The 72,089-nt window shown below is 40.2% G+C and overlaps 2 protein-coding genes across 3 annotated transcripts in view; one reads left to right on the top strand and one right to left on the bottom strand.

Annotated features, from left to right (window-relative positions):
• The window catches only part of fam3c (FAM3 metabolism regulating signaling molecule C), a 26,028-nt gene extending 6,518 nt beyond the window's left edge, over positions 1-19,510 (bottom strand). Inside the window, exons 1-8 of the mRNA XM_083546509.1 lie at positions 19,367-19,510; positions 14,604-14,672; positions 14,391-14,489; positions 12,057-12,080; positions 10,086-10,209; positions 7,858-7,916; positions 7,718-7,768; positions 574-658 (exon numbers count right to left, since the gene is read on the bottom strand). Of these exons, the coding sequence (XP_083402635.1) occupies positions 574-658; positions 7,718-7,768; positions 7,858-7,916; positions 10,086-10,209; positions 12,057-12,080; positions 14,391-14,489; positions 14,604-14,619 (458 nt within the window). The 5' untranslated portion in view covers positions 14,620-14,672; positions 19,367-19,510. The remainder of the gene's footprint in view (positions 1-573; positions 659-7,717; positions 7,769-7,857; positions 7,917-10,085; positions 10,210-12,056; positions 12,081-14,390; positions 14,490-14,603; positions 14,673-19,366) is intronic.
• A 7,069-nt stretch (positions 19,511-26,579) lies between these two features.
• Positions 26,580-56,897, top strand: cep83 (centrosomal protein 83). 2 transcript variants are annotated; one of them, XM_083546300.1, is made up of 16 exons: positions 26,580-26,691; positions 29,142-29,334; positions 29,455-29,605; positions 36,966-37,058; positions 38,674-38,805; positions 38,909-39,160; positions 40,059-40,190; positions 40,296-40,410; positions 41,660-41,804; positions 42,003-42,152; positions 43,866-43,941; positions 44,106-44,263; positions 46,979-47,108; positions 53,330-53,433; positions 53,521-53,689; positions 55,796-56,897. In XM_083546300.1, the coding sequence occupies exons 2-16, from the start codon at positions 29,147-29,149 to the stop codon at positions 55,937-55,939; spliced, it is 2,139 nt and encodes a 712-aa protein (XP_083402426.1). In that variant the 5' UTR covers positions 26,580-26,691; positions 29,142-29,146; the 3' UTR covers positions 55,940-56,897. The 2 variants fall into 2 exon arrangements, 1 of the variants encoding a protein (XP_083402426.1); XR_014534293.1 differs by lacking the exon at positions 55,796-56,897 and having other exon boundaries at positions 46,979-47,107; positions 53,328-53,433; positions 53,521-53,661.
• The last annotated feature ends 15,192 nt before the right edge of the window (positions 56,898-72,089 follow it).

Below are 72,089 nucleotides of genomic sequence, written 5' to 3'. Positions count from 1 at the left end.
GTTGTTTCATTTCACTGTGTACTGCATCAGCTATATATGGTTAAAATGACAATAAAAGCTTCTTGACTTGACTTAATTGTAAGAGTGAGATTGTGAAATCCTGTGCTGTTCATCTGTTTGTTAGGCAATTAGTTCTATGAACTTTCCCCTTCTGCATCAACCCACAGTACTAACATGGATTTTTAAGAACATTTCTTCAAAGCTTCTTCTATTCAGGTGTTGATTATTGAATGTAAAACGTTAAGAAAATGTGTAAAATTAAGTTTCACCTTTAGGTCGCATGAAATATATTTTATAATGACACCTGAAGCAATTTGCATTAAAAAATTTATTTTCTTCTTCTTCTAAAATTTCATTTCTGTAACCTTTACATCTACATTTTACCAAACATTTTCCCATGAATTTTTGTTTATGCTTATAAACACATTTACTTTGAACATTTATAAGTACATATTTAAAAGACTTTATGAATGTACATCTAAAGTAGAATTTTCCACTAAAAACAACAGTATGTGTTATTATTAGTAGTAATATTTACTAACGATCACTGCAAATACAATTAAGAGAACCTACTTTGTAGAAGCGTCATCAAAAGTAGCCATCATGACCACTGTCCCTTCTTCAATATCCTGCAAGAACTCGAGAAGTGGTTTGACATCTGAAAAGAAAAAAAAAAGGATTGAAAATAAAATGAGTTCAATTTCTCTAAAATTAGTTTTCTTGCCAAATTACCCGATCGAACAATCACTATTACACAAAGACTTCAATTAGTGAAGTTATTTAGGAGAGGAACTTCTATATCAACTATAATTCATTCAATAAATTGGTGACCATTAAAAAAGTATTATATACTTGGACAGCACATATGATGGCATTAATGATATGAATAAGTAATGAGTGTCTGCAAGAAAACAATGTTACCACCAACCACTAGGGATGTGAATCTCCATAAATGAGGCACATGCAATTTACAAACTGGCCTTTGTAGTGCAAAATAAAAAATACAGAAGAAAAAGGATTTAATAAAACCAGAAATTTTTTTCTTGTTCTTGTTAAACCAGCCATTAGTGTCACACACATCAGGTCACTCTTAGTGCCGGTCCCAAGCCCGGGTAAATGGGGAGGGTTGCGTTAGTAAGGGCATCCAGCATAAAACATGTGCCAGATCAAATATGCGGATCAGGAATCAGAATTTCATACCGGATCGGTCGAGGCCCGGGTTACCAACAACCGCCACAGGTATCGTTAGCCAACAGGGTACTGGTGGAAATTGGGCTACTGTTGGCCGAAGGAGGGGAAGGAGAGGAGGAAGACGTCTACAGAGGCGACAGGAAATGGAGAAGTGTAGGAGAGTGGAGTTTTGGGTTGGTACTTTAAATGTTGGTACTATGACTGGTAAAGGGAGAGAGGTAGCTGATATGATGGAGAGGAGAAAGGTAGATGTGTTGTGTGTTCAGGAGACCAAGTGAAAAAGGTGTAAGACCAGGAACATTAGAGGTGTTTAAACTGTTCTATCATGGTGTGGATGGAAAGAGAAATGGTGTAGAGATGATTCTGAAGGAAAAGTACAGTAAGAGTGTAGTGGAGAGAGTGAAGAGAGTTTCTGATAGGGTGATGAATGTAAAGCTGGAAGTTGAAGGGGTGATGACAAATGTCATCAGTGCTTATGCTCCACAAGTGGGTTGTGAGATGGAGGAGAAGGAAAGATTCTGGAGTGAGTTAGATGGAGTGGTAGATGATGTACCTAGGAAAGAACGATTGGTGATTGGGGCAGATTTCAATGGGCATGTAGGTGAAGTACAAGGCTGCGTCTTACAGTGTTCGCAGAGCGGTGAAGAAAGCAAAGCGCCGCTCCTGGAAGAAACTGGAGTCACAGTTCCAACATGGTGGCTCTTGGAGCCTGTGGTCAGAGACTTCATCACTACGACACTACCAGACACACTGGACCATCTACAGTTAGGTAACGCCAGAACCATTCTACTGAGGATGCCATCGCAAATCTTCTACACACAACAATGAGCCACCTGGACTAGAGAAAAGGGAATTATGCAAAGATGCTGTTTGTGGACTACAGTTCAGCGTTCAACACAATAATATCCTCCACACTCACCTCTAAGTTGGAGGTCCTGGGACTCAGCCTGCCGCTGTGTCAATGAATCTCTAACTTCCTGACAGACAGACCACAAGCCGTACGGGTGGGAAAACACACCTCATCCACCCTCACAATCAGCACTGGAGCTCCCCAGGGTTGTGTTCTGAGCCCCCCGCCCCTGCAGCCCCCCTGCCCACTGTACACATATGACTGTGTGGCCACTTCCAACTTCACCACCATCATCAAGTTTGCTTATGACACTGTTGTGGTGGGCCTGATCTCCAACAACGACGAGGCAGCCTACCTACAGAAGGTTAAAAACCTGGAGAGATGGTGCCAGGAGAACAACCTTCTCCTGAACGTCAGCAAGTAAGTTGTTGATGGTGGACTTCAGCACGAAGCAGGAGCGGTCATACCAACCGCTAAACATTAGCGGGACCCCAGTGGAGAGAGTGGACAGTTTCCGGTACTCAGGTGTTTACATCTCACAGGACCTGTCTTAATCCTTTCACACCAACACCCTGGTGAAGAAGGCCCGGCAGCGTCTGTACCATATGAGACGCTAAAGGGACTTTAAACTTCCCCCTCAGGTGCTAAACACTTTTTACACCTGCACCATTGAGAGCGTTCTAAAAAGTAGCATCAATTCCTGGTTCGGGAATAGCACCATGCAGGACAGGTGAGCCCTCCAGAGGGTGGTGCGTTCAGCTGAATGTACCATCCACACCGAGCTCCCTTGTCCTGCATTGTGCTGTTCCCGAACCAGGAATTGATGCCAGGGAGATTGTAAAGGACCCCAACAATGGACTCTTTTCTTTGTTGTGTTAAGGGAAATGCTTCCGCTCCTTGACAGCGAACACAGAGAAAGAGGAGAATGAGGAGGAGCTTCTTCCCGCAGGCCATTCGGAGTTTAAATCAGGAAACACCCAGGATCTAGAACTGGTCCTCTCTCTCCATCTTCACACTGTTTCTGCACAATTTTCTTTTTGCACTATGACACTTTAATCTCTGGACTGTCACTTCATTTTCGAACTTGCACAGCACAGTGCACTTTATACCACACCACACCACACACGGTCACTTTATACCACACCACACCGCACCCGGTCACTTTAAGGACAATCATGTCAATCACCTTAAATTTTACTGTTTACTGTTTATACGCATCCACATATATCTTTATATATTTTATATAGTTTATACTTTTTCTTTTTAGTTTAATTTATCTACCTTTTTTCTTGGTTTATTTTTCTTCTCATTCTATTCCCTCATGCCGGACCGTCATAAAGAGCATTTTAATTTTGCAATGGTTACTTTGTATGTATGTGTATGTGACAAAAAATATTTGATTTGATTTGATTTGATGGGTAGGTATGGCTTTAAGGAGAGGAATGTGGAAGGACAGATGGTGGTAGATTTTGCTAAAAGGATGGAAATGGCAGTGGTGAACACATTAAGAAGGAGGATCATAGGGTGACGTATAATAGTGGAGGAAGGTGCACACAGGTGGACTATGTTCTATGTAGGAAATGCAACCTGAAGGAGTTCGGAGACTGTAAGGTGTTTGGCAGAGGACAGTGTAGCTAGACAGCATCAGATGGTGGTCAGTAGGATGGCTTTGGAGGTGAAGAAGAAGAGGAGGAGGAGAGTGAGGACTGAAAGAAGAATAAGATGGCGGAAGACTGTAGTGTGAGATTCTGGGAAGAGGTCAGAGAGGGGCTCGGTGGTGGTGAAGAGGTGCTGGATGATTGGGCAACTACTTCAGGAGTGATAAGGGAGACAGATAGAAAAGTACTTGGTGTGACATCTGGAAATAGAAAGAAAGACAAAGAGACATGGTGGTGGAATTAGGAAGTGCAGGAGAGCATAAGGAAAAAGAGGTTGGAGAAACAGAATTGGGATTGACAGAGTGATGAGAAAAGTAGGCAGGAGTACAAGGAGATGCAGCAGCAGGTGAAAAGGGATGTGGCAAAAACCAAGAAAAAAAGCATATAAAAGCTGTGGAAGAAGACACTAAGGAAAGAGAAAAGGATTTGTACCGAGTGGCCAGGCAGAGGGACCGAGCTGGAAAGGATGTGCTGCAAGTTAGAGCAATTTAGGATGGAGATGGGGATGGAAATGTGTTGACTAGTGAGGAGAGTGTGTTGAGAAGATGAAGGGAGTATTTGAGAGAGAGAGAAGGTTGGATGATGTGGAGATGGTGAAGCAGGAAGTGGATAGGATTAGTAAGGAGTAAGTGAGAGCAGCGATTAAGAGGATGAAGAGTGGAAAGTCATTAAGACCAGATGACATACATGGAGAAGCATGGAAATATTTAGGAGAGATGCAGTGGAATTTTTAACCAGGTAGTTTAAAAAGATTCTGGAAGGTGAGAGGATGACTGAGGAATGGAGAAGGAGTGTGCTGGTACCGATCTTTATAAATAAGCGATATGTGCAGACCTGCAGGGGAATTAAGTAGATCAGTCACACTATGAAGTTATAGGAAAGAGTAGTGGAAGCCAGGCTGAGAGAAGAGGTGACCATCTGTGAGCAACAGTATGGTTTTATGCTGAGGAAGAGCACCACAGATGCATTATTTGCTTTGAGGATGTTGATGGAGAATGTTGATGGGAGATACTTCTCCATCAACATTCTCGAAGCAAATACTGCATCTGTGGTAGAGAAGATCAGAAGGAGTTGCATTGTGTATTTAGAGAAAGCGTATGACAGGGTGCAGAAAGAGGAGTTGTGGTATTGTATGAGGAAGTCAGGTGTGCCAGAGAAGTATGTGAGGGTGGTGCAGGACATGTATGAGGACAGTGTGACAGCAGTGAAGTGTGCAGTAGTACCGACAGACTGGTTCAAGGTGGAGGTTGGACTGCATCAAGGATCGGCTCTGAGCCCTTTCCTGTTTGCAGTGGTGATGGACAGGTTGATGGACGAGGTTAGATAGGAGTCTCCGTGGACTATGATGTTTGTGGATGATATTGTGATTTGTATTGAGAGTAGGGAGCAGGTGGAAAAGAGCCTGGAGAGGTGGAGGTACGTGCTGGAGAGAAGGGGAATGAAAGTCAGTAGGAGTAAGACAGAGTACATGTGTGTGTATAAGAGGGAGGGCAGTGGAAGGGTGTGGTTGCAGGGAGAAGAGGTGGAGAAGGTGGAGGAGTTCAGGCACCTGGGGTCAACAGTGCAAAGTAATGGAGAGTGTGTTAGAGAAGTGAAGAAAAGAGTGCAGGCAGGGTGGAGTGGGTGGAGAAGAGTATCTGTGAGAGTGAAAGGGAAAGTTTATAGGACTGTGGTGAGACCTGAGATGTTGTATGGTTTAGAGACAGTGACATTGAGTAAAAGACAGGAGGTGAAGCTGGAGGTAGCAGAGCTGAAGATGTTGATGTTTTCTTTGGGAGTGACGATGATGGACAGGATTAGAAACAGACAAGGAGACAAGTTGAGGGAGGCGAGATTGAGATGGTTTGGACATGTGCAGAGGAGGGACATGGGGTATATCGGTAGGAGAATGCTGAGGATGGAGCCACCAGGAAGGAGGAAAAGAAATCAATCTACATAGAGAATATTGGTCACTTTCTAAATAATAATAGTAATATGAATTTACTAATAATTATATATGAATAAATAAGTTTTTACTGACGCAAATATATTTAAAATGATGCATCGTGAGTCAAATGGCAACTTTTATGCAATGCATCACATCATTACATTTTATGCTGATGAACTGATACGAATCACTGAATCCTACCATCTCTCACTATTCACTATTAACGCTTCACACAATATGGTTTTACCCACAATATTTATAATATATTTGGGTATAATATAATTAAATAATATGCTTTAGCTATAATAAAAGAGCATTAGACCATCATGCAGTCTGCAAGTACTACACTTTTGATGGTGTAGAAAATTACCGTATTTTTCGGACTATAAGCCGCTGCTTTTTTCCCACGTTTTGAACCCCGCGGCTTAAACAACGAAGCGGCTAATTTATGGATTTTTCCTGGGTTTTTCCCGGTTTCACAAACTTCAAGCCAAAAAACTGAGCGACATAACATTAGACCAATGAAATTTCTGCACAGAAACGAAAAAACGCACCTCACCTGTGTTCTGTGCTGCACGGCTTCGGGAGACAAAACTTCCACCGGTGGTGATTTTTAAACGAACGACGATGCCAAAAGATAAACTTTTGAGAGAAATAGTTGTGAAAGGAAGGAGGAAGACAGTGAACAATGACTTTCTTGGTAGGCTACTGTTTAGATACAAGCCGTTGTAACGCGTTGAGTCTGGGTGAAGGGAGAGCTCACTAACTCTAGTTACAATAAAAAATCATATAAGCACAGACAGGTTTCCAAAACTCGTGCTTTTTTATTTTTCTTGGCAACAGCGTTATGGGTTAGTCAAAAAAAAACGTAGAAATGAGCAACAGAAAATAATAAGGACATATTCCTCGCCCTTGCGCACATGCAGTAATAGCGGGAAAATGCGGCGGCAGGCTGTTCCCAAAATGCCGCTCTGCTCTTAAAGGAACCACAACATATTTTACCCGTTACACCATGTAACAGACACTGTCTTTTATTAAAGCCTGTGTAAAGTTCATTAGTTTCAGTGTAGACCTGCAGCTTATAGACAGGTGCGGCTTATTTATGTTTAAAATAAAAATCTTTGTAAAATTCAGTGGGTGCGGCTTATATTTGGGTGCGCTTTATAGTCCGGAAATTATGGTACTCACTGACACAATGGTTATTTTATTTAGACACTTTTCCTTACAATTAAGTGAGCAATATGCTACTTACTGCACTACAATACTGTAAGATATTTCAGAAGAGCTTGTAGTAATTGTCTGTTCCATCACTGCTTTTATACAGGCAGTATAAAAGGCAGAGAGTAATGAACAAAATTTGGGGCACATTTAAGACTTATAAACTTTCAAGGCTTAATTTACTTTCATTGCTGCAGACCAGCTATAAGTTTTTAACCTATTGGTTAAAGTTCACTATTGCATAGTGCATATATCCCTAAATTCATTTTTTTTTTTTTGTTTATGTTCGGTTTTTTGGATGTCTGGCACTTCAACGCTTTCCTCTGTGCCATTTACGGTTATTCACTGGAACTCCACTGCTTATATAAAAACTGAAAAAATGTGTGTTCTCTAACATTTGACCATTAGTCTACATATTACACACAATTACACAACTGTAACCATAGTAACATACAGTTCCAGGAACACAAAGGGTGAGACGGCAATTTAAAGGATCTTTGTGTATAGGTTTATTTATATGGTGAATACGGTGATTTTGATAAATGGGTCGAGGCACAAGATTAATTTCACAAACTGGAGCATAAAATGTTCAGAAAAGAAATGTCATGAATAAACAGCACCAGGGGTTAACACTAACTAACTTCATTATCAGTAGGGATGTGACACAGATGTAATTCACACACACACACAATTTTTTTTTTAATTCCTTATACACATACCTTATACCATATCTTATGAGCAAGTCTCCACAAACTTTTGTCCATGCAGCAAAAACATGTAATGCAACACCGAGCCCTGGGTTATCCTTGCGCGCGCGCGCGCGTGTGTGTGTGTGTGTGTGTGTGTGTGTGTGTATAGGAAACAAATGCTTACCTCCAGCCCACAAGTCGAAAGATTCTGTCTTGATTAGTTTACCAGTCTTTCCTGTAACATGCACAAGTTCATCAGTGATTAGAACTGTTTTGCTCTTAGTCTTAATAATAAACTAAACTTTTTTCATCAAAAAGACATACCATTCACTAGGGCAATGTTTAGACCCCTTCCCACGTTGTTCTTAACACCACTCATCAATCTGAGGGAAGAAATAGACACATGTAAATCTATAAAAAAAAAAAAAGGTTTAACAGTTTAATATATTTATTCAATTTATAACATTTTAACAAATTGTTTTTACTTTAATACTAAACATACAGAGGACAAACAAGGATCACTCGCGGTGGTAACAAGAGAAAGAAACCTTGAGGAAAAAACAGACTCACAAGGAAACCCACCCTAATCTGGGTGACACCAGACACTGGATAGACAAACATCACAATTTCACGTGCAATTAAAGACTAGAAATCAACTCTATTTTATTAAAAAATAAGGAGATAAAAGGTCTAAAGAGCCACACATTAAACTGCTTATCAGTCAGGTGTCCGAATACTTCTAAACCTGTGAATATGGGGGGATTATAAATAAAGCTGTAGTGTAAACAATTAAAGCACTTTTTTTTTTTAACCCTTGTATTTAGGATTTCAGAATTACAACTTGATTGTTCCATTCCAAATCCATCGTGGTGCCAATGTACTTGTCCAAATACTTTGCAGTCAACTTCAGACTCTTTCATGAAAATAAGCAAAAATTCCTCGGATATTTCTTAATATGGACATGCATAAAGAATCCAAGTATTTCAGATCTTTAAATGCCCATGTGACCCAGCTGAGGCTGATCAGACCCCACATGTTCAGATTGACCATGGTTCTCCTCTCTTGACCCACAGCTATCTTGAGAATAGATGGCTTTTTTCTTTTCTACTCCCAGCAACTCATTAAACCCTCATACATGCCAAGTTTCCTTCCAAAGTTCTCTTTCCAAGAGAATATCAGCACAATAAGCTTTTTATTTTCAGATCTATTTTTATCAAGAACATTCTTTTAGGAAAAACAGAATCATTTTTATTTCACACCAAAAAGCTGATTGAAATCCACGGAGAAAGCTAAGAAGTCTAAGCCTATAAAGACCCCCATAACCTACGGGATATTGGATGCAAGTTTCAGGTTGCTGAGTTGCACCGAATCTACCTGTTAATTGGCTCCAACATGGAAATTATTCAGGGGGTGCCAATAATTCTGTCATTTGAAAAAAAACGCTAGTCATTTTCCCACATAAATAACCGCAATGTTCAACACCAGATTTCAGACCAAAACAGTTCTTATTTAGCTTGTTTTAGGCAGCAGTGAACTTCTCCCACACAGATAACAGCAGTGTAACTGAATAAAACAGCAAGACAGAAGACAACGTTCTGGAGTTTATCCTGAACACTTTGAGGTTAATCCCCTCGATGAAAAATGCATGTTGATGTGTCAATGTACTGAAGAACGTGACCGATACCTCCCAAAAAATGTTATGTTATTTAAAAAACGAATGTCTCATAACACAGAATGTAAGGAGCTCACCTGCCACCAGTGGTGGACGAAGTACACAAACCATGTATTTGAGTTCGAGATACACTGTTAAATATTACAGTAAAAGTGTCTCTTTAGACTTTTACTTGAGTCATAGTACAAAGTGTTTGCCTTCCAATGTACTTAAGCATCCAAAGTACTATGATTTATTACCACTATAATGTTCCTAGTATCATTTTTGTCAAAGACTTTTTACTTAATCACCTCAGTTTATGTGAAAAGACTCTGTTACTCTCAGAACACTGACTCATCAATTTCATTCTATTAATAATCAAACACATTGATTTCCATTATAATTATTATGAGCCCAAATCCTAAAAAAAAAAAAAATAATTGTGTAAATAAGACCACGTGTGTTGTGGTAGTGCAAGTCTTCATCATATATTTCTCTCTAAATGTTCTGCTTGATGTTGAACTGATGCTGAACTCTATGTTGGTGATCAGTAGAATCAGCCGATCGAAACAAGTTTAAAACAGAGCGTGTGCTCGACCCTGATTGGTGACTTGACCTGTTTTTCATCCACTTATAAATAAAAAAGGAGACTGATTTCGCAAAATGAAGTTGAGTAAATAGGAATATATTTGACTTTGAAATGTAGTGAAGTAAAAGTAAAACATGTCCTTAAATAAAAAAAACTTCAGTAAAGTACAGATACAGTGCAGTAATGAATTATATTTACTTTATTACTGTCCATCACTGGTCTACACAAACCCATACACATGCACACACAGCGGACATGCAACTAAAATATGTACTGTGAACCGTGTGGTTTTAAGAAGGTGAAAGTACTTACATATCATCCTCTAGGCAGACTTTTGGCCCAACGATGCTGGCAGCTCCACTGGCCATTTTGAAGGAGAAATGGTCCTCAGGACAGAGTTTATATAGACCACACTTGTAACGAGCTGGCTTTGTAACTAAGGGAAAAAACAGTATTGGTTAGCGGTCTTCAGGAAAACCAGGAAAACACCTAGAACCTAGTAGCTGGTCTTCTCTCTCTCTTTTTCCTTCTTTTGAACAATTGAACTGTCACTAATACAGCACATGAACACTCTGGACTACTGTCAATATCTCTGTCATATCCATACTTATCTTACTATATATTTTGTACACTTATATTTTATACTTTTTAGTTATTCTTTTAATTCTTTATATATATATACACTTTAAACTCTGACTAATAAAAATAGATTTCATGTACAGATATGTATTCAGTCTTAATCTCTTTTACTGTAAACAGTTCTGTAAAGGTATTAGTTTTAAAAATTCAGTTTATACAAAAAACTTCTCTTGAAATGATTCGTTAATACACTATGTAGCAAAAAGTATTTGGACACAAACGCCGCTCCTCTCGGAAGGTTTTCCATTAGATTTACGAGATTAGTAATCATTCAGCTACAAGAGCATTAGTGAGATCAGACATTAATGTAGGTTGATGAGCTCTGTGTGGGACACTTGAGTTCTGCCATTCCAACATTAACATACCATATCCACATGGAGCTGAGTTTGTATAGAGGAACATTGTGATGCTGGAACAGTATTTGGGTCTCTTTGTTTCGAGTGAATGGAAAATTGTGACGCTACAAACAGATTCTATATAATAACGTGCTTCCAACTTTGTGGCAACATTTGGGGGATGACCCACAAATAAATTTGATGATCAGGTGTCCACCCCATAGGCCAGGCAGTTTACGTGTAACAGAAACTCTATTTAAACAGAAATCTAATAGCGACATATTAAGTGCTAGCAGTATATTTAAGGCACCTCACCCTGCACCGAGAGCAGTCCCACACCTCTATCCTGTTCACACACACCCTAAAGAAGATCACATTGAGAATGTATCTAGTCTTACAAACCACATTTCATCACAGGCTGAAAAATGCTCTGGATAGTTTAACATACATGATATGGACAATAATATTGGGACAACCATGTTTTCCAGCTATATGTGGTTCTTTCTCACACTGTTAACACACAATAAGGAAAATAAATTGTACCAGATGTCTTTGGATGCAGTAGAATTGAATTTCCCCCCACTTTAACTAGGAGACTCAAACCTGTTCCATCATAACAATGCTCTTGTGCACAAAGCCAGGTCCATGAAGATCTGCTTTAAATGGGTTGGAGAGCTCTGGCCTCAACCTTACTGAACACCATCTGCACCCCAGGCCTCCTCACCTCACCTACGTACATCAGTACTTGACTTTACTACTGTACAAGAGTGGAGGATATTATAAAAGCAAATGGGGACTAAATATAGAATAGAATGTTTAAAAAAGCATAAATGAAACTTATGGTTAATGTTCACAAACTTTTGTCTAATTTTGTATTACAGGATTCTTTTCTGAATTCTGGTAAACATCAAGTTCATTAATGATCTCTGCTGTTTTTAACCTACATCACACTGCTCTGTTCAAGTTTAGAGCAGTTATAAACCTCCAGATCAGGAACATATGTAATTGTATATATAAAAAATATGGTGTGCTGAAAAAAACAGGAACACTGCCCACAAAATTCAACTGAACACAAATTGAACTAAAGCTATTTATTTTATCAGCTTAGATAAAACCCTCATTTATTAAAACCCTCAGGCACGGACACGTCACAGTGCTCACCAACAGAGGCTTAATGCATAAAGCAGCTACTTAGAAAGATTAAAAATCTGCATTGTAAATATCTGTGAACTTCTTTGTCCAGATTTCAAACAATTATATAGTTTTAGTAACTTACACAAGTGGTGATCGATAAAACAAATATACTCACACTCTTCCATGGCTCCAGATTTCACTGCAGAGTAAAAGAGTACAGATTAAAGTCAATTTCTAACATTAACACACTAACATTCATCAAAGATGAAAGGAAATGTCAGTAATATTGTATTCATAAAACCAGATATGAACCACGAGTGAAAGTGAAACACAACACACCCAAATTGTTTAAAAGTTCTTTAAATTTAATACTAAAATACTATCATACTATTACTTTAACAGCATTAAGTTCTTCAGCGGTTTCACTCCCCACGTGCATCAATGAGCCTCGGCCACCCACGACCCTGTCGCCGGTTCACCACTGTTACTTCCTTGAAGCACTTTTAAAAGACATTAACCACTGCAGACCAGGAACATCCACAAGAGCTGCAGTTTTAGAGACGCTCTGACCCAGACGTCTAGACTTTTGGCCATTTTAACCTGGTCATTAAAACGGTGTAAGACCTCAGAACTAGTCATGGACTATCCCACTTATAACCTGTTAACTTACCAGCTTTGACAATGTAAAGCTGTTTGCATTTTGCACAAACTGACTAAAACTGACTAAAAAACTGACTGAACTTTAGTTATTTTATATATTTCTGCTGCTCAAAACCATATACTGTGATATTGTGGGGAAATAAAATTAGATTTAATAAAATGTATTGTATTAATTAAGGGTATGAGATTAAGAGACACAGAGAGAGAGAGAGAGAGAGAGAGAGAGAGAGAGAGAGAGAGAGAGAGAGAGAGAGAGAGAGAGAGAGAGAGAGAGAGAGAGAGAGAGAGAGAGAATGTGTGTGTGTGTGTGTGTGTGTGTGTGTGTGTGTGTGTGTGTTACAGTTTCCATGTTGCGTCTTCACTAATAACAGAACTGTTGACCTCTGCTGCTGTTTTGTTGTTTTATTACTTATTTAAATGTTTTCTTCTCCATTTCCTCCACTCCGTGTAGCTCAGTATGGTCAATTAAATAAAACGAGTAAATTACTAAATCCGTGCAAAATCTCCGTCACTCTGAATGTAAATGGCTCTGTATATTACTATGGTTATAGATGGTTATAAGCATTAAGAACACTGTTGAAACTGACCACAATTTCCTGTTGAACGCTCACACCTTCCCTTTCAGCCAATCAGAATCTGCCATTACACTATCATTTGTTTATGTATGATTTCTATTTCAGCATAAAAACTGTACAGAATTTTAAAGAGTGCCATCTTAAAGCTTTGCTTGATGTAAAATTCTTTTTATAATCTGGTTGCCATGCAAATGAGGATGGATTCCCTTTAGAATCTGAGTTCTCTCAGGGTTTCTTACTCATTAATTCAGAGACTTTTTCCTTGTCACTGTTGCCACTGGCTCACTTATTAGGGATAAACATATCGTAGGGCTGGGCGATAAATCGCTTTTATCGATTAACTCGAATGTGTAGTTTACATCGATATGTTTTAATAAAAATCGGTTTTCTCTTTAATGTCCGCCGACGCTCCCCTCTGGGCTTCCATAGTTTCGAACGAACTCAACTATTTTTGAGGATTGCTCAATCTTACAAATAATTCTTATTTAGAATCTCCCTGTCTATTATATTTTTATTTTAAATTTCAACTCATTTTACTGTGGAGTTTTTAAGAAAAGGCAAAATCTCTGCATTTTTAACCATGTTCCACATTTAAACACTCATAAAACATTTTTCTTTATAGGTTTGCTCAATCTTTCAAATACTTCTAATTTACAGTGTCCCTGTCTATTACTTAAAATTTATTGTTAAATTTGGAGAAAAGTAAAGGCAAAATCACTCAAAACCTCAGGTGCATTTTCAATCATGTTCCACATTTAAACACTCGTTAAACATTTTTCTTTGTAGGTTTGCTCATTTTATGTTATGTTACGTTCTATTTTCACAATTTACAATGGCTTGTTGTTTCTGATTGCACTTTAACCCATTTAATAAAGTTAAAACTTTTTTTTTTTTTTTTTAACATTTGCTTATACATAACATATAAAGTTATGTCTGTTAAGCTGCTTTGGGACAATGTAAATTGGTAAAACTGACTGAAAGATCACTCTGTATTTAAGCAGCTCTGTATTGTTGAGCTATCATGAGTGTACACACTGTAATTCTTCTGTTAACAATTCAACACTTTTATAGTGAGTAAATACACAAGTCTATGTCCGGGATCATCCACAAGCTGCCGTAATTAAGCAGGCAAATATCCTGCTCTGCTCAATGCACTATTTACTCTGTCACTCACACACAAGTGATAACACAGTGTGATAAAAAAAAAAAAAAAAACAAATTGTCCTACTCACAACTGAATAACGAAGGAAAAAACAAAGGCTGGAGATATTTACCTAACATACGTGAAAAATCCATGTTAATCTCTAAGAGATGAAAAGCCAGGAATGCGGCCAAGAGGAAGACGGAGAGCAGGGCTATCAGTTTCAATATTCCTGAAGGCAAAAAAGTGCAGCAACAATACGGAATTAAAACCCTAACAAACAGCAACAAAAAGATATTTAGAAACACAATTCAATGAAACAGACACACAGGAAAGGAACACAAACCTCCGGTTCTCATCATCTCATCAAAACTTGCGTTGGTGAAAGTACAAAGGTGAAGTGAGGGTCAAATTCCTGGAGGAAAACACACACAGTATAGGAGGTGTAGGTCGAAATCAGTGAATTTTATACACGCATTTTTCCAAGTTGGTGGGAAGACCAGCAGAAACAGAACAAAGGAACATCTCTCCAAGAACTTTCAAGAACTGAACAGAACAGAGGAACATCTCTCCAAGAACGTTCAAGAACTAATTTTTCACCTTGTTACACTTTATATCCCAGAATATTTATACGCATAATAAAATATAATAAAATTTCATATAAGTTTACATAAAGTCTAATGCTGCACAAATGATAGGTTACAATGATACAACAAGGTTCAAGGTTTTCCCAATATCTAAAACTGTTAAGTGTCAAACCCCAGGGGGAAAAACACAGTGAAGAAAGTCTTTTTATACACATAGATCATTTTCTGGGCAACAGACAATGAAATGAGATGACCTCTGGATGTGGGTGTGGAAAGTAAATTAATTAAAATTAATGTATTTGCACTGACTCACTTATACAGACTCTGAACAAACTGTACAATGGATGCTTCTTTATTTATATTTTATTTTCTTAGTTTACAAATTTGTAGAAGCATATCATGACAAATTCCTAGTACATGTAACACGAGGATTTATGGTTTATGGTAATAAAAGTGATTCTGATGAAGGTGGAAAGAAGAGAGATCTGGCCACCACAAAACAATCAGTAATAGTGTACAGGTGAAGTGTAGCTGTAGTGTAGCTGTAGTGTAGAGGTAGTGTAGAGGTAGTGTAGATTTAGTGTAAAAGTAGTGTAGAGGTAGTGTAGAGGTAGTGTAGAGGTAGTGTAGATTTAGTGTAGAAGTAGTGTAGAGGTAGTGTAGAGGAAGTGTAGAAGTAGTGTAGAGGTAGTGTAGAGGTAGTGTAGAAGTAGTGTAGAAGTAGTGTAGAAGTAGTGTAGAGGTAGTGTAGAGGTAGTGTAGAGGTAGTGTAGATTTAGTGTAGAAGTAGTGTAGAGGTAGTGTAGAAGTAGTGTAGAAGTAGTGTAGAGGAAGTGTAGATGTAGTGCAGAGGTAGTGTAGATTTATTGTAGAGGTAGTGTAGATTTAGTGTAGAGGTAGTGTAGAGATGGTGTAAAGGTGGTGTATAGGTAGTGTACAGGTGGTGTAGAGGTAGTGTACAGGTGGTGTAGAGGTAGTGTACAGGTGGTGTAGAGGTAGTGTAGATTAAGTGTAGATTAAGTGTAGAGGTAGTGTAGATTTAGTGTAGAGGTAGTGTAGAGGTGGTGTAGATTTAGTGTAGAGGTGGTGTAGAGATGGTGTAAAGGTGGTGTAGAGATGGTGTAGAGGTAGTGTAGAGATGGTGTACAGGTGGTGTAGAGGTGGTGTAGAGATGGTGTATAGGTGGTGTAGAGGTAGTGTAGAGATGGTGTAGCGGTGGTGTACAGGTGGTGTAGAGGTAGTGTACAGGTGGTGTAGAGGTAGTGTACAGGTGGTGTAGAGGTAGTGTACAGGTGGTGTAGAGGTAGTGTACAGGTGGTGTAGAGGTAGTGTAGAGATGGTGTAGAGGTGGTGTAGAGGTGGTGTAGAGGTAGTGTACAGGTAGTGTAGAAGTAGTGTAGATTTAGTGTAGAGGTAGTGTAGAAGTAGTGTAGATTTAGTGTAAAGGTAGTCTAGAGGTAGTGTAGATTTAGTGTAGATGTAGTGCAGAAGTAGTGTAGAGGTAGTGTAGATGTAGTGTACAGGTGGTGAAGAGGAAGGGTAGATGTAGTGTACAGGTGGTGTAGAGATGGTGTACAGGTGGTGTAGAGGTAGTGTACAGGTGGTGTACAGGTGCTGTAGAGGTAGTGTAGAGGTGGTGTAGAGGTGGTGTAGAGGTAGTGTAAAGATGGTGTATAGGTGGTGTAGAGGTGGTGTACAGGTGGTGTAGAGGTGGTGTAGAGATGGTGTAGAGGTAGTGTAGAGGTGGTGTAGAGGTGGTGTAGAGGTGGTGTAGAGGTAGTGTAGAGGTAGTGTAGAGGTAGTGTAGAGGTGGTGTAGAGGTGGTGTAGAGGTAGTGTACAGGTAGTGTAGAGATGGTGTATCGGTAGTGTACAGGTAGTGTAGAGATGGTGTAGAGGTGGTGTAGAGGTAGTGTACAGGTGGTGTAGAGGTGGTGTAGAGGTAGCGTACAGGTGGTGTAGAGGTAGTGTACAGGTGGTGTAGAGGTAGTGTACAGGTAGTGTAGAAGTAGTGTAGATTTAGTGTAGAGGTAGTGTAGATTTAGTGTAGAGGTATTGTAGAGGTGGTGTAGATTTAGTGTAGAGGTGGTGTAGAGATGGTGTAAAGGTGGTGTAGAGATGGTGTAGAGGTAGTGTAGAGATGGTGTACAGGTGGTGTAGAGATGGTGTATAGGTGGTGTAGAGGTAGTGTAGAGGTGGTGTAGAGGTGGTGTAGAGGTAGTGTACAGGTGGTGTAGAGGTGGTGTAGAGATGGTGTAGAGATGGTGTAGAGATGGTGTAGAGGTGGTGTAGAGGTAGTGTAGAAGTAGTGTAGAGGTAGTGTAGATTTAGTGTAGAGGTAGTCTAGAGGTAGTGTAGATTTAGTGTAGATGTAGTGCAGAAGTAGTGTAGAGGTAGTGTACAGGTGGTGTAGAGGTAGTGTACAGGTGGTGTAGAGGAAGTGTAGATGTAGTGTACAGGTGGTGTAGAGGAAGTGTAGAGATGGTGTACAGGTGGTGTAGAGGTAGTGTACAGGTGGTGTACAGGTGGTGTACAGGTGGTGTACAGGTGGTGTAGAGGTAGTGTACAGGTGGTGTAGAGGTGGTGTACAGGTGGTGTAGAGGTGGTGTATAGGTGGTGTACAGGTTGTGTAGAGGTGGTGTAGAGATGGTGTAGAGGTATTGTATAGGTGGTGTAGAGGTGGTGTACAGGTGGTGTATAGGTGGTGTAGATATGGTGTAGAGATGGTGTAGAGGTGGTGTATAGGTGGTGTAGAGGTGGTGTACAGGTAGTGTAGAGGTGGTGTAGAGGTAGTGTAGAGATGGTGTATCGGTAGTGTACAGGTAGTGTAGAGATGGTGTATCGGTGGTGTAGAGGTAGTGTACAGGTGGTGTAGAGATGGTGTAGAGGTAGTGTACAGGTGGTGTAGAGATGGTGTAGAGGTAGTGTACAGGTGGTGTAGAGATGGTGTAGAGGTAGTGTACAGGTGGTGTAGAGATGGTGTAAAGGTGGTGTAGAGGTGGTGTAGAGGTGGTGTAGAGGTAGTGTAGAGATGGTGTATAGGTTGTGTAGAGGTGGTGTAGAGATGGTGTATCGGTAGTGTAGAGGTAGTGTAGAGGTGGTGTTGAGGTAGTGTAGAGATGGTGTAGAGATGGTGTAGAGGTGGTGTAGAGGTAGTGTAGAGATGGTGTATAGGTAGTGTACAGGTGGTGTATAGGTGGTGTACAGGTGGTGTAGAGGTGGTGTAGAGGTGGTGTATCGGTAGTGTAGAGGTGGTGTAGAGATGGTGTATCGGTAGTGTAGAGGTAGTGTAGAGATGGTGTACAGGTGGTGTAGAGGTGGTGTAGAGGTGGTGTACAGGTAGTGTAGAGATGGTGTATCGGTAGTGTAGAGGTAGTGTAGAGGTAGTGTAGAGGTGGTGTAGAGGTGGTGTAGAGGTAGTGTAGAGATGGTGTAGAGATGGTGTACAGGTGGTGTAGAGGTAGTGTAGAGATGGTGTATAGGTAGTGTACAGGTGGTGTATAGGTGGTGTACAGGTGGTGTAGAGGTGGTGTATCGGTAGTGTAGAGGTAGTGTAGAGGTAGTGTAGAGATGGTGTAGAGATGGTGTACAGGTGGTGTAGAGGTAGTGTAGAGATGGTGTATAGGTAGTGTACAGGTGGTGTACAGGTAGTGTACAGGTGGTGTACAGGTAGTGTAGAGATGGTGTACAGGTGGTGTAGAGGTAGTGTACAGGTGGTGTAGAGGTAGTGTACAGGTGGTGTAGAGGTGGTGTAGAGATGGTGTATCGGTAGTGTAGAGGTAGTGTAGAGGTAGTGTAGAGATGGTGTACAGGTGGTGTAGAGGTAGTGTACAGGTGGTGTAAAGGTAGTGTACAGGTGGTGTAGAGGTAGTGTACAGGTGGTGTAGAGGTAGTGTACAGGTGGTGTAGAGGTGGTGTACAGGTGGTGTAGAGGTAGTGTAGAGGTAGTGTAGAGATGGTGTACAGGTGGTGTAGAGGTAGTGTAGAGGTGGTGTAGAGGTAGTGTAGAGGTAGTGTAGAGGTGGTGTACAGGTGGTGTAGAGGTAGTGTACAGGTGGTGTAGAGGTAGTGTACAGGTGGTGTAGAGGTAGTGTAGAGGTGGTGTAGAGGTGGTGTAGAGATGGTGTATAGGTGGTGTAGAGGTAGTGTACAGGTGGTGTAGAGGTAGTGTACAGGTGGTGTAGAGGTGGTGTAGAGGTAGTGTAGAGATGGTGTATAGGTGGTGTAGAGGTAGTGTACAGGTGGTGTAGAGGTAGTGTACAGGTGGTGTAGAGGTAGTGTACAGGTGGTGTAGAGGTAGTGTACAGGTGGTGTAGAGGTAGTGTATAGGTTTCCTAAGCTCTCGGTTGTATATAAATTGTATACGTGTATATAATAAAACTCTCCCAGACCGGTTTCTCCTCACTGCCTCAACACTGATGCTAAACCAGTTAGCATAACACAACATGACGCATGACTGCCACGAACAGTGTTAAAAAGGGTTATATAAATACAAATGTTTTAAAAAGGTGCTGAAAACATACCGACTTGTTGAATATTCCAGAAAACCTCTGCGCCTAAAACATCTGGAACTCAACGAACTCACAACCTACTCGAAAGAACCAAATAACTACTGCCATCAGCCTTCTCCGCAGAAGCAGGAAAGGGGCGGGACTCCATGGGCGGGGTGTGGGCGGGGCATAACTGGATGTCCGCGGGCAAGTGGGCGTGGCCTTCGTAGATCAAAAATTTCCTTTCGATAAGTGGGTGGAAAGACCGGCAGAACCAGAAGAGGAGGAATATCTCTCAAAGAATTAGTCATGGGAACAGCGGATCGTTTTAGCGACTTGATCCTTTGTATCTCGTTCATCTAAAATAAATTTTTTAGACATTTAGTGTATTTCGTTCCTTTGATCAGAAATATAATAAGAGCGTATCACGTGACAGAAGAACGAACGACTCGCACCAGAGGACTCATGAGATGAATTTCTCAATTGTGTTTCTTATGTAATACACGGCATGGCGTCGACGTGAGTCACTTAATAAAATACCAACGACTCGGACTAAAACAGTCGAGATATGAACTACCATTTGTGTTTCCTGTAAATAATCTACGAAGAAACTACTCGTTCTTCTGAGTCATATTAAAGACGAAAGGAACGATCATGAACAACCAAGTGCTTTCTGGATCGGACCACTAGTAATTAGATACATTTTTACGTAATATTTATATAATATAATAATAATACAATATAATATAGTTTAATATAAAATCAGTTTACAAGATGATACACTATTTAGGCATAACATTATGACATTATTAACATTATATTATGCATAATATTGTGTTGGTTCCCTGGTTGGTTTGCTGATAAACAGTCGTGACCCATTAAGCATCACTAGCATAAACTTCTTCAGCAGTTTGAGCTTCAGGAGCTCATCTGTTGGAACGGACAACATGGACCAGCCTTCGCTCCTCACGTGCATCAATGAGCCTCGGCCGCCCATGACCCTGTCGCTGGTTCACCACTGTTCCTTCCTTGGAGCACTTTCGATACATACTGACCACTGCAGACCAGGAACATCCACAAGAGCTGCAGTTTTGGAGATGCTCTGACCCAGTCGTCTAGTCATCGCAATTTGGCCCTTGTCAAACTCAAAATCCTTACGCTCACCCATTTTTCCTGACAAAATGTTCACTTGCTACTAAATAAATCCCAGCCACTAACAGCTGCCATGATGAATGAACAGGTGTTATGTTATTCACTTCACCGGTCATACTGTCAATTCAATTCATGTTTATTTGTATTGCGCTTTTAACAATGAATATTGTCTCGAAGCAGCTTTACACAGATAATGTGGTGATTAAAAGTGAATATGTTCTTTATAAGTGTAAGTTTGTCCCTGATGAACGATCCGGTGGTGACTGTGGCAAGGAAAAACTTCCAGAGATGGCAAAAGGAAGAAACCTCAAGAGGAACCAGACTCAAGAGGAAACCCATCCTCATCTTGGTTGCACCGAATGTCCATTTATAGCAGATATACGATGTTGAGGTGTGCAGTGTTGATGATCAGAAGCAAACTGTAGTCCTGAGTCAGTGTAGACTGTTGACATTAACTACAGTCCAAATCCATCCTCAAAGCTCCCGTTCTTACTCTTGATTCCCAGTCTGCATCAGTTGACCGATTTGCACTGACCACGCATTTATAATATTTCAAAATAAATAGGAGCAGCATTATTATAGCCTGACTGCAGGAATGTTCACTATTTAAACAATCAAATCAGATCAGATGTAATTATATAATCCCCGGAATTCTGTCATGTTTAGTGTCATTTAAACATGTATTTCAGGGAAGAAAAGCAAATCACAAAGCAAATCATTTCTTCACAAATCACTTACATAGGAAAATATATAAAATAGTCTTTATACACACACAGACACACACACACACACACATATGGGAGGGACTATCCAGTTTGACCTGTTTACTGGTAGTCTTTTTCTTTCTTGTCCCATGTGACGATACTTTAATAAAGACTTTTGTTGGGGATTTATATAAAGCCTGGCATGTACAGTATGGGGCAGAAAGCAGAAAAACATGAGAAATACCTGATAATTGCAGGAAATTGTGCACACACACTTACACTTTTTAGCAGTTGAGTGTACACAGTTAATATGTGAATATTTTTGGAGCATTTAGGCATGATGTGGCAGTCCCCAAACCAAAAAAGGGCTTTAACGGAGTGGGTGCTTGTTAAAAGAAACTATCCAGTTCTTACAAATATACAACTAAAAGCACAGACAGTACACTCTGAAATAATTTCAGGCTTTATTTTGGGTGTAAACATTGCTTTTGATATTTGATCCTTTTTTACAGCAATCTGGAACTATATTAAATAATAATAAACAACCTATTTATATGCTTACAATTAATATCTTCTTCTTTTTCTTTTAGCTTCTTTCATTATCGATCTCCACAGCGGATCATCCGTCTCCATACCCCCCTGTCCTCTACATCTGCCTCTTTCAAACCAACTACCTGCATGTCTTCCCTCACCACATCCATAAACCCCCTCCTCAGTCTTCCTCTTTTCCACCTTCCTGGTGGCTCCATCCTTAGCATTCTCCTCCTGATATACCCCATGTCCCTCCTCTGCACATGTCCAAACGATCTTAATCTCACCTCCCTCACCCTGTCTCCAAAACGTCCTACATGCACTGTCCCTCTAATAAACTCATTTCTAATCCTGTCCATCATCGTGACTCCCAATGAAAACCTCAACATCTTCAGCTCTGCTCCCTCCAGCTCCACCTCCTGTCTTTTACTCATTGTCACTGTCTCTAAACCATACAACATCTCAGGTCTCACCACAGTCCTATAAACTTTCCCTTTCACTCTCACAGATACTCTTCTATCACAAATCACTCCTGCTATCACTCTTCTCCACCCACTCCACCCTGCCTGCACTCTTTTCTTCACTTCTCTCCATTACTTTGCACTGTTGACCCCAGGTACCGGAACTCCTCCACCTTCTCCACCTCTTCTCCCTGCAACCACACCCCTCCACTGCCCTCCCTCTCATTCACACACATGTATTTTGTCTTACTCCTACTGACTTTCATTCCCCTTCTCTCCAGCGCGTACCTCCACCTCTCCAGGCTCTTCTCCACATTCTCCCTACTCCACCACAAATAACAATATCATCCGCAAACATCAAAGTTCACAGAGACTCCTGTCTGACCTCGTCAACCTGTCCATCACCACTGCAAACATGAAAAGGGCTCAGAGTCTGTGGTGCTCTTCCTCAGCACGAAACCATAATGGTCACCTCTTCTCTCAGCCTGGCTTCCACTACTCTTTCCCATAACTTCATGGTGTGACTGATCAACTTTATGCCCCTGTAGTTACTACAGGTCTGCACATCTCCCTTTTTCTTGAAGATCGGTACCTGCAGTAGTTGCCCAATCATCCAGCACCTCTTCACCACCACCGAGCCCCTGTCTGACCTCTTCCCTGAACCTCACACTACAGTCTTCCTTCTTTAGTTTCCACCATCTTATTCTTCTATCAGTCCTCACTCTCCTCCTCTTCTTCTTCATCTCCAAAACCATTCTACAGACCACCATCCGATGCTGTCTAGCTACCTGCCAACAATCAGGTTGCATCTCCTACATAGAACATAGTCCATCTGTGTGCACCTTCCTCTATACGATTTGCTAAAAGTTATGTGGCACCATCAGAGCAGCACAGCTAACATAGCTAACACTGGACCACACATTTCAGCATTCTGAAAATGCAATATTTGCATTTATGAAAAAACCTGAATTCTTCATCATACTTTCGAATTGATACTAAAAATGTATTGATGAAATTAAACAGCCGCACCAATCTTTCCATTCTGAGTTTGGTGTAAACAGGTTTTCTGTTTTTGGCTAGAGATTACAGTAAAAACATTTTCAAAAATTTTACACCCTACTATTTCCAAAAGGGGTGGAGCATATCTCCAAAGATGATCCGCTCTGGCGACCCCTAACGGGAGAAGCCGAAAGAAAGTTTATATTATGTTATGTGCTGTATTTAAAACTATTGTTCAGATTTAAAGGTCAAGCATGTCATAATAAATAGAGCCCCGAGTGTTCTCTAATAGTTTTGGTATTGTATTATTAGGCACAGCAACACGAATCATAACTAATCACTACCCTTCAGCTTTGAGCCAAAACACAACTAAAGTACATAAATACTCAGCAAATGGAATGCACCATGACATTTACCAAGAGCAACTTATTTTCTCGCTATAAGAATGTCACAAACACATCAGCAGATCACAGAATAGCTGTTAGAAAGTGTTCAGGAAGCGCTGGAGCAGAGTCTATTTACATACATTCAAATAAGACTGCATAAAAAAGCATTTTCTATCAGGAGTCAAGTTGCAGTTGATCTTAGCCTGCAGGAATACATAAGCTGTTTTTATGAGTTTTGTGACTCGACTGTCATGCTGTCATACAGAAAAATGTCAATCATCTCATCAGCCACACTTTTTTATTTATTACCACATACATATTTATACCTACTACAAAATACATTCAAAAGTACTAAAACTAAACATTTCTCACACACTGACAACACTGAGATGAATTTTCATATTGTTGATGTTTATTAACATTACTGATCATGTACATGCTGTGACGCTGATTATTAATCGCTTTAAATGTGTAGTTTTACACAGTAGTTTATTAGTCATTTGAGTTACAAATATTTTACACATTTTATATATTCAGTAGGAAATTGCACATCTTACACAGCTGCACTTTATTATGTTACTCAGTGACATATTTTTGTGCATATTTATTTTTATTTCTATTTACAGCCCCTGTGTAGGAGAGCAAACACTCATATCAAATACACTCTAAAGAGCACATCCACAACAACTCTGACCACAAACCAGCAACACAAACCGGTAATACAATCTCTACCAAGCAGCAGTGCCGTCCTCACAGATCTCCCAGCGCTTACTACATCTTTTTTGATTCAACTAAGGCAAAGGACATTTCACCTCAAATGCTGACTCCCCTTCTACTAACAATCCCCTAGCACTTTCCACAACACATGTGTATTCAGCAGTGGACACCCATAAGGTGGCTGTTTTAGACGGCATACCCAAGATGTGTGCTCACTTCTGGTCAACTGGCACAGGTCATCACTGACATTTTCAATCTGTCACTGGCCCAGGTCACGTTTCCCACATGCCTGAAAACTATCATACCAGTGCCTAAGCTTTCAGTTGCTGAGTGTCTGAATGATTTTCACCTGGTTTCACTCACCCTTATTGTTATGAAGTGCTTTTAGAAACTGCTTCCGAGTCACCTGAGGTGACTCGGAAGCAGTTTCTAAAAGCACTTCATAACAATAAGGGTGAGTGAAACCAGGTGAAATTCATTATATTGGTCAACAGAGTCAACAGAGGATGCCATTTCCACTGCTCTTTATCGAGCCCTCGCCAAAATAAATAGGAACAACATTAGAATGCGTTTAATTGGCTTCACTTCTGAAGTCAACACAGTCATACCCACTAAACTGATCTTAAAGATCCGTGACCTAAGTATCTGCACCGCCAAATGGAGATGGATTCTTGACTTTCACACCAATAGACCTTAGTCTGTAAGTTTGGGCAATCACATGTCCTCAACCCTCACTCTGAACACTGGCATTCCAGGGGTGTATGTTGAGCCCGATAATCTACTCCCTGTTCACTCATGACTGTGTTCCTCTGTATAAATCCAACATCTTCATCAAGTATGAGTTGAAGATCAGCATCAATGATGAATTAGGTTACAAGGAAGAGATCCAAAGCCTGACAGTGTAGTGTTCCACCAACAACCTTACCCTCAATGCTATGAAGACTAAAGAGTTGATTGTGAGCTAACAGCAGGAGACACTCCCCTGTCGACATCAATGGAACGGAAGAAGATCAGGGGGCTCCAGCTTTATGTTTCTGGTAGTCAACCTTTCTGAGGATGTGTCCTGTAACCAGAACACTTCACCTCTGCTTAGGTAGGTGCAACAGCATTTGTCCTTCGTGAGGAGACATCCAGACACTGCTACAGATTAGAGAAAAATAAATATAAATGAAATATATGGTAAAAGAAATAAAACATTCTATGTAAAAATTCAAAAAGGTGCTACAGAACTAAATTCATATTGCACATGATGTGATATTGCACATGGTTTGATGGTATAATAATGCACATGATATATAATCTCAGTTGCATTTCTTAAATCATTCTTAATTATTATATAATTATAAACATAATGAATGCACCAGTAAGTGCATTTCTCAAAACAATTTGTACAAACAGCACCACACATAATTCTCATTGCCATCAGAAGTCCTTTAGTCTTTGTTTACAAACAAGATCATAAAATTGTTTAGTCATGTTGTATTTATGATGACGCACGGTTTCAGTATTTCCTGATGTAGACTATGGTTTGGATAACAATGATTAAAAAGCTGAATTACTTCTGTATGCCATCTATACATTTTAACAGCACAAATGAACACATTACTGTATGTAAGATATTGATTGTAAAAGACCAGACAGGATTCACACGTTTACTGTACTGTACTAGTGTTTATTTATTTCCTGGTTCTTTATCCATTTTCAGAAGTTGTAATTCTGTGTTTTTCTCTGTCTGTTGCCAGTTAAATCTTCATGAGATTCACCTTTGACCTGTTTTAGAGAACTAGATGTTTATTGGTTGATCTGATGCCGTTTACTCGCCTTCATTAGTGACATTCAAGATTCATCTGCACAATTCATCAAATCAAGACACAAATAAAAAAATTAAAAAAGGTTTAATAGAAATGTAAAGAAGATAAACTTCACACATTACGACACCTGATTTAACCATTTTGCATTCAATGAACCGATGCTGAGATGTTTTGGGGGTTAAAACTATTCAGGTGAGAACCAGAGTAATATATTTTGATCAACATTTTTTGATTAAACAGTTGATAATGTAGGAAACAGCAGACACTTGAACACAATCAATTAAATGTACCAAAACAACGAGAAATTGCTTTTATGACGCGCACAAGTGACGTCATGATGTGAATTTGAATTGAGAATTTATTCTCGGAAATAAGAATAAATCACGCTCCAAAGGGCTTGAGAAACACTCTGATCTCAGCAGAAAGAAAACATCTGGAGGTTTTTCTTTACCTCCTCCCACTTTGTAAACTCGGACACGCGGAAATGACGTCATTTCTTCTCAACGCATTCTGCTGTGTGTTCGCACGGAGGGACTTTGGACTACACCGGAAGTTCCGGGTTTCGGAGGATGGGGCAGAGGGTTGGAGTGTAAACAGGTAATGAATGTTCACTTTTTGTTTATTGCCTTCTGGTGCAGTAGGAGGATGATGATGATGATGATGGTATCATGATGGTGGAGATACAGCGGTAGTTTTCGCTGTTCTTCCTCCACTTTCCAAATCAAAACATCCTGTTTAATGCTCTAGTTTTTAATCATCCTCAAATAATACACAGTGAAATTTAAATTTCTTTACACAGCACGTGTTCTGTCTCAACACAAACATAACACCAGGAGAGAGAAACTTTATGAAAATGTATTTCCCAAATTGATTTGATATGTCCAAGCAGAAATGGCAGCAAAATGATCATTGAAATGTGATTCGTCCTAAATGCATTTAGACTCATGTTTAGGACACTTAGGATTGTGTTTTCATCATAACATCCTCACATCATCATCATCATAACATCATAACATGATCATAACATCCTCAAATCTTTATCATAACATCCTCAAAACCTCATCATAACATTATAACATTATCATAACATCCTCACAACATCCTCATAACATCATCATAACATGATCACAACATCCTCATAACATCCTCACATCATCATAACATCATAACATTATCATAACATCCTCACAACATCCTCATAACATCATCATAACATGATCACAACATCCTCATAACATCCTCACATCATCATAACATCATAACATTATCATAACATCCTCACAACATCCTCATAACATCATCATAACATGATCACAACATCCTCATAACATCCTCACATCATCATAACATCATAACATTATCATAACATCCTCACAACATCCTCATAACATTATCATAACATGATCACAACATCCTCATAACAGCCTCACATCATCATAACATCATAACATTATCATAACATTATCATAACATCCTCACAACATCCTCATAACATGATCACAACATCCTCATAACATCCTCATAACATCCTCATAACATAATCACAACATCCTCATAACAGCCTCATATCATCATAACATTATCATAACATCCTCACAACATCCTCATAACATCATCATAACATGATCACAACATTCTCATAACATCCTCATAACATCCCCATAACATCCTCATAACATTATCATAACATCCTCATAACATCCTCATAACATCATCATAACATCCTCATAACATCCTCATAACATCCTCATAACATAATCACAACATCCTCATAACAGCCTCACATCATCATAACATCATAACATTATCATAACATCCTCACAACATCCTCATAACATCATCATAACATGATCACAACATTCTCATAACATCCTCATAACATCCCCATAACATCCTCATAACATCATCATAACATCCTCATAACATCCTCATAACATCCTCATAACATTATCATAACATCATCACAACATCCTCATAACATCCTCATACATTATCATAACATTATCATAACATCATCACAACATCCTCATAACATCATCATATCATAACATGATCACAACATCCTCATAACATCCTCATAACATCTTCACAACATCATGACCATCATTTTGCTGCTATTTTCTGCTTTACACATCAAATTCATTTGGGTAATACATTTTCATCTTTATTTTGCAACATGTTAAGTGTTAAAATTACTATGTAATTTAAATATTAAAACTAATGTTGAAAATGGCAAATAAAATTATATAATTATAAATTGTAAATTTTAATTATATACTGTAATTTCCGGACTATAAAGCGCACATATATATAAGCGGCACAGAATTTTACAAATATTTGTATTTTTAACATAAATAAGCCGCACCTGTCTATATTTCATTGGTCTAATGTTATGTCGCTCAGTTTTTTGGCTTAAAGTTTGTGAAACCGGGAAAAACCCAGGAAAAATTCATAAATAAGCCGCTTCGTGGTTTAAGCCGTGGGGTTCAAAACGTGGGGAAAAAAGTAGCGGCTTATAGTCCGAAAAATACGGTAATTAAACTTTCATTTTCCTTTTACACCAAATGATTCACATATGATGATGGAAAATGTAAATGTAAATATTTGATATTTTTTATATATAACATTTTAAAAAGAATTTTGCTGTATCTGTGCTTTCATGTGTATGTGTGTGTGTGTTTGTGTGTGTGTGTGTGTGTGTGTGTGTGTGTGTGTGTGCGTGTGTGTGTGTGTTACTGGCTCCTGCTGCTTCAGTTGCCCAGACAACCTGCCCCAGTCCTCAGTGTGCCCTTGTGTAATCACACTTTCCGTATCCACAACACAAAATGAAGAGAAATCACTTGAGACTGAAGTGTGAGCTTTGAGAGGCAGAGAGCAATCATGTGAGCATGTTCCTGCGCTGTAACTGCCCCTGTAACTGCCCTGATTCGCCTCTCATCCCTGCACAGGGACACGAGCTGGATGGAAGAGTGTGTGGGTCGGTTCAACATCTCCAGGTCACAGAGCTTTACAAGACACACTGATTTTTCTTTCTTTTTGTCTCAAAGAAAGGATGGACGGTGGAGTAAATTTCTCAGCCATGTTTTCAAACTTGGAGGCTGGTGGAAGTGGAAAAGCCCAGGAAGTAAGTGCAGGGTTCCGCAGCTTGGACACAGAGCTCCAGAAGATGCTGATTGATGAACGGATGCGCTGTGAGAACCACAAAACCAACTACCAGACACTTAAAGCAGAGCACACAAGGTCTGGTAGCATGTCTTTGTATAAGGAAATAACTTGTTAGATCGAAAACTAGGTTTGGTTTTGTTATTCAGCAGATATTTTGGAGTAATTGGAGAATTTAGTGTGTGTGTGTGTGTGTAGACTGCAGGGTGAGTATACACGGTCACAGGCTGAACTTAGAAGGATGCTGAGTGAGAAGCAGGTTGGTCAGGAGAAGCTCCAGCTGCTCCTGGCAGGGCTAAGAAGAGAAGTGCTGGATAAGACCCGGGAGCTCGAGGAGCTTCGATTACAGGTTCATATATAACATTAAATATTAGAGAAGTTTCATGTTTCTCACTTGTTCTACTCTTCTCCTCATTAACACAAACTAAGGCATTTGAGTAACTTGTAAATCTCTGGATAGTTTTTCTCAGTTGCTTTGGAGCGTTTCTCAGATCAGAAATGAAAATCTTAAAACTACTTCACATCATGTCGTCACTTTAGCACATCATCAAAGCAAGTTCTCGTTGCTTTAAACAAATAGTGAATGCTTTGGTACATTCATTTAATTTATTATGTACAAGTGTCTGCTGTTTCCTACATTATCAGTTGTGTTTCATGTTCATCAAAATATAGTTTTCCCAGGTTTTCACCTGAATCGTCTTAACCCCTAAAACATCTCTGCATCAGTCATTTAATGCAAAACACGTTTAACCAACCAGTTGTCAGAATGTGTAAAGCTTAAATCTATTAAATCTTGTTTTGTAAATGTGATGAATTGATGAATTGTGCAGATGAAACGTCACTAATGAAGGCGAGTGAACGCCATCAGATCAACCAATAATCAACTAGTTCTCTAAAACAGCACTTCCAAAGCAAATGAGAAAAAAAAACTGTAAACAATATAACAAAAGAAATGATCATCACTGATTAGCCAAAAAAAAAGTCTCCACCTTTATTTAACTAAGCAATAAGGTAAGAGCTTCTTTGGATAATTAATGAAGTAATTAATATGATTCAGAGTTCAGAAGAATTATTGCCCTCAAGCAAACAATGTGCTTTTGTTCTCTTTGTTGGAGTTATTAAAATGTGTATGTACCTGGTTGTGTGTGTGGTAGGTGATAACGCCTCAGCGGTTGGAGTTATTAAAATGTGTATGTACGTGGTTGTGTGTGTGTGGTAGGTGATAACGCCTCAGCGGTTGGAGTTATTAAAATGTGTATGTACGTGGTTGTGTGTGTGTGGTAGGTGATAACGCCTCAGCGGTTGGAGTTATTAAAATGTGTATGTACGTGGTTGTGTGTGTGTGGTAGGTGATAACACCTCAGCGGTTGGAGTTATTAAAATGTGTATGTACGTGGTTGTGTGTGTGGTAGGTGATAACGCCTCAGCGGTTGGAGTTATTAAAATGTGTATGTACCTGGTTGTGTGTGTGGTAGGTGATAACGCCTCAGCGGTTGGAGTTATTAAAATGTGTATGTACGTGGTTGTGTGTGTGTGGTAGGTGATAACACCTCAGCGGTTGGACTTATTAAAATGTGTATGTACCTGGTTGTGTGTGTGTGTGTGGTAGGTGATAACACCTCAGCGGTTGGAGTTATTAAAATGTGTATGTACGTGGTTGTGTGTGTGGTAGGTGATAACGCCTCAGCGGTTGGAGTTATTAAAATGTGTATGTACCTGGTTGTGTGTGTGTGGTAGGTGATAACGCCTCAGTGGTTGGAGTTATTAAAATGTGTATGTACCTGGTTGTGTGTGTGGTAGGTGATAACGCCTCAGCGGTTGGAGTTATTAAAATGTGTATGTACGTGGTTGTGTGTGTGTGAGGTAGGTGATAACGCCTCAGCGGTTGGAGTTATTAAAATGTGTATGTACCTGGTTGTGTGTGTGGTAGGTGATAACGCCTCAGCGGTTGGAGTTATTAAAATGTGTATGTACGTGGTTGTGTGTGTGTGGTAGGTGATAACACCTCAGCGGTTGGACTTATTAAAATGTGTATGTACCTGGTTGTGTGTGTGTGTGTGGTAGGTGATAACACCTCAGCGGTTGGAGTTATTAAAATGTGTATGTACGTGGTTGTGTGTGTGGTAGGTGATAACGCCTCAGCGGTTGGAGTTATTAAAATGTGTATGTACCTGGTTGTGTGTGTGGTAGGTGATAACGCCTCAGCGGTTGGAGTTATTAAAATGTGTATGTACGTGGTTGTGTGTGTGTGGTAGGTGATAACACCTCAGCGGTTGGAGTTATTAAAATGTGTATGTACCTGGTTGTGTGTGGTAGGTGATAACGCCTCAGCAGTTGGAGTTATTAAAATGTGTATGTACGTGGTTGTGTGTGTGTGGTAGGTGATAACGCCTCAGCAGTTGGAGTTATTAAAATGTGTATGTACGTGGTTGTGTGTGTGGTAGGTGATAACGCCTCAGCTGTTGGAGTTATTAAAATGTGTATGTACGTGGTTGTGTGTGTGTGGTAGGTGATAACGCCTCAGCGGTTGGAGTTATTAAAATGTGTATGTACGTGGTTGTGTGTGTGTGGTAGGTGGTAACGCTTCAGCAGTTGGAGTTATTAAAATGTGTATGTACGTGGTTGTGTGTGTGTGGTAGGTGATAACACCTCAGCGGTTGGAGTTATTAAAATGTGTATGTACGTGGTTGTGTGTGTGTGGTAGGTGATAACGCCTCAGCGGTTGGAGTTATTAAAATGTGTATGTACGTGGTTGTGTGTGTGTGGTAGGTGATAACGCCTCAGCGGTTGGAGTTATTAAAATGTGTATGTACGTGGTTGTGTGTGTGTGGTAGGTGATAACACCTCAGCGGTTGGACTTATTAAAATGTGTATGTACCTGGTTGTGTGTGTGTGGTAGGTGATAACACCTCAGCGGTTGGAGTTATTAAAATGTGTATGTACGTGGTTGTGTGTGTGTGGTAGGTGATAACACCTCAGCAGTTGGAGTTATTAAAATGTGTATGTACCTGGTTGTGTGTGTGGTAGGTGATAACGCCTCAGCTGTTGGAGTTATTAAAATGTGTATGTACCTGGTTGTGTGTGTGGTAGGTGATAACGCCTCAGCGGTTGGAGTTATTAAAATGTGTATGTACCTGGTTGTGTGTGTGGTAGGTGATTACACCTCAGCGGTTGGAGTTATTAAAATGTGTATGTACCTGGTTGTGTGTGTGGTAGGTGATAACCCCTCAGCGGTTGGAGTTATTAAAATGTGTATGTACCTGGTTGTGTGTGTGTGGTAGGTGATAACACCTCAGCGGTTGGAGTTATTAAAATGTGTATGTACCTGGTTGTGTGTGTGTGTGGTAGGTGATAACACCTCAGCGGTTGGAGTTATTAAAATGTGTATGTACCTGGTTGTGTGTGTGGTAGGTGATAACGCCTCAGCGGTTGGAGTTATTAAAATGTGTATGTACGTGGTTGTGTGTGTGGTAGGTGATAACGCCTCAGCGGTTGGAGTTATTAAAATGTGTATGTACGTGGTTGTGTGTGTGTGGTAGGTGATAACACCTCAGCGGTTGGAGTTATTAAAATGTGTATGTACGTGGTTGTGTGTGTGTGGTAGGTGATAACACCTCAGCGGTTGGAGTTATTAAAATGTGTATGTACCTGGTTGTGTGTGTGGTAGGTGATAACGCCTCAGCGGTTGGAGTTATTAAAATGTGTATGTACGTGGTTGTGTGTGTGTGGTAGGTGATAACGCCTCAGCGGTTGGAGTTATTAAAATGTGTATGTACGTGGTTGTGTGTGTGTGAGGTAGGTGATAACGCCTCAGCGGTTGGAGTTAATAAAATGTGTATGTACGTGGTTGTGTGTGTGTGGTAGGTGATAACGCCTCAGCGGTTGGAGTTATTAAAATGTGTATGTACGTGGTTGTGTGTGTGTGGTAGGTGATAACGCCTCAGCAGTTGGAGTTATTAAAATGTGTATGTACGTGGTTGTGTGTGTGTGGTAGGTGATAACACCTCAGCGGTTGGAGTTATTAAAATGTGTATGTACGTGGTTGTGTGTGTGTGGTAGGTGATAACGCCTCAGCAGTTGGAGTTATTAAAATGTGTATGTACGTGGTTGTGTGTGTGTGGTAGGTGATAACACCTCAGCGGTTGGAGTTATTAAAATGTGTATGTACGTGGTTGTGTGTGTGTGGTAGGTGATAACACCTCAGCGGTTGGAGTTATTAAAATGTGTATGTACGTGGTTGTGTGTGTGTGGTAGGTGATAACGCCTCAGCGGTTGGAGTTATTAAAATGTGTATGTACGTGGTTGTGTGTGTGTGGTAGGTGATAACGCCTCAGTGGTTGGAGTTATTAAAATGTGTATGTACGTGGTTGTGTGTGTGTGGTAGGTGATAACACCTCAGCGGTTGGAGTTATTAAAATGTGTATGTTTGTGGTTGTGTGTGTGTGGTAGGTGATAACACCTCAGCGGTTGGAGTTATTAAAATGTGTATGTAACTGGTTGTGTGTGTGTGGTAGGTGATAACACCTCAGCGGTTGGAGTTATTAAAATGTGTATGTACGTGGTTGTGTGTGTGTGGTAGGTGATAACGCCTCAGCGGTTGGAGTTATTAAAATGTGTATGTACGTGGTTGTGTGTGTGGTAGGTGATAACACCTCAGCGGTTGGAGTTATTAAAATGTGTATGTACGTGGTTGTGTGTGTGTGGTAGGTGGTAACGCTTCAGCAGTTGGAGTTATTAAAATGTGTATGTACGTGGTTGTGTGTGTGTGGTAGGTGATAACACCTCAGCGGTTGGAGTTATTAAAATGTGTATGTACGTGGTTGTGTGTGTGTGGTAGGTGATAACGCCTCAGCGGTTGGAGTTATTAAAATGTGTATGTACGTGGTTGTGTGTGTGTGGTAGGTGATAACGCCTCAGCGGTTGGAGTTATTAAAATGTGTATGTACGTGGTTGTGTGTGTGTGGTAGGTGATAACGCCTTAGCAGTTGGAGTTATTAAAATGTGTATGTACGTGGTTGTGTGTGTGTGGTAGGTGATAACACCTCAGCGGTTGGAGTTATTAAAATGTGTATGTACGTGGTTGTGTGTGTGTGTGGTAGGTGATAACGCCTCAGCGGTTGGAGTTATTAAAATGTGTATGTACGTGGTTGTGTGTGTGTGTGGTAGGTGATAACGCCTCAGCGGTTGGAGTTATTAAAATGTGTATGTACATGGTTGTGTGTGTGGTAGGTGATAACACCTCAGCGGTTGGAGTTATTAAAATGTGTATGTACGTGGTTGTGTGTGTGGTAGGTGATAACGCCTCAGTGGTTGGAGTTATTAAAATGTGTATGTACGTGGTTGTGTGTGTGTGGTAGGTGATAACGCCTCAGTGGTTGGAGTTATTAAAATGTGTATGTACGTGGTTGTGTGTGTGTGGTAGGTGATAACACCTCAGCGGTTGGAGTTATTAAAATGTGTATGTACGTGGTTGTGTGTGTGTGTGGTAGGTGATAACACCTCAGCGGTTGGAGTTATTAAAATGTGTATGTACGTGGTTGTGTGTGTGTGTGGTAGGTGATAACGCCTCAGCGGTTGGAGTTATTAAAATGTGTATGTACGTGGTTGTGTGTGTGTGGTAGGTGATAACGCCTCAGCGGTTGGAGTTATTAAAATGTGTATGTACGTGGTTGTGTGTGTGTGTGGTAGGTGATAACGCCTCAGCGGTTGGAGTTATTAAAATGTGTATGTACGTGGTTGTGTGTGTGTGGTAGGTGATAACACCTCAGCGGTTGGAGTTATTAAAATGTGTATGTACGTGGTTGTGTGTGTGTGGTAGGTGATAACGCCTCAGCGGTTGGAGTTATTAAAATGTGTATGTACGTGGTTGTGTGTGTGTGGTAGGTGATAACGCCTCAGTGGTTGGAGTTATTAAAATGTGTATGTACGTGGTTGTGTGTGTGTGGTAGGTGATAACACCTCAGCGGTTGGAGTTATTAAAATGTGTATGTTTGTGGTTGTGTGTGTGTGGTAGGTGATAACACCTCAGCGGTTGGAGTTATTAAAATGTGTATGTAACTGGTTGTGTGTGTGTGGTAGGTGATAACACCTCAGCGGTTGGAGTTATTAAAATGTGTATGTACGTGGTTGTGTGTGTGTGGTAGGTGATAACGCCTCAGCGGTTGGAGTTATTAAAATGTGTATGTACGTGGTTGTGTGTGTGGTAGGTGATAACACCTCAGCGGTTGGAGTTATTAAAATGTGTATGTACGTGGTTGTGTGTGTGTGGTAGGTGGTAACGCTTCAGCAGTTGGAGTTATTAAAATGTGTATGTACGTGGTTGTGTGTGTGTGGTAGGTGATAACACCTCAGCGGTTGGAGTTATTAAAATGTGTATGTACGTGGTTGTGTGTGTGTGGTAGGTGATAACGCCTCAGCGGTTGGAGTTATTAAAATGTGTATGTACGTGGTTGTGTGTGTGTGGTAGGTGATAACGCCTCAGCGGTTGGAGTTATTAAAATGTGTATGTACGTGGTTGTGTGTGTGTGGTAGGTGATAACGCCTTAGCAGTTGGAGTTATTAAAATGTGTATGTACGTGGTTGTGTGTGTGTGGTAGGTGATAACACCTCAGCGGTTGGAGTTATTAAAATGTGTATGTACGTGGTTGTGTGTGTGTGTGGTAGGTGATAACGCCTCAGCGGTTGGAGTTATTAAAATGTGTATGTACGTGGTTGTGTGTGTGTGTGGTAGGTGATAACGCCTCAGCGGTTGGAGTTATTAAAATGTGTATGTACATGGTTGTGTGTGTGGTAGGTGATAACACCTCAGCGGTTGGAGTTATTAAAATGTGTATGTACGTGGTTGTGTGTGTGGTAGGTGATAACGCCTCAGTGGTTGGAGTTATTAAAATGTGTATGTACGTGGTTGTGTGTGTGTGGTAGGTGATAACGCCTCAGTGGTTGGAGTTATTAAAATGTGTATGTACGTGGTTGTGTGTGTGTGGTAGGTGATAACACCTCAGCGGTTGGAGTTATTAAAATGTGTATGTACGTGGTTGTGTGTGTGTGTGGTAGGTGATAACACCTCAGCGGTTGGAGTTATTAAAATGTGTATGTACGTGGTTGTGTGTGTGTGTGGTAGGTGATAACGCCTCAGCGGTTGGAGTTATTAAAATGTGTATGTACGTGGTTGTGTGTGTGTGGTAGGTGATAACGCCTCAGCGGTTGGAGTTATTAAAATGTGTATGTACGTGGTTGTGTGTGTGTGTGGTAGGTGATAACGCCTCAGCGGTTGGAGTTATTAAAATGTGTATGTACGTGGTTGTGTGTGTGTGGTAGGTGATAACGCCTCAGCGGTTGGAGTTATTAAAATGTGTATGTACGTGGTTGTGTGTGTGTGGTAGGTGATAACGCCTCAGCGGTTGGAGTTATTAAAATGTGTATGTACGTGGTTGTGTGTGTGTGTGGTAGGTGATAACGCCTCAGCGGTTGGAGTTATTAAAATGTGTATGTACGTGGTTGTGTGTGTGTGTGGTAGGTGATAACACCTCAGCGGTTGGAGTTATTAAAATGTGTATGTACGTGGTTGTGTGTGTGGTAGGTGATAACGCCTCAGTGGTTGGAGTTATTAAAATGTGTATGTACGTGGTTGTGTGTGTGTGGTAGGTGATAACGCCTCAGTGGTTGGAGTTATTAAAATGTGTATGTACGTGGTTGTGTGTGTGTGGTAGGTGATAACACCTCAGCGGTTGGAGTTATTAAAAGCCCAGCTGCAGCAGGAGATGGAAGTTCCTATTAAGGAGCGCTTTCATAAGCTAGAGGAGGTGAGTGACCTTTAATCTTCTGCTAGTCGCACTCGAGCAACGTTCTTCTTCACAGGCAGCCATAGTTATAGCCATAGATTTCTCTCTCCTTAAAAGCCTGAAGAAAGCACACAGTCACAGAGGTAGGAAGGAATGAGAGAGGAGCAGAACTGGTCATCTGGAGCTCCCAAGTGAATATTAGAATAAAATGTATGTATAAACAAGAACCAGAGCAGGATGCACCCCAGTTTTGTTTATTTACTATAACCTACATTATAGGAATGTCTCAGGATGTGCATGCATACACACAAGGAAACATCCTGATCCTGACCATCCGTAATTTTCAGAATCCAATTACACTACTTATGATTTTTGAGAAACAAGAATTTACTAGGGGTGTAAGAAAATATAGATCCGTGTTAGTATCGCGATATTTTGTTGGGTAATACTGTATCGATTCTCAGAACGCAATATTTACTCCTGACGTTAGATAGATAGCAGTTTTCTTATCACTGAACTTAAAACAGTGACAGGAAATACTAGCACAAATGCACGCCACTAATGTTAGCGTTAATATCCACCTGTTTCCTGGGGGGCGCTGCTGTAAAAACGATTGGGAGTAGAAATTCTGCCAGAACCAGTAGCAGCTTTGACTGACTGATGGCAATATTTTAGTTAAATTTTTCGTGTTTGAAAATATAAAAATGGCGTTTAAAAAGCTCAGGAACGACACGTGCTGTTCGTGGTTGCACTTATAACCAGACAGAGCTTAATTTATGGCGTAAACAACAGCGCTATGTACACAAAGCTAAAGTTAGAGTGAACTGCACGTGCGAGAGGACACGCCTGTCTTTCCTCACCTGACTGCATTCTCTACATTTATGGAATTTTGCTCTTTATTTTTTTGCCTCCCTACATTTGTAGATTGTAGTTTTTGGATGTAAAACAGTAGTAAGAGTTCAGATCATGCTTCTACTACTAGCATAATGCTAATACTAATAATATAAAACACTCATCATCATCAATACCACTTTATATGCGGTGTTTTAATGACTATGTGCACATGTTTAAACATGTTTTACTAATGACCATGTGAGTTACAGTGATACAGATAATTGTGTTCATGTATTGCAAAACACTTGCTGGCACTGAGGTGTGATGTGGGTATGGGCTGGTACAGGACAGGTTTCATGGTATGGGTAGGTTTTAGAGGTTCGGGTTAGCAGATGTAATTCATTCAAATTCACTGTGTTTATATTATAATGGTATATTAATATCTTAATATACCTCCCTGATTACTGTATAACAACGTATTGCTAAATGTCGTATCATAACCCCTGCATCACGATGCGTATCGTATCACCAGATAATTGCCGATACACAGCCCTAGAATTGACCATGACTTTGTAAAGAAACCATGTGTGTCAGTGTGGCCAGAACGATAGAGCAGCTATTACTCTGGTGTGTTCCAGCAGATGATACATGCTGATTAGAAATGAGTGTGTGTGGTGAAATGGTGGTTATAATCCTGACTCCCCCACAGGTCATCTTCAGTGTGAAAGCTGGTGGTAAATCTGCAGTGTGGCTTTAAATCTGAAATGATTGGGTTCTTTATTCATTTCTCTGTGTGTTCCAGGAAGCTGAGAAATACAGATCTGAATACAATAAGTTGCGCTATGACTTCACCTTTCTTAAATCTGAGTTTGATCACCAGCGAGAGGAGCATGAGCGGGTTTTGGAGGAGCAGCGGATACGTTACAGTGCGGATGTAAGTCTTGTGATTTGCAAGTTTACTTCCAGAAATGGAATAAAATAATTAGATTTTTCGTGTGTGTGTGTGTGTGTGTGTGTGTGTGTGTGTGTTATGTTAGCTGGCTCTCTTGGAAAGGGAGAAGGAGAAGCTGAGTGCACAGCTGCAGAGTGGAGATTGTGTGACCGATGGGAAGCGTATGGAAGCTCTGCTGAGAGAAAAGGCGCAGCTACATCAGCGGCTCTGCAGCCTCGAGGCCGAGGTGGCGGAGCTCCGAGCGGAGAGAGACAGCACAGGAGCACAGGCAGAAAACACACAACGCATCCAGCTCCGCCAGCTGGCCGAGTCCCAGACTGCACTCAAGACCCTGGAGGTAAAAACACTTCTGGCCTATTTACTGTGATTATCCACAGGTCTGCTTACATCTGGTCCAATACGGTTCAATATTGTTTTATATTCATCTCAAGTATTATTGGCTTTATTCCTGAAGAATGAGCACAAACAACAAGTTACATGTGTTTCACACATGTATTTATCAGCCTGAATATAAACTGATTTTTCCAGAAAAGAGTGTCACAGCAGATGCCCTTCAAGAGTAACTTTGAAGAGCTTTGGAGTTTCTTCCTGCAATTTATTACACAGAGGTGTTATGACACAAGGATCATACTATTTTGGTTTTATGGGGGTGCTCCATGTCTGATTTCAAATAGAAATACTCTTTTTCTCACAATAAATTAATATACAGCCTTTTATAATAATGCTGAAAATAAAAATGTTAAAAGAAAGTAGCTTTTATAAAATATTTGTAATGTGTGTGAATAAATCCAACGTCCCGTGACACATAGAATTTTCTGTCCTAATTTTATTCGCACGGGAAATTTAGCCGATTTAATTTGATTTGCCGACACGTGAAATGTAAATCCTGCCTGCAGTGTGGCTTTTCTGCACTTATTTATTTGTTTTCCTTTAGGTTTATTGATTCACAATGTTTTTATACATTTTCTTATACATGGTTGAAACACTCGGAAAACGATACCTTTTAAAGCCATCGTTTTCCGAGTGTTTCAACCATAAAAAGTCTCTCGCTTGACAGGGAGATGAAAGCAAGTGAACACAAAGCTGTAAATTAAGATGAAAATAAACAAATCAGACTTTTGACGTTACTGATTACATTTATTTCCTCTTCCTCACTGTTAGGCAGCATCATGCTTTGTGCTTAATTCAGTATTTAATGTAGGAGGATGTTAACGGCTCGGTTTGTTGTGATGCAGTCGGAGAAGCAGTCCGTGTGCCTGCAGTTAGATCGAGTGGAGAAGGAGCTGCGCTCGAGCCACGAGCAGCACATCGTCCTCACTGGCAAACTGCACAAGGCCGAGAGGGAAATACACGCCCTGAACAGTCAGGTCTGCTCAAAGATCCACATTCTCTGCAGTTATTTTATTTTTTCACATATTTTATACTTAATATTGAAATAATCTGTTTTAAATTTCTACCCCATATAAAAACAGGTTGAAGAAATTAAACATGCCCATAGGTTGGAACTGGCTAATGTTAAGATGGAGTTTCTAAAGGCCAGAGGAGAACTGGAAAGAGAACGAGACAAACTGCAGACTCAAGTGGAGAGTAGGTTTTTAATTCTACAGTTGTTGCTTTTCTGATATCTCGAACTCTCTCACTAATATTTTCTAGACTACTAGAAAAGTTTCATTTTTAAAGGCGTCAAGCAGCGTGTTCAAGCATGCTCACCTCAGTCTCACTAGACATGGGGGATTTCATGGAAGTGTTCTTCATGGATTCATTTGGATAAATATTACAACCCCAATTCTAAAGTTGCAATACAATTATCTCATAAATCCATCTATTCATGATTCGGGTTGCAAAATTCCAGAAATTTTTAATGGGAATAAACTGGAATTTACATAATTGCAACACACACAATTTCTTGAATCTTACAGATAAAAGAATGTCAAAAAATGTCCATCTTGGCAAGTATTCCCATAAATTACACAAATATTGCATACATTTATGTTTAGAACTTCATTGTGCTGTGTGTAAGCTATTGTGCACCAAGATTATACTTAGAATTAAATCAAAGTCCAAGATATAATTTTTTTTTAAATCTCTTTAAAAGATTTAGTTTGCATGCATGTCATATTATGACCAGACAAAATGTTTCTATTTAGGCCAGAATATGATACATTATTTAGATGTCCCCAAATTTCTAATTATTTCCCATAAATTTGCTGGTGGGTTTCTTGTAATTTGTAATATAAAAAAAAACAACTTGTTATATAAAAAAAGGTTCCCCTGGGAGGTTTCTGGAGATTTTCCACCCCTCTGAAACCCTTTTCACAATAAAACAAACAAATAAAATAAATCAAATGTGTAAACTGAGAGAAAATTAAATTTTAAGGGGAAAAAATTTTATTTTCAATTTGATTGTCTCAAAAAAGTTGGGACTGGGCCATGTTTCCCACTGTGTTGCATCAAATCATCTGTCCGTATACATCTGGGAACTGAGATGACAAGTTGCTAAATATTTGAAAGATAAAAATTGTCCCATATTTGTCTGAAACAGGATTCTAGCTGCCCAACAGTTCTGGGTTTTCTTTGTCGTGTTTTTTTCGTTTCATGATGTTTTCAAATGGTGAAAGCACAGTTCAGCACCCGGACTCTTCTTCTGCAAAGTCATGCTGTTATATATGCAGTTAGCATGGTCTTGCTCAAATATGCAAGACCTTCCCTGAAAAAGACACTTTCTGGATAGAAGCACTTGTTGCTCTAAAACCTGTACATACTGTTTAGCACTGATGGAGTCTTGAATAGAGAAGAATCTTTTTAAATGGCCAACAATCCCTTCTCCTCGTTTAAGGTCTGCAGTCTGATTTTGAAGTTTTGACCGCAGCGGGTGAGAGGAGTAAAGAGTTGTTGTCGGAAAAAGAGGAGGAAATGGTGCTTAAGATACAGGAAGCTAGAGAAGAAGAGATGCGGAAAATTGCTGTGCTTCAGGAGGAGAAGTAAGTTTTCCTCTGCCTTTCTTAAGCCCTTGTTTCTATCCAGAATTTCCTTGTATTTCTTTTTATATATATAGTTTGTCTTCATCCTTTTATTTGATGGTTTGTTGTAATTTTATTGTGTGATTGTTGTGTGTTTGTGTGTGTGTGTGTGTGTGTGTGTGTGTGTGTGTGTGTGTGTGTGTATGTGTGTATGAACAGGTTGGAACTGGAGAATCGTGTCTCTGAGCTGGAGCAGCAGAAGGCTCTGCAGGAAGCAACCGGAAACTCTAAGAACGAGGAATTTGAGGATCGTCTCCGTAGAGCATTTTTTGGGGAAGAATCTGCACGTAAAGAGCTGCAAAATATCAAGTATTTACATTTCAGTGCACATTTCTATATTTTCATGAAGCATTTTTTTCCCACTCAAATTTATTTTTTTATGCTACATCCTGTTGGGCTTCATGAAAGCTCACTTCCAATCACAACAAGCTCTTATCTACTTCCTTTGTTTTTCAAGTGTGTTCCAGTTGAAAGGAAATGATGGGCTTCATCTTCTGAGGTCTGCAAATACAATCAACTGTTATTGGCTTTATTCAGAGTTTCCACCGGGTTTACATAAAGTCTTATAAAAAAAAAATTCGAAAATTTCAAAGTTAAACTTTTAGGTATTAAAAAGTCTTAAAATCGCTGTAATAATTCTAAACAGGTTAGAATTTTCTGATGTCTATGGAACACTACTTCTCATTATGTACTAATGCTCATTGAAATGCTTCTGCAGCACTTTAGAAAATTATTGGGTTTTTTCCTTCTCCTGGTGGTCTTTCTTTCACTAGTCGAAATATTATTTTTTTTATTATGACTACAAATGAGACCACATGCAGCAGCCAATCAGCTCCTGTTATTGGCTCGAATCTCGCTCAGATTGTACCATCTTATTTTTCAGATGTGGGGAAATGCAGATTTTGCGATACTTGGCATGAAAAAAAATTATTTATGACTTTGTTAAGGCTAGATGCTAACAATATATTTTTGTGTGTTCGATGTGATTTGGGTCTTAAATTTCATTCTTTTAGGACCCTTTTAAGGCTAAAATGTCTTAAATTTGACTTGGTATGGAGATTTTTAATTCAATATGTCTTCGTTCTAACAATACTTTCAACAGACTGCAATACAAAGTAGGATATACATCATAAAATATCAAATAAAATCCAATTTGATTTGTCACAGATTACAGATTAGAATACAGATATATATTTTTTCCCTTTTAAAGAAAAGAAACAAACTTCTTTTAAGCAAGTTAATGTGCCAATCTCTTATTACCCTATTGTTTTAGAATACCAATTCTAAATCTGGTAAAAGGAACAGTTTCAGCTGCAGAGTAAGTTGTAAATGTTACGGGCTGCTGCTCTCAAATATTTTAGTAATTCTGTATTCTACTGATTATTCTGACGATTAATCGATTAATCAGATAAGAAGAACTTTTTTTTAAATTGAAGAACAACACTGAATATACAAGAGAAAATATATATTGTGAAGGGCTATAGAATTGTTTTTTATGTGTTTTATGTGCCTTTTTCTGTTTGCTTAAAAGCATTTGTAAACTGCAGTACTAAAGTTCAGCAGTAATAACATAACTTGAAATTTGTAAAATTTTTTCACATCATGTTTCTTTTCACCAATTTATAAAGATGAGTATAGATAACAGTATCAATAAGTACTGTTATCAATAAGCAGTATGAAACGACACACAGCCCTAGTACTAGCATGGTTCACGTGTACTGACACATCTATCGACTCTGAATCTGTCCAGGCCTGAGTCAAACACAGGGACCAGTGTATAATATAGCAGAGGAGTGTGTCAAAAAATATATGTAGTTTCCACACTAGTCCCGGCTGACTTGAACGCCCCTCATGTATGTGTGCGTGTGTGTATATATATAATGCTGTATTCAGGCAATTGTTCTAATGTGTTTTCTATTTTGTGTATTATATTCCTTGGATGAGCATAAATAGATGAAATCATAATGTCTGTAGATTTTTGTATAAACAATCGGTTATCTTATATTTATCTGTATGTTTTAGAGTGAAACTGCAGCAGCAGACACAGCAGTTAGAGGAGCTGGAAAGACAAAAGGCAGAGAACACGGAGTTGAGAAGAGTACGTACCAAAAACCCATCCCTGACACGAGTCAGTTAAAAGCAGATTGTAGAAATATCCCCACATTTTTATGTCTAATGTTTCAGAATATTCTAAGGAGTATTTATTTTATATATTTCTATTTTTATTTCTTTTGAATGACATGGTTCTGCTTAATTTCCCAGCATAATGCGGAGCTAAACGTGCAAGTCAGCACCCTATCATATTCAGAGCATGAGCTGATGGACACCAACACAAGGCTGAGGGAGAGTCTGGAAAGAGTGAGAGAAGAGTTGCGAAATGCTCGCACACAAACCGAGAGGATTCAGCAAGAAACTGAAAGGTACAGAAAAGAGAACATACAACCATATAAAGGTGCTGAGGGTTGCATTTTTACAGGCATCACTTCAGTCAGCACTTTAGTGTTCAAGCATACTCACTTCAGTCTCGCTAGGAGGAAATGGAGATTTTCAACTGTTCTAAATGGATTCAGTTGGATGAATAATACAACCCCAGTTCCAAAAAAGTTGGGACACTGTGTAAAATGTAAATAAATACAATGTAATGATTTGCAATTTTTATAAACCCAAATTCTATTTCCCCCCCAAAAAAACAAAAAACGACTGTTTAAACCAAGAATATACACCATCTTAAGAAAAAAACCAAGGTCAATATTAATCTAATGGCTGCTCCCATTGGGGTCGCCACAGCAGATCATCCGTCTTTATACCCCCCTGTCCTCTACATCTGCCTCTTTTACACCAACCACCTGCATGTCTTCCCTCACCACATCCATAAACCTCCTCCTTGGTCTTCCTTTTTTCCTCCTTCCTGGTTCACATGTCCAAACCATCTAAATCTCACCTCTCTTCCTTTGTCTCCAAAACATTGTCCTTCTAATAAACTCGTTTCTAATCCTGTCCACCGTCGTCACTCCCAACGAAAACCTCAACATCTTCACCTCTGCTACCTCCAGCTCCACCTCCTGTCTTTTACTCACTGTCTCTAAACCATATAACATCTCAGGTCTCACCACAGTCCTATAAACTTTCCCTTTCACTCTCACAGATACTCTTCTATCCCAAATCACTCCTGCTATCACTCTTCTCCACCCACTCAACCCTGCCTGCACTCTTTTCCTGCACATCATAGTCCAAGGAGACTCCTGTCTGACCTTGTCCATCAACCTGTCCGTCACCACTGCAAACAGGAAAGGGCTCAGAGCCGATCTTTGATGCAGTCCAACCTCCACCTTGAACCAGTCTGTCGTTCCTACTGCACATTTTACTGCTGTCACACTGTCCTCATACATGTCCTGCACCACCCTCACATACTTCTCTGACACACCTGACTTCCTCATACAATACCACAACTCCTCTCTCCACCCTGTCGTACGCTTTCTCTAAATCCACAAACACAGTGCATCTCCTTCTGACCTTCTCTATACTTCTCCATCAACATTCTCAAAGCAAATAATGAGTCTGTGGTGCTCTTCCTCTGCATAAAACCATACTGTTGCTCACAGATGGTCACCTCTTCTCCTAACGACTTTTCACTCTTCATCCTCTTAATTGCTGCTCTCACTTCCTCCTTACTAATCCTATCCACTTCCTGGTTCACATCTCCACACCATCCAACCTTCTCTCTATCTCATTTTCCTCGTTCATCAGCTGCTCAAAATATTCCCCCCATCTTCTCAACACACTCTCCTCACTAGTCAACACATTTCCATCTCCATCCTTTATTGCTCTAACTTGCAGTACATCCTTCCCAGCTCAGTCCCTCTGCCTGGTCAATCGGTACAAATGCTTTTCTTCATCCTTAGTGTCCAACTTCTCCTTCAGCTCCTCATATGCCTTTTCCTTGGCTTTCACCACATCCCTCTTTACCTGCTGCCGCATCTCCTTGAACTCCTCCCTTGTACTCCTATTTATTAATATAATTAATATATTCATATTTATTTCATTTAGCACATTTCCATGATTCACTACATTTATATTTATTGCATTTGGCAGACACCCCCTTATCCAGAGCGACTTACATGGGGCTATGATACGGGGTTAAGGGCCCTCCTCAGGGGCCCAGAGGTGGCAGCTTGGTGTGGCTGGGATTTAAACCCCCAAGTCCAATGCCTTAACCACTAATCTAACGCCTCCCCAGTACTGTTTTTTTTTATTTTTGTAATAAAGTTTAAAATAAAGCAATATTTTACATAAAGTATGGCTTTTAAATCCAGTAAACATTTCAAAAACTATCGCTTGATTAATCGGCTGTCGCTAAGTACGATACAGCTTTCTGTATAAAAAACAGGTTTTAATAATCTTGACCTATTTAATACACGTCTTCTCACACATTTCTTTTATTATCTAATCTCATGATGTGGCGGCAACACAAAGCAAAAAGAAAATCCTCCAGATACAGACTACAGCTGCAAATTAGATTCTGCTTTCAAATAAATGATTGCTCCGTTTTAATTGAGTAGGTATTTTACTAATATGTACAATTTCCTTAATAAATGTATTTAGTTGGGTTGTTTTAAAAAAAAATTAAAAAGCAAAAAAAAAAAAAAAAACTTTAATCACTTCAGCCACAGACTTTTAAAGCTCATTAAGTGCAGTTATCATCCTCAGATTCTCATGCTACGACTACTTTCTACCCGAGTACCAGCAGATAAACTGCTAGCTTTGGGAATTGATTGCACCAACATGCAAAGTGACATCAAGGTCAAACATCTAAAATAGTTTTTTTCATGTTTGAAATGCACTCATTCATCCCACGCTGTGCACCTGCTTATTTACGCAGCTATTTCATCAGACAGTCATATTGTTTAAAATCATGCATGTCAATTAAATAGACTGATTTTTTTCTACCAGGCAGGAAATATTTATATATTATAATATAATATGAGATAATAATATATATTTAGGTGAAGAAACTAATGAGAACAGCAGAGTTTAGATTAGTGTTTTTAGTTATTATACTTCAGTAGTGAAACATCACTTTTATCTCTCTCAGCCAGTGTCCTAATGCAGCACAGCTGTCCTGTTATTTGTTGCAGGCTTGAAGAGGAAAGACGTGTGGAATGGTTGGAGGAAAAACATAAACTTCAGGAAAGAGAGGCAGAACTGCAGGAGAAGTACAGCCAAGCCAAACAGCGCATGCAAAAAGCTGCACTCGCCCAAAAAAAGGTCAGCGTTATTCAGTGCTCCTGAACATTTATTTTTGAACTGAACCACAATTTATTTTTAGATTTTTCCGCTGCTAACCGAGGGTCCGCAATATGACAGTGTTTTAGTGCTACAGTAAAAAAATGAAGAAATACACGGTAACGAGATTAAAGTCGTAGCAATATGAGAATAAAGTCTAAGTATTTTGACCCCAGCTGAAGTACTGGTGTCGGGCACGTCAGGGTCAATTTCTTTGATCATCTTCCTCATTATCTCTTGAAATAGCACACAGATGATCTTTCCAATGTAACAGATGTAACTATCCTTCATACTGCACAAAAGAAGAAATTCCCTCAGTTTATTTTTATAATTTTTTTTTGTTGTATAAATTAATTTTCTTACAGAACTGCTGCAGTCTCCGTTTACTAATTCTAATGAAAAGACAAATAAAAAAGACCTCACTGTTAGATTTTAACCTAAAGTACGATTTAACCAAATCTTCCAGACACATTTTATGGAAAACAGTGAAATGTTTTTCTCGCAATTCTGTGATTTTTCTAAAAACAGTACCACTTTAATCTCGGATTTGCTGTGACTATTCTTAAAATATTTCGACTTTATTCTTGTAATTTTTACTTCATTTTTTAAATATTTATTTGTATTTTTATTATTATACAAATTACGTATTATTTTTGTATTATTACGACTTTATTCTCGTAATCTTAGATTATTATTTATTATTATACATGGCGCTAAAAATGTTGTTGTAGACTGAAAGCCCAAACTGTCAGTTTTATTATTAGATTTCTAGTCACTAAAGGTGCTGGAACCACACTGATCCTTCAGCTTTACACTTTTACTATTCTTATCACGGTGTCACTCATGTAGCACCTGGAACCCTGTTGTTTTTAATTGCAAGAGCTCAATTGGCCTGATGGTGGCGCTATAGTACCCTTTTTGTTTTATATCATATCTCATGAACCATAAATCCTACCACAAATTTTCCTGATTACTAGAATTCTCCCAGACAGAAAACCTGTTTATCCTGATTATTTTTAATAATTATTTGAAGACATGTTGAGAGATTCCCTGGTGGTCTAGTGGTTAGGATGCGGCGCTCTCACTGCTGCGGCCCGGGTTCGATCCCGGGTCAGGGAACCAACCCCCGCCATTAGGGTTGCACAAGCCTTAGTGCCGATCCCAAGCCCGGATAAATGGGGAGGGTTGCGTTAGGAAGGGCATCCAGCGTAAAAACATGTGCCAAATCAAACATGCGGATGATCCGCTGTGGCGCCCCCTAATGGGAGAAGCCGAAAGAAAATTTATTTGAAGACATGTTGAGATTTGCAGTCAATAAGTCATATTAATATTCACATAACAGATTCACTCTTGTAGTGCCGTCACCTGACAGCAGGAAGTGAGGCAAGTATAACAAACAAGGGTTCATCCCCAAAATGTTGCCCAGGTATCCATGATGTAATGAACATGTGACGACACACAAACAGGAAGTGCCACAGGCATGTTACAGGGCTTCTAAGTTTTTTTGGCGCATTTCTCAAATCATTCTTAATTTTGCAAAGCAGTAAGTGCATTTGTTAACTATTTGTACAAACAGCACAACACAATGGATTTCCTGCAAATGTCTGTACTTTTCTCATAATCATTCATTCATCTCTCGAAAGTAAGTTTTTGTGTCAATGTAAATCTCATTACCATCAGATTAAAACAAAGATTATAAAATGTTTATTCGTGTTGTCAGTGTGACGGAGCACGGTTTCAGTATTTCCTGATCTAAACTACGCTTTGGATTCCAATGACTGAAAATGCACGAGACTGAAGTTCTTCTCTATGATATCTATGAATTTCACCAGCACAAATGTACACATTACTGTGTGAGATATTGACTGTAAGAGACTGAACAGGATTCACACTTTTACTGTACTGTACTAGAGTTCAGTTCATTTCCTGACTGTTTTCAGAAGTCGTACTTCTGTGTTTTGCTGTCTGAGATTCACCTTTGACCTGTTTCAGAGAACTAGATGTTTATTGGTTGATCTGATGCTGTTCACTCGACCTTCATTAGTGACATTCAAGATTCGTCTGCACAATTCATCAATTCAAGACACATTTATAAAAACAAAATCGAGCTTAATGGTAATTGAAGCTTCACACATTACGACAACTGGTTTAAACATTTTGCATTCACTGAACTGATGCTGAGATGTTTTGGGGGTTAAAACTATTCAGGTGAGAACCAGAGTAATATCCATCCATCCATCCATCTTCTCCCGCTTATCCGATGCCGGGTCGCGGGGGCAGCAGTCTAAGCAAAGATGCCCAGACTTCCCTCTCCCTAGACACTTCTTCCAGCTCTTCCGGGGGGACACCAAGGCGTTCCCAGGCCAGCCGGGAGACATAGTCTCTCCAGCGTGTCCTAGGTCTTCCCCGGGGTCTCCTCCCAGTGGGACGCGCCCGGAACACCTTCCCAGGAAGGCGTCCAGGAGGCATCCGGAACAGATGCCCGAGCCACCTCAGCTGACCCCTCTCGATGTGGAGGAGCAGCGGATCTACTCCGAGCTCCTCCCGAGTGACTAAGCTTCTCACCCTATCTCTAAGGGATCGCCCAGCCACCCTGCGGAGGAAGCACATTTCGGCCGCCTGTATCCGGGATCTTGTCCTTTCGGTCATGACCCAGAGCTCATGACCATAGGTGAGAGTAGGAACGTAGATTGACCGGTAAATCGAAAGTTTCGCCTTGCGGCTCAGCTCCTTCTTCACCACGACAGACCGGTACATCGACCGCATTACTGCAGAAGCTGCACCGATCCGTCTGTCAATCTCCCGTTCCACCCTTCCCTCACTCGTGAACAAAACCCCAAGATACTTAAACTCCTCCACTTGCGGCAGGAACTCCCCACCAACCTGAAGTGGGCAAGCCACCCTTTTCCGACTGAGGACCATGGCCTCGGATTTGGAGGTGCTGATTCTCATCCCAGCCGCTTCACACTCGGCTGCAAACCGTCCCAGTGCATGCTGAAGGTCCTGGTCTGATGAAGCCAACACGACAACATCATCTGCAAAGAGCAAAGACGAAATCGTGTCGTCACCAAACCGGACACCCTCCGACCCCTGGCTGCGCCTAGAAATTCTGTCCATAAAAATTATGAACAGAACCGGTGACAAAGGGCAGCCCTGCCGGAGTCCAACATGCACCGGGAACAAGTCTGACTTACTGCCGGCAATGCGAACCAAGCTCCTGCTTCGGTCATACAGGGACCGGACAGCCCTTAGTAAAGGGCCCCCGACCCCATACTCCCGGAGCACCCTCCACAGGCCGCCGCGAGGGACACAGTCGAATGCCTTTTCCAAATCCACAAAGCACATGTGGACTGGTTGGGCAAACTCCCATGAACCCTCCAGCACCCTGTAGAGGGTATAGAGCTGGTCCAGTGTTCCACGGCCTGGACGAAAACCACATTGTTCCTCCTGAATCCGAGGTTCTACTATCGGCCGTATTCTCCTCTCCAGTACCCTGGCATAGACTTTCCCAGGTAGGCTGAGAAGTGTGATCCCCCTATAGTTGGAACACACCCTCCGGTCCCCCTTCTTAAAAAGAGGGACCACCACCCCGGTCTGCCATTCCAGAGGCACTGTCCCCGACCGCCACGCGATGCTGCAGAGGCGTGTCAGCCAAGACAGCCCCACAACATCCAGAGACTTGAGGTACTCAGGGCGGATCTCATCCACCCCCGGTGCCCTGCCACCGAGGAGTTTCTTTACTACCTCGGTGACTTCAGCTTGGGTGATGGACGAGTCCGCCTCTGAGCCCTCAGCCTCTGCTTCCTCAATGGAAGACGTGACGGCGGGATTGAGGAGATCCTCGAAGTATTCCTTCCACCGTCCAACGACATCCCCAGTTGAGGTCAACAGCTCCCCACCTCTACTGTAAACAGCATTGGTGGGGCACTGCTTTCCCCTCCTGAGGCGCCGGACGGTTTGCCAGAATCTCTTCGAGGCCAGCCGATAGTCCTTCTCCATGGCCTCACCAAGCTCCTCCCAGGCCCGAGTTTTTGCCTCGATAACCACCCGGGCTGCAGTTCGCTTGGCCTGCCGGTACCCGTCAGCTGCCTCAGGAGTCCCACAAGCCAACCAGGCCAGGTAGGACTCCTTCTTCAGCTTGACGGCATCCCTTACTTCCGGTTTCCACCACCGGGTTCGGGGATTGCCGCCTCGACAGGCACCGGAGACCTTACTGCCACAGCTCCGAGCGGCCGCTTCGACAATGGAGGTGGAGAACATGGTCCACTCGGACTCAATATCTCCGGCCTCCCTCGGGATCTGGTCAAAGCTCTGCCGGAGGTGGGAGTTGAAGATCTCTCTGACAGGAGGCTCGGCCAAACGTTCCCAGCAGACCCTCACAGTACGCTTGGGTCTGCCGAGTCTGTCCAGCTTCCTCCCCCGCCATCGGATCCAACTCACCACCAGGTGGTGATCAGTTGACAGCTCCGCCCCTCTCTTTACCCGAGTGTCCAAGACATACGGCCGCAGGTCAGATGAAACGACCACAAAGTCGATCATCGACCTGCGGCCTAGGGTGTCCTGGTGCCACGTGTACTGATGGACACCCTTATGCTTGAACATGGTGTTCGTTATGGACAAACTGTAACTAGCACAGAAGTCCAATAACTGAACACCGCTCGGGTTCAGATCAGGGGGGCCGTTCCTCCCAATCACGCCCCTCCAGGTGTCACTGTCGCTGCCCACGTGTGCATTGAAGTCTCCTAGTAGAACGACGGAGTCCCCAGTCGGAGCACTGTCCAGCACCCCTCCCAGAGACCCCAAGAAGGCCGGGTACTCTATACTGCCGTTTGGCCCGTAGGCACACACGACAGTGAGAGACCTATCCCCGACCCGTAGGCGCAGGGAAACGACCCTCTCGTTCACCGGGGTAAACTCCAACACATGGCGGCTGAGCTGGGGGGCTATAAGCAAACCCACACCAGCCCGACGCCTTTCACCATGGGCAGCTCCAGAGTTGTAAAGAGTCCATCCTCTCTCGAGGAGTGTGGTTCCAGAGCCCAGGCCGTGCGTAGAGGTGATCCCGACTATCTCTAGTCGGAACCTCTCAACCTCACGCACAATCTCAGGCTCCTTCCCCGCCAGCGAGGTGACATTCCACGTCCCTAGAGCTAGCTTCCGTGTCCAGGGATCGGGTTGTCGAGGCCTCCACCTTCGACTGCTGCCCGATCCTCTTAGCACCGGCCCCTTACGGTCCCTCCTGCAGGTGGTGAGCCCACTGGAAGGCGGCCCCACGTCGCTCCTTCGGGCTGAGCCCGGCCGGACCCTGTGGGGGAAGGCCCGGCCACCAGGCGCTCGCATACGAGCCCCAACCCCGGGCCTGGCTCCAGGGTGGGGCCCCGGCTGCGCCATACCGGGCGACGTCACGGTCCCTGATGTAGTATCTCTCATAAGGGGTTTTGAACCGCTCTTAGTCTGACCCGTCGCCCAGGACCTGTTTGCCTTGGGAGACCCTACCAGGGGCATATAGCCCCGGACAACATAGCTCCTAGGGTCATTCGAGTACTCAAACCCCTCCACCACGTTAAGGTGGCAGTTCAAGGAGAGGCCAGAGTAATATATTTTGATCAACATGAACATAAACAACTGATAATGTAGGAAACAGCAGACACTTGCACACAATCAAATAAACAAATGTGCCAAAGCGTTTGCAATTTAATCAAAGCAACAATAACTTGCTTTAATGATGTGCACAAGTGATGACATGATGTGGAGGTTGAACAAGTCGTTTTGAGAATGAACCAGCTCCATGAAGATCTCCTGTTTTGAGCTCAAAACCTACCTTACTGAACATGAATATGAATGCTGACAGCATCACCTCATCTACATCAGTACCTGACTACCAACACTCTTGTGTCTAAAAGAGAACTAATTCCCACAGCATCTAGAGGAACATCTTTGCATATGTGGACTAAATGTGGAATGAGATGTCTAAAAAGCATATGGCATATAACAGTACTGCCTCATGAAACCAACACTGCTGCACCTTTAGTGCTTGGACATTAACAGCAATCATCTTCTGACTACTGGCTGTGAACGAGCCAAAAAAAACCTTCCTTAATGACGAGCTTTAAATTTTAATGTTGGCTATATTTTTATGTTTGCTTTGCTTTTTGCCATGTAATTATTTTTCCCATTTATATTTTTTTTTCTTTTTCTTCTAGAGAAAGACTCTAACTGAGGCTAAGGAGAAGAAACTGCAGGATAAATTACAGCTTCTGGAAGCCAAGATAGAGGAACTGGAAATTGAGAGTTCTGTGGCCAAGAAGTACTATTTTTGAAATTCTGTTTAAAAGTACTGTTTGTGCTTCTTTAGTATCTGGTTGATTTGAATTCCTGTATTTGTGTGTCTCAGAAATCCCTCGTTTGCAGAGGAGCATGCTCAACTTTGTAGACGTCTAACCGAGCTGCAGAGGAGACACAAGGAGTTTCGGCAGCTGCTGATGGGAAACCACACGCTCTCAATGACTGTACCCAACGCTTTATTCATTACAGGACCTGAGGGCAGCTTCAAAAACCCACAGGTGAATTACATTTATAAAGCGATAGTGAAATGCATACTTTATCTTCATTGGCATTCTTGATGAAAGCTTATATATATGTTTTGAGCAGTATAGGTTTTTCATTTATACTTTTTATTCATCTTTATTATGGCCAAGGTCACGGTGAATCCTGAGTTTAAGGAAAAAGAGAGTGAGGCGGGAATATACCCCACATGGTGCACCAGTAAATTTAGTGTAACCTAGTGCAATTAAAAGTTTTAAAACTAGTTTTGTAACAAGCCAACAGATGGCAGCACAAGGCTGCACGCACAGTCACAGTGAGCACCGAAAAAGTGTGCCAAAAGACATCGTCCTGTGTACATATGGAGCTGTGTAACTGGTGCGACCACATGCCCACCCTGTCACCGAGTTCTCCTTACACGTGAGATTCTCAACATAATTTAACTTCCGCACCCACCCTACTCGCCAGATTTGGCTCCTGCAGACTTTGCCCTCTTTCACAAGATTAAGATCAAGCTCAAAGTTTTGTCGCTGTTTTGGCACCATTGGGGAGATCCAGCGTGAATAGACTTCCAGGACACGTTTCAGAAGTGTCAGGAACACTGGGAGCGCTGGGTTGCTGTGCAAGGAGACTATTTCGACAGTGATCGTGTTGTAAACAGAGTCTCGAATACTCGTCTCAACTTTCTGATACCACCTTCTACCCTAGATAGGTGCATCAATAGATTTAGTTTAACCCAATATAAAGTTTACATTTTTGCTTCATTTGTATTATTAGTATTTTATTTGTGTAGTATTTCGACAAATCACTGGTTTTAAACCTTACATACTGTTTATTTCAATACGATCATATTATGCATTTTTCATTATTTAATCAACAACAAGTATTTATTTGAAATGTTTATCATTTTCAGAAAAAACATACTATTATTTTTTTTTTAAAAAGCAGTACTTTTGAGAGTTTCCTCTGTTATTTGAGTTGAGAGTTAGAGTTAATGTGTGCAGTCTTGTCTGGAGAGAATCATAGCACTGGGTGTCTGAGTAATATGTCAGACACACTTGTGGAGGTCTGTGGAATTCCTCTTCCATGCAAGATATTTGAATCTCCTTTTTATTAGCGCATGGGGGCTGCCATCTTTATTTTAAGCATTATTTAACAAGATTCAAATCCGGAGACCAGGACTGGCAAAAAAACACTGGAGAATGATTAATATTTGAATTGTAAAACCAGTGATGTGCAGTAATAAAGTAAACGTCATTTGTTACTGTACTCAAGTAGCTTTTTCATGTATCTGTACTTTACTGAAGTATTTCCATTCAGGAGACTTTTACTTTTTCTTCACTACGTTTCAAAGTCCAATATGTTTTTTACTCAACTACAATTTGCGAAATCAGTCGTTATTTTTTATTGCTAAGGAGATTAAAAAACAGGTCGAGTCACCAATCAGGGTCGAGTGCACGCTCTGGTTTGAACTTGTTTCGATCGGCGCTCGGTGTATCTACTGATCATCATCATACAGTTCAGCATCAGTTCAACAGCAAGCAGAACATTTAGAGAGGAATAAATGATGATGAAACTCCAGACTCGAACTCAACACAACACACTTGGCCTCATTCACGTGATTTATTTGAAGTAGTTGAAAAGAATGTTTTGGGCTCATGATAATTTATTAGATATCAATAAGTGTTTGAGTCATTAATATCATTCTATTAATAGATCAGTGTGCTGAGAGTCACATTCGAGTCTTTTCACATCAACTGAGTTGACTAAGCAAAGAGTCTTGTGGCAAAAATGATAGAAACATTATAGTGGTAATAAATCATAGTACATTGGATGTTTAAGTACATTTGAAGGCAAATACTTTTGTACTTTTTCTCTAGTGGAAGTTTAAAGGGTCACTTTTACACGAGGGATATTTTCCTGAGTGTATCTCTACTTTTATGACATGGTTTGTGTACTTTGTATACCTCTGTTAAAGGATGTAATTATTAAGTATGTAATTATCCATGATTGATTGCATTTGGTTCCTTTTTCAGTCATTTTTTTTAATACAACATTGCTGACTCTTGGATTCGACTGCACCCACAAGATGCTTTGTGTTTCTAAACGTGTTATTGTTCTTCCAGGAAGAGCAGCACATGCAGGAGTTATCAGGGCTGCAGAGGAGACTGGAGGAACTAGAGAACAGTCAACAGCAACAGCTGCAAGAACTGACTCCTCCTCTGGATCGAGACAGAGAAAAAGACAGCAACTCATTACAGCCTGGCTGACCTTTAACCTTTCACGCTTTTGAGACTGGAGCCGTCATAATATCGTGCCAAGTTAAATGTGGGTCCATTTGTTGTTTTGTTAAAACCTTTTTGTGTTTAGAACATAGATGAAGTCTTTCGTCTTCCTGATCCTGATCCAAACAATAAATTAGCTTTAAAATTGTTTACTAGAAGTTAATGAACTTATTTTAGGTTCATGCAAACTCTTTGGCTAAAGCAACACTACAGGCTCAGAAATATCTTAACTACATTAAATCTGCACCCATGAGTTTTCTTAATTAGGTTGTAAATTTATAAGTAAATCTCTGAAGGAGGAGACAGAACAAGCAGTTTGTTCTTAAACAGTTTGATCTTACAACAGCCAGTTACTGAATTACTTCTCAAATTATTCTACCTTTCCGTAACCCTCTGTCAGGGGGAGGTGGTAGCTAAATGGTTCAGGCTTTGGATCGGAAGGTTGTGAGTTCAAATCTCAGCCACACCATGCTGCCCCTCCTGAGCCCCTGAGCAAGGCCCTTAAATCGCATACTTACATGTTTTATCTCATTCATACATCTAAGTCGCTCTGGATAAGGGCCTCTGTCAAATACTGTACATTGTGTTTATTTAGGAGATGATAGTGCTCATTGGTGCTACTCCATTGGTTTACATACAGTTGTGTGCTTTAAGGTACAAATATAATGTAATGTTCATATAATTTTACTATCAAAATGGATTTTAAAGCATTCAGTCGAGATGTGACTGAAGTGCAGACCAGACACGTGAACTCGTACGGGACCCGACACAAACGTGTGCGGGTTGCAGGAGAAAAAATATTTTCGCAGGACTCTGCGAAAAAGAAAAAATATATTCATTACAATTCAATTCATTTTTATTTGTTTTGCGCTTTTAACAATGAACATTGTCTCAAAGCAGCTTTACACAGTAATGTGGTGATTAAAAGTGAATATGTTCTTTATAAGTAAGTCCCTGATGAGCAACTGTGGCAAGGAAAACCTCCCCGAGATGGCATAAGGAAGAAAGGAGGAACCAGACTCAAGAGGAAACCCATCCTCATCTGGGTTGCACCGAATGTCCATTTATAAATATTTTATATTTAAAAATATTATTTTTAATTACTTAAAACAAATAATCTGTTTTTTATCTACTGCACAAAAGCAACAATGGGAACTGAAATAAAATAAAAGAATTTACAGGCAGAAGGTCAGAAGCGAACTCTCGCGTGGTTCATGTGAGACTACTAGAGCACACCGAGGAACAACGTCTGAAGCACAAGACAGCGGAGAATCACTGAGTGCTACAGATATCACTTAATTATTAAAGAAAGGACCAAACAACGCAACAAAACCTAATAAAGAAAAATCCAATATTTGTTGTGACGGCAACGTTAAGTGCCCTCCTCTTGCTAGCTGCAACAAATACAGCAAAGTTCTCACGTACAGTGGGCACAGGTGTGAAACTTCAGGCCCTATGCGTGAGATAAGAAAGATGAACCGACAGAAAAAAGTGATGACTGTTTGTTCCGACCCAAGACCTCATGACACCGTCTCTGGCCAGGGTTTCTTTAAACTAGTGCAGCACCTCGTGACACAGCAGGCAAGAATGAAAAAGTTGATTTGAAGGAAATGTTTTCTCCAACGTTGTCATGAAACCTGAGTGAAAGGGCACATGAAAACATTTAAGCGTAATGTTTAAAATAGAATAGATAGTTTACAGAAACTTGTTTTTGTCACTGACAAAGGAGCGAACATGGTTGCTGCTTTAAGCAGATTCACAAGACTGAACTGTAGTACTTACATACCGTAATTTTCGGACTATTAAGCGCACCCATATATAAGTCACACCCACTGAATTTTACTAATATTTTTTTTTTTTTTAATAAATAAGCCTATAAGCCGCAGGTGTCTAAAGTAATGTACTTTACACAGGCTTTAACGAAAGACACGTTACACGGTGTAACGGGTGAAATATTTTTCCTTTAGGAGCATAGCGGTATTTTGGGAATAGCCTGCCAGAAGTGAGCTCTCCCTTCACCCAGACTCAACGCGTTACAACGGCTTGTATCTAAACAGTACCCGACCAAGAAAGTCATTGTTCACTGTCTTCCTCCTTCCTTTCACAACTATTTCTCTCGGGAGTTTATCTTTTGGCATCGTCGTGCGTTTAAAAATCACCCGATGGAAGTTTTTTCTCCCGAAGCCGTGCAGCTCAGAACACAGGTAAAGTGTGTTTTTTTGTTTCCGTTCAGAAATTTCATTGGTCTAATGTTATGGGGTTCAGTTTTTTGGCTTGAAGTTTGTGAAACCGGGAAAAACCCAGGAAAAAATCATAAATTAGCCGCTTTGTTGTTTAAGCCGTGGGGTTCAAAACGTAGGAAAAAAGTAGCGGCTTATAGTCCGAAAAATACGGTACGCATTCTCATCCGCCGTGGTGGACAAAACACCTGAAGTTGGCCACATTCTAAAAGACATGAAAAAACTAGTCACCTATGTCAAACACTCTGACCTGCAAGTGGAGCCAAGGAGTCAAGATGAAATTCTAATTTTAGAGTGCTAGATTCAGTGTTTCAGCAGTCTGATGACATTGCAACAATCCTGTTGTAAAATACACAGTATGACAAAGTCGGGTGCTTCAACTTAAAACCCTGGTTAACTTTTTTTTAATTATTAATTTAAAGATAAAACCAATGATTTGGAGTCAGACAATTCTAGAGCTGCAACAACTTATCGATAAAATACATATTGTGTAAACTGTTTGTAACTTCTGGAAAGTCGCACTGGATCTATTCTGTCATGACTCATGAGCATCAGGTTGCTCGATCAACTCGCCCACAACATTGTGATCATTTTAATTAAAACTGTGCAAACAAACACTAAATCTAAAAGGAGTAAATAACATCAGCAGCAAATTTTTACTCACTGTTGTGGTTTTCAGTGAATGATTATGCATTTGTACACCACTGCATATTATTTCCTTTTTTTAATTTAGCTTACTGCATTTCTCCATTTCATTCTCTTTTCATAGCATTTGTCTTCTACAACTGTAACTTATCTGTTTTTTAAACAGGATTTATTGCGGCTTTACTATGTTCACATGCTTGTTTTCAATGTTTGTATTTAATTCATGCATAAATCATTTAATTATTATACAAAATTCTTCTTCTTCTTCTTTCGGCTTCTCTCATTAGGGGGCGCCACAGCGGATCATCCGTCTCCACACCCCCCTGTCCTCTACATCTGCCTCTTTCACCACAACTACCTGCATGTCTTCCCTCACCACATCCATAAACCTCCTCCTTGGTCTTCCTCTTTTCCTCCTTCCTGGTGGCTCCATCCTCAGCATTCTCCTACTGATATACCCCATGTCCCTCCTCTGCACATGTCCAAACCATCTCAATCTCGCCTCCCTCACCTTGTCTCCAAAACGTCCTACATGCGCTGTCTCTCTAATAAACTCATTTCTAATCCTGTCCATCGTCGTCACTCCCAACGAAAACCTCAACATCTTCAGCTCTGCTACCTCCAGCTCCACCTCCTGTCTTTTACTCAATGCCACTGTCTCTAAACCATACAACATCTCAGGTCTCACCACAGTCATATAAACTTTCCCTTTCACTCTCACAGATACTCTTCTATCACAAATCACTCATTTGCGGCATTTATCCTGCTATCACTCTTCTCCACCCACTCCACCCTGCCTGCACTCTTTTCTTTACTTTTTTAACACACTCACCATTACTTTGCACTGTTGATCCCAGGTACCTGAACTTCTCCACCTTCTCCACCTCTTCTCCCTGCAACCGCACCCCTCCACTGCCCTCCCTCTCATTCATATACATGTACTTTGTCTTACTCCTACTGACTTTCATTCCCCTTCTCTCCAGCACGTACCGCCACCTCTCCAGGCTCTTCTCCACCTGCTCCCTACTCTCACCACAAATCACAATATTATCCGCAAACATCATAGTCCACGGAGACTCATGTCTGACCTCGTCTGTCAACCTGTCCATCACCACTGCAAACAGGAAAGGGCTCAGAGCCGATCCTTGATGCAGTCCAACCTCCACCTTGAACCAGTCTGTCGTTCCTACTGCACACTTCACTGCTGTCACACATGTCCTGCACCACCCTCAAATACTTCTCTGACACACCTGACTGCCTCATACAATACCACAACTCCTCTCTCCACTCTGTCGTACGCTTTCTCTAAATCCACAAACACACAATGCAACTCCTTCTGACCTTCTCTATACTTTTTCATCAACATTCTCAAAGCAAATAATGCTTCTGTGGTGCTCTTCCTCAGCATGAAACCATACTGTTGCTCACAGATGTTCCCCTCTTCTCTCAGCCTGGCTTCCACTACTCTTTCCCATAACTTCATGGTGTGACTGATCAACTTAATTCCCCTGTAGTTACTGCAGGTCTGCACATCTCCCTTCTTCTTAAAGATCGGTACCAGCAAACTCCTTCTTCGTTCCTCAGGCATCTTCTCACCTTCCAGAATCTTGTTAAACCTCTCTTTCAGCATTTCCCGTTTGGGGTCGCCACAGCGGACCATCCGCATGTTTGATTTGGCACATGTTTTTATGCTGGATGCCCTTCCTAACGCAACCCTCCCCATTTATCCGGGCTTGGGACCGGCACTAAGAGTGGCTGGGGTTGGTTCCCCGGTCTGGGAACCAACCCGGGCCGCAGCGGTGAGAGCGCCACATCCTAACCACAAGACCACCAGGGAACCGGCAAAATCTTGTTAAACAATCTGGTTAAAAAATCTAATGCATCTCTCCTAAACATCTCCAAGCTTCTACCGGTATGTCATCTGGTCCAACCGACTTTCCACTCTTCATCCTCTTAATAGCTGCTCTCACTTCCTCCTTACAGCATGAGTGAACACCAAAAGATGTGCGTGAACTAACGTTGCCAAAATTTTTGCCACCAAATGGAATTGACATGCTTTACAAAATAGCTCCATTCCTCACTCCCCAACTGCATCAGTTGATGATAATGAAAGACAAGCTGTGATCCATGCCGTCAAAGTGCTAGTTGATGTGTTGTGGTTTAATGAAAACACAGAGGAAATCCTACCACCTCCAGCAAAAAAGATGCTTTTCAAGACCTCACAGAATGTGAGGATGTTGTTGATGCCATAAACAGCGACATATTTAAAGATCAAGTTGGACGGATCAGAAGCACACAAGCCCAAGGATGTCCTCCTGTGGTGGAAAAAACAAGGTCAAGAATTTCCAATATTAAGTAAATTTACACGCCATCTACTTTATGTTCAGCTTCCACCGCACCATTGGAGAGAACTTCCAGTATTTGCGGTCGCATGCTCGAGCAGAGACGCTTTAATCTGAAGCCCTCATCAGTAAATTACGTTATTTCTGTATGGACACATTGAGTAGTTCTGAAAAGTTCCTTGTTCATGGCCTGTTCATGTTCATCATTTACACAAAAAGTTGAACTAAAAAACATTGAAATTTTTTTATTTTCCGTTTTGTTTTTTATTTATATTCAAAAGAAAAGCAAGTGCAACAAAAATAAAGCAGAGTAGCAGGAAGAAGCAGTCAGGAATTGAACATAAAACTACTTCCACATTTTACATGTGGGCTTTTGCAGTCATGAGCGAGAAAAAATAAGAATTTTTAGCAGGAGTGGGACTGAAACATTCATCTCGCGCCAGTCTCTAGTGCAGACATACGGCTTTAATTCAAAGGGTTCACCAGTTATAAATATAATGCTTTTTTTAATCCTGGGATGCAAATCCTTTGCAGTTAATAACTGCTTAAAATCTGGACATAATCAAACACGGAGTTTCCTCTTTTGAGATGTTTGCCAGCAATTTACTGCAGCTGCTTTTCATTTTGTCTTCAGTAAAAACAGTTGAATTGGGTTGAGGTCAAATGACTGATTTGGCCATTTAATTAACCAAAGCCCATATATTTGCCTCTTGGCAACCTAAGATCTTCTTAAGGCAAAGAAAATAAAAAAATATACTATCAACTTGTGCGGCATTTGACTGAATCTGAGCAGAATCTGAGGGAGTCACTATATACACTTTAGTCTTCATCCTGCTACTTTAGAAGTCACATCAGGAATAAACACCAATAACTCTAACCCCTAACCCCAGTTCACTGGCAGCCATACATACTGCCTCTTTGTTTCCATGAGAGCCCAGCAAACCAAAAAGTCGCAGAATTCTTTACTTTGTGAAGAAAAACCACTAGCAGCACATAGCCAAGTCAGGAGCAAGTTATGGGTATCATTGTCAAAGTCAATAATCAGGCAATAGTTTGTTCAAAATCCCTCGAATTAAAGCTGAAAGTCTGCATTTTAATCACATCACAATTTCTTCATTTCAAACCTACTGTGGTAGAGTACAGAGACAAAAAGATGAAACAAGTTTCACTTTCCAAATACTAGTCAAACTCAGTGTATATGGGACAGGGCTGGGAAAAGGGCAGGGCTATGAATGTGTATGTTTCAGCAGAGGGGATGCATGTGATAGACCATGTCCTGATCATTTAAACAGAAATCATAAGAACAGTTACCTTTACTGAGCTACTCTGATTAAGATAGAAAACAACAAACAATAATACAATTAACGATGTTAAAGGTGATAAATAACCTGCAAAAGTCTTTTTAAACATTCAGCAAAGGAGAGAAGTGATGATTTTAGAAGCTACCACAAAGACAAAAGTTTGGGACACCTGACTTTTCCAGCCACATGCGTTTTTTTTTCCCTAACTGTTACCACAAAGCTGAAGGCTGTTTTGGACGTCTTTGGATGCAGTACCATCAACTTTAGATTTTCCAAGTTCAACCCCTGGATTTGAACTTGGAAACCAAAACCTGTTCCAGCATAACAATGCCCCTATGTACAAACCCAATTCCAAAAAAGTTGGGACACTGTGCAAATTGTGAATAAAAACAGAATGCAATGATGTGGAAGTTTCACATTTCAATATTTTATTCAGAATACAACACAGATGACATATCAAATGTATAAACTGAGAAAATGTATCATTTTAAGGGAAAATAAGTTGATTTTAAATTTCATAACCTCAAAAAAGTTGGGACAAGGCCATGTTTACCACTGTGTGGCGTCCGCTCTCCTTTTTATAACAGTCTGCAAACGTCTGGGGACTGAGGTGACAAGTTGCTCAAGTTTAGGAATAGGAATGTTGTCCCATTCTTGTCTAATACAGGCTTCTAGTTGCTCAACTGTCTTAGGTCTTCTTTGTCGCATCTTCCTCTTTATGATGCGCCAATTGTTTTCTATGGGTGAAAGATCTGGACTGCAGTCTGGCCATTTCAGTACCTGGATCCTTCTTCTACACAGCCATGATGTTGTAATTGATGCAGTATGTGGTCTGGTATTGTCATGTTGGAAAATGTAAGGTCTTCCCTGAAGAGACGACGTCTGGATGGAAGCATATGTTGTTTTAGAACTTGGATATACCTTTCAGCATTTATGGTGCCTTTCCAGATGTGTAAGCTGCCCATGCCACACGCACTCATGCAACCTCATACCATCAGAGATGCAGGCTTCTGAACTGAGCGCTGATAACAACTTGGGTTGTCCTTGTCTGTTTTCCCAAAAGAACTTCAAATTTTTATCTGTCTGACCACAGAACAGTTTAGATATGGCTTCTTTTTTTTAACATATAGAGATCTAGCCAGCGACGGCGAATGGCACGGTGGATTGTGTTCACCGACAATGTTTTCTGGAAGTATTGATGAGCCCATGTTGTGATTTGCCCGAAGATTACGGGCATCCAGTATGGTTTTCCGGCCTTGACCCTTACGCACAGAGATTGTTCCAGATTCTCCAAATCTTTGGATGATATTATGCACTGTAGATGATGATAACTTCAAACTCTTTTTAATTTATCTCTGAGAAACTCCTTTCTGATGTTGCTCCACTATTTTTCACCGCAGCATTGGGGGAATTGGTGATCCTCTGCCCATTTTGACTTCTGAGAGACACTGCCACTCTGAGAGGCTCTTTTTATACCCAATCATGTTGCCAATTTACCTAATAAGTTGCAAATTGGTCCTCCAGCTGTTCCTTATATGTACATTTAACTTTTCCAGCCTCTTATTGCTACCTGTCCCAACTTTATTTGGAATGTGTAGCGCTCATGAAATCCAAAATGAGCCAATATTTGGCATAAAATTTCAAAATGTCTCACTTTCAACATTTGATATGTTTTCTATATTCTATTGTGAATAAAATATAAGTTTATGAGATTTGTAAACTATTGCATTCCTTTTTTATTCACAATTCGTTCAGTGTCCCAACATTTTTGGAATCGGGTTTGTACAAAGCCATCTCTATGAAGATATGGTTTACATTTTGGAGTGGAAGTTTTGAGCAGTCTGTATAAGAGCTCTGACCTCAACCCTACTGAACACCTTTGGGATAAGTGTGAAGGCTGACTTTACCCCAGGCCTCCTCCCATCAGCTACCTCAGTGCCTGACTTTACTAACACCCTTCTGTCTGAATGAGAGCAAATCTTCACAAGCACACTCCAAAATCAAGTGGAACAGAAGAGTGGAAGGAATTATAAAAGCAAATTGGGACTAAATGTAAACGCAATGCTCAAAAAGCACATGCCGTACTTATGCCAGGTGTCCGTAAACTTTTGACAATATAGTGTAGATCTTTATTCAATCCAAATTCCATAAAAAAAAATAAAAATACAATTGAATAATTTTAAAACCCAGATTTTATTTGCAATTAAACATGGAAAGCATATGTGCATATGTATTCATCCTCAAATGTGGAAATTAAGGAATGTACCATTAAAAGAAATGTGTCATTTTGAATTTGATGGCTGCAACATGTCTCAATAAAGTTGGGAACAAAGGGCTGGAAAAAGGCTGGAAAAAGTAATTGGTAATAAAAAGGGACATTTTGCAACCAATTAGTTTAATTAGTAACAGGTCAGTAAGATTATTGGGTATAAAAAGTGCATCTTAGAGAATCAGAGTCACTCAGAAGTAAAGACAGGCAGAAGTGTAATCTACAAATTGGTGAACAATTTCAGAATAATGTTCATCAACATAATGTCATAAAGAATTTAAAGCATCCGCAGAAATCTGCATGTGCAAGGGACAAGAGCAAAAATCAGCTTTATCATGTTTCTTTAATGGAAATGGGCTCATGAACATCTCCAGAATTCATTGTCTGTAAATGCAGTTTGAAAGGTCATCCACAAATGCAGGTTCAATCTCTACCATGCAAAGAAGAAGCCACATGTGAACATGATCTAGAAACATGGCTGTCATCTCCAGGCCAGAGCTCATATAAAATAGACCATTTAAAATGTTTGAAATTTCTGGTTTATATCTATTTGAACCAAGTAAATTATTAACAAAAGTTAGCATTATTATCGCCAAGTTGCTAAATGAGTAGCACTATGCATATGATGTGGCAGGTGATCTGGGATCTCATGTGTATGCTTAGTTTTCTGTGTAAACTGTGAGTACTCACATTTAGACTCTGATACTGAAATCAGGTTTTTTTGTGTTTGGGGATGTGTGGAAAGAAGTGTGTGATGAGGTGTGTTTGTTTCCACACACCTGATCATGCATTTGCAGGAACTACTGGAAGAAAATGTAATGACAGCCATTAATATTTTTATTGATTTAATCACACTGTCATATCAGTCATTTTCTGATTTCAGTGCAAACACATGACCCAGATGATGCAAAGTAAACGGATATAAAAATCACAGCTGATGATGGGCTGCAATGATGCTTTGTTTGAGATTTGACACTTGCAGCTTTATAAAGGAAATGTTTTCAGGGAGCACAGGAAACCTTTGTGGATAAGTGTCTTTTTTTTAATGATGGGTTTGTTCAATGTAGTTTGATTTCATCAACTTTCTTTTTCTTTTTTTTTTTATTCATCGGTCGATTTCAAACGAGACATTTTTCAACCAACTATGTTGGCATACAATGACATTTTATATCATTCATATCACTTACACTAAAAGATTTTAATTAACTACTTTAATAACTGTAAGTGAATGGTAGAAATTTTCAGACAATTTTCAGAGAATTTCTAAACTTCATTTTACTACCACTAACATTAGTTTCATCATCTATAATCAACTGAGCCTCTTGTAGAAAAGCAGCCGAGCAAGCCCAAACATAAAACCTCAACCTTCTTAACCAATGAACTCACATGTTATGAGAAGCTTCTTTCTTTCCCCTATACTTTGGACTTTCTATTCTTAGATCATCTCTGCTTTTCTTGTGATTCTTTCTGCTGATGATATTTCCATTCCTACACTCTTTCCCAGGATATGGCTAATTGTTGTATTGATTATGCCTAAATGCATAAACAGTTTTTTACCTGTTTTTTAAATCAATATAACATCACTACAAGAAACCAGAGGTGTAAAGATTATCTGAAATTATACTTAAGTAAAAGTATAGATACCTCACTGCAAAACCTCCCTCCATTATATGTCACCAATTCTAATAAGACTTCAAGAACTATCTAATTTGAACAGTACTTGAATATTTCGTACCAAATGTAATTTTAAAAATGCAGTAGTCCTTAACACCCAGGCACGTTAGTGAAAAGCCAAAACGTTGATTTGTGAGGTTTTGTTTCCTAAAATACAAATCAAATTGTACCTCAACACTGCATTCACCATCATTACAACAACCTCTTCAACGTACCAAAATCAAAGATCAAACGTCAAAGTCGGTCAAAAAAAAAAGACAAAGTAATAAAGTGATCTTTCCAAAAAAAGAGATCTTCAGTTAACAAATAAAATTACAGGATCATGTCACACAGTAGACGAATCATTAGTATTTAATGGACATATAAATTGGAAAGGATTCACACTTTTACTGTACTGTACTAGAGTTTGTTCATTTCCTGACTGTTTTCAGGAATTGTAATTCTGTGTTTCGCTCTGTCTGTCTCCAATTGAAGGTTCATGAGATTCACTGATCATTGGTTGATCTGATGCTGTACACTCGCCTTTATTACTTACATTCAAATTCATTCAATACAAATCCAGTGTCTAGTGTCCATCACCATTACTCTTTCTTAAACTGGTTTCTTTCTACTTTGCTGAAACATACAGCTGTGTATTATCAGCATGAATGAAAACTCATTCCAGATACATAAATATTATTCTGAGTTAAATTTACCAGATATTTACCTTTACTGGATCCAATCCAGTTCACACTGATCATCATTCTATGTAGATCATGGTGTCACTTTCAAACCACAGTTCTGAGCTGGACACTATTAAATTAAACCCTGAATGTTCACTCACCATACACTTGAATACAACCCCAAATCCAAAAGTGTTGTGATGGAAATCATTGCATGGGCTCATTAACACCACCAGAAATCAGTGTCTGTGAACAGTTTGCCATGTCATCCACAAATTGCAGGTAATATCTATATCATGCAAAGAAGAAGCTATGCGTGACAAAGACTTTCCTGATCACCTGATCATCATCATCTTTTCTCTGCTTGTGTTCTATATGGTGGATCTTCAGCCTGGACACATTCATTAGATAACAACATTTATAATTCTTCTATATCAGTATATTAATATGATGTGAAGTCCAGTTACAGGTAATAATAATTCAATTTAATTCATATAATTTTTATTTGTATAGTGCTTTTAACAATGAACATTGTCTCAAAGCAGCTTTACACAGATGATGTGGTGATTAAAATGAATAAGATGTTCTTTATACGTGTAAGTTTGTCCCTGATGAGCGAGCCGGTGGAAATTGTGGCAAGGAAAAACTCCCTGAGATAGCATAAAGAAGAAACCTTTAAGAGAAACCAAACTCAAGAAGGAACCCAACCTCATCTGGGTGGCACCCAAAGTCTATTTATTACAGATAAACCATGTGGGGTGCAGTGATGATGATCAAATTCAAAGTCAGAATCCATCCCCTGTGTTACTCATTATTTAATAGAGCCCCAGGCTGTTGATAAGAAACCGTCCCCAGCTGCACAAACTGGCCTCCAATCGAAGAGAACACTATCCAGAGGCAGGCCGGGAGAAAGTGGTCAGATCCAAGGAGAGAAGAGGGGCAGGAACAGTGGTCACTGGACTCGAACGAGAGAGAGAGAGAGAGAGAGAGAGAGAGAGGGAGAAGAGGGGTGACAGGCAAAAAAGATATGGATTATTATGTATCCTTATTGTTGTATAAAATTTACGGACACTGTGCAGTAATAATTGGTACTTTTTTACTTAAGTACATGTCAGAGCCCAAACTTCTTTGCTTTAACTTGAATAAAAAAGAAGTCACTTTTTTTTTCTTTTCAGTCTTTTGAGTATCTGTACTTCTACTTAAGTGAAGGATCTGTGTACTTTGGCCACCTCTGCTAACTGCATACTGCATCTATTACAAAAAGCATGACTTCATAGCAAAAGAGCCTGGGTGCTGCACTGGCCAGTCTGCACTCTGGACCTTTCTCCATTTGAAAACATTTGCATTGCATCATGAAACAAAAAATATAACAAAGGACACCCAGAACTGTCGAGCAGCTAGAATCAGACACATATGGGACAACATACCTTTTGCACTTTTTCAGCAACTGGTCTCCTTGGTTTCCGGGTGTATATGGACAGAAGACGTGATGCTACACAGTGGGAAACATGGCCCTGTCCCAACTTTTTATAAACGTGTTTCAGCCATCAAATTCTAAATTAAGATTTTTTTTATTGTAAATGGTATATATTCTCATTTTAAACATTTAATTTTTTGTTGTTGTTTTATTTTGAATTTTATGAGATTTGCAAATCATTACATTCTGTTTTTATTAACATTTTGGATATTCTGAAACCAGCCCATCTGGCATGTTTCAAGATTTCAGGGTTTTTAGAAGATTCTGACTTTTCTGGGATTTTCACTGGTGGGAAAATCAAAAGATTGTGTAAGAAACAGTCCTGTGGGTGGAAAAGCCGCTTCAGAGGAAAATGGCCAGGGGGGATCAAGCTGCCAGGATGGATATTAATAACTGTGGTAAGCAGAAAGTCATTTCAGCTTGTACAAAACCTTGAGGTGGATGGGCTGCAACAGCAGATCACATTAAGTTTCTATCATGCTGTCACAGACTCATCACCATGGATAGCTGAAGATTACAAAAATACAAAGTTTTATTCCAGTCTATAACTTTTGTGAGTAATATGTGCCCATTAAGCCCATTAATATCCTCCTGGGGATGCCCTCTCGATTTTTCTGCAAGATCTGTAAAGAACAATTCTTGCTAAACAAGTACTACTGTCCTTCCCCAGCAATGACATGTTCCCCTGGATAGAATAAAGGGCACTGACTCCTAGCTCTAAGCTAAGTAAAGCCATCAGGCTAATTTATGCTTCTTTATTGCCTTTTACATAACTGGTGAATTCCACAACAAACCCTCTGAAATCTTTACTGAAACATTATATGATGCCTGAATAAATCACAGTCATCATCAATCCTATCACGGGACGACCCGCAGAATTGTATAAGGCTGAATAATTACACATTCCCTGCAAGTATAGACCGGAATAATGTAAGGGTGCATATTATCACCTTTTCTCTGCTCCTGTTTGGATTTTGAAAACATCGCACCTAAAAAAAACATGTAACGCCCCACACTCCCTGCCAGCCCACTCACATCATAGAAAAAATAATTTGTACCTGAAACTTGCAGGGGCTGGCCCAAAAAAGAACAAAAAAACCCACCTGGCACTGTGCCAGGAGACCAGGGGAACAAGCCACACCTGGAAACTGCTGGAACAACTGGCCCAGGTTGTATAAAGAGTACTTGGTTTTGGTATACACGGTTTTAAAGGTATTAAATAGTTTGGAGACTAATGGTGTTAACTGGTGTTATTACCACGTGTGTTTTTGCGAATTCAATATGGACAGGAAGTTAAAACAAAGCAAACACACGAAATTCTGTCTGAAACTGGGCAAATCTGCCACAGAGACGTTGACATCCTGCGATGCTGCAAAGAGGCGTTCGATGTTTTGAGTGGTACGAGCGCTTCAAGAGCTGAAGAACATCACTGGAGGACGACGAGAGATCAGGAAGACCTTCAAACGACCTCAACCACCAAAAATGTCAAAACCGTTCAGCAACTTGCATGATAACTGTCAAAAAACAATCCACATGGTCTCACTTCCTCACCCACCCTACTCGCCAGATTTGACTTCTGCAGACTTTGCCCGCTTCCCAAAGATGAAAATCCAGCTCAATGATCGCCATTTTGACACCATTTCCACCAAGATCCAGTGAGAATCGCGATAAGAAGACTTCCTGGACACATTCCAGAAGTGGCAGAAACGCTGGGAGCGCTGTATTGCTGTGCAAGGGGACTATTTTGAAGGTGATAGTGTGTAAACGTAGATAAATAAAGTACTTTCTTGTAAGCAGGGCCAGTCTCAAAACTTTATATACCACCTCATATGTGCCAGCAAAACTTGGCTGAAGGAATTGATAATGATGATTATGTTTGCAGTGCTGTCCAGTTTCACATCGGGCTTTTCTCAAAGATCGGCATCTTCAGCATCCTTTCAGTAGTTAAATAATCCTTATAAATAGTCCAGCCCATAAAGATTTGATTTATATACACATCTCATATAAACTCAAACAATTTTTACAAGAGGAAAGCAGAAGGCATTTAAGTCTTTTATAAATGTGTTGTTTGTGGACATGTTTGTGATGAAATGTTTTACAATGACACCATTGAGTACACTGTGGGAGTGATGGCTGAGGTGCTGGATATTGAAGATCTTTTTCATTCACACCAGACAAATGTGTTCTTTTACAACAAAAGTAATGAGAACAGATCAGAAGTGCACTTGCATGCCTCAACAAAAGAAAGAAAAGTTATAGTAGCTATTGAATTTTATGAGCATAAGCAGAATTTAGAGGGCTTCAAGTTAAACCTTTTAATGTTACAGGTCAAAAATGGATGCGAGCATTGCGGTACTACATGCACTAGTATGTGTCCAGTTGGCGATCCTGGGGCTTGAACCCCTGACCTTCTAATCAGTAACCCAGCACCTTAACCACTGAGCTACCACTCCTACCACTCCTGAAGTTACCTGTGATTTAAGTGCAGGCTTAAAACCTGCAGATATCTACAGAAGATTTCAAGCACTGAACGGTGATGAGACACTTAGGAGGAGGATATTTGAATAACATAAACGTTTCAAAGATGGTCGTACGTCTGTCAGAAATACTAAAATAAAGCAGTCTTATTGAAAAAATAACTAAACTTTTTGGCTATCTTGTTCACAAACAATGATTAAAGGACTTATTATTTTGATGGTAATGAGATGTTCATTGACACAAATAATTACTTTTGAGAGAAGTACCTAGGATGTTGAGCAAAAAACAGGCTTTTGCAAGAAATCCAGTGTATTGTGCTGTTTGTACACATTGTTTTGAGAATGCACTTACTGATTTGCAAATTTTAAGGATGATTCGAGAAATGCTCCAAAGCAACTGATAAAAACTGTAAATAAAGTTAATAATGTGTGAAGCTTCAATTTCTATAAAACTTTTTTTTTTTTTTATAAAACACTAGTACAGCACAGTAAAAGTGTGAATCCTGTTCAGTCCCTTACAGTCAAATAAATTAATTTGTGCTGCTGAAATGGCCTTGTGCAATTTCACTACATTGGGATCCAAACTGTGGTTTATATCAAGAAATACTGAAACATGTTTGTATACAATGAAAAAAGGACGTGTTATTCTAATGGGAATGAGATGTTCACTACAAATACTTACTTTTGATAGATGAATGAAGGATTTTGAAAAAGAAAAAGCCCAGGCTTCTGCAGGAAATCTATTGCGTTGTGCTGTTTGTACAAATTGTTTTGAAAAATTCTCCAAAGCAACAAAAAAAAAAAAAACAGTTTTTTGTATATTCTGAACATATTCATTGTCATCATTCACTAACCCTGTGCATTTACTTTATGCATGCAAAAGCAAATAAAATAAATTAATGATGTCTGTGTCTCCTTAAACAAACAATGTTACATTAAGATAAATCCTGCCTCTTCAGAGGTTTAGAAGACTAGCACATCTGGTCTGATCCCACAGAAGTGCCTCTCTGAGCAGGATATGCTCCCTGCCACACTGCAAAAAAAAACA

This window comes from Silurus aristotelis (genome assembly GCF_946808225.1).
Source record: "Silurus aristotelis genome assembly, chromosome: 7".
NCBI classification, from domain to species: Eukaryota; Metazoa; Chordata; class Actinopteri; order Siluriformes; family Siluridae; genus Silurus; species Silurus aristotelis.
This window is presented reverse-complemented; position numbering and strand designations above follow the sequence as displayed.

Coding starts and splice junctions, on each gene's coding strand:
- cep83 (XM_083546300.1), top strand. CDS start 29,147: ATGGACGGTGGAGTAAATTTCTCAGCCATGTTTTCAAACTTGGAGGCT. Junction 29,335..29,454: donor CTTAAAGCAGAGCACACAAG/GTCTGGTAGCAT, acceptor GTGTGTGTGTAG/ACTGCAGGGTGAGTATACAC. Junction 47,109..53,329: donor CTGCACTCGCCCAAAAAAAG/GTCAGCGTTATT, acceptor TTTTTCTTCTAG/AGAAAGACTCTAACTGAGGC.